This window comes from Bos mutus, chromosome 8, assembly GCF_027580195.1.
Source record: "Bos mutus isolate GX-2022 chromosome 8, NWIPB_WYAK_1.1, whole genome shotgun sequence".
Lineage (NCBI taxonomy): Eukaryota > Metazoa > Chordata > Mammalia > Artiodactyla > Bovidae > Bos > Bos mutus.
In genome coordinates, this window is record NC_091624.1 from 9,008,693 (window position 1) to 9,080,781 (window position 72,089).

At 42.9% G+C, this 72,089-nt stretch overlaps 1 protein-coding gene across 1 annotated transcript; it reads left to right on the forward strand.

The window, feature by feature from the left end:
- The first annotated feature begins 9,891 nt into the window (after positions 1-9,891).
- Positions 9,892-35,544, forward strand: TNFSF15 (TNF superfamily member 15). Its single transcript, XM_005901082.2, has 4 exons — positions 9,892-10,204; positions 25,029-25,071; positions 25,974-26,021; positions 29,599-35,544. Exons 1-4 carry the CDS (start codon positions 9,980-9,982, stop codon positions 30,051-30,053), a joined length of 771 nt encoding a protein of 256 aa, XP_005901144.2. The 5' UTR covers positions 9,892-9,979; the 3' UTR covers positions 30,054-35,544.
- Positions 35,545-72,089: the final 36,545 nt, after the last annotated feature.

Below are 72,089 nucleotides of genomic sequence, written 5' to 3' on the forward strand. Positions count from 1 at the left end.
AGAAAATATTTGCAAATGAAGCAACTGATAAGGGATTAATCTCCAAAAGATCCAAAAATCACATGCAGCTCAATATTAAACAAACAAACAATCCAATCAAAAAATAAGTGGAAGACATAAATATGCCGGTTGGTGCTGGTTTAGACGCTAAGTTGTGTCCAACTCTTGCAACGCCATGGACTATAACCTGCCAGGCTCCTCTGTCAATGGGATTCTCCAGGCAAGAATACTGGAGTGGGTTGCCATTTCCTTCTGCAGACCTAAATATACATTTCTCCAAAGACATACAGATGGCCAATGGACACATACATGACAAGGTGCTCACTATCGTTAATTATTGTGTGTGTGCTTAGTCACTCAGTCATGTCATTAGTTATTATAGAAATGCAAATCAAAACAATAATGAGGTATCATCTCACATTGGTCAGAATGGCCATCATCAAAAAATCTACAAACAATAAATGCTCTAGAGGGTATGGAGGAAGGGACCCCTCTTCATTGTTGGTAGGAATGGAAACTGGCACAGCCACTATGGAGAACAGTATGGAGGTTTTCTAAAAAACTAAAAACAGAACTACTACTATCCAGCAATCCCACTTCTGGGCATATGCTCCAATGTTTATTGCAGCACTATTTATAATAGCCAGGACATGGAAGCAACCTAAATGTTCATCAGCAGAGGAATAGATAAAGCAGATGTGGCACACATATACAATGCAATATTATTCAGTCATATAAAGGAACAGAACTGGGACATTTATCAAGATGTGGATGGACCTAGAGACTGTCACACGGAGTGAATCAAGTTAGAAAATCAAATATCATATATTAATACATATATATGGAGTCTAGAAAAATGGTACCGATGAACCTATTTGCAAAGTGAAATAGAGGAGCAGACATAGAGAATAAATGTAGGGATACCACGTGGGGAAAGGAGAGACAGGATGAACTGGGAGATTGGGATTGAGACACATACACTACTATGTATAAAATATAACAGGTAACTAATGAGAATCTACTGCACAGCACAGGGAACTCCACTCAGCTCTCTATGGTGACCTAGATGAGAAGGAAACTCAGAAAAGAGGGGATGTGTGTATTTATGTAGCTGATTCACTCTGCCACACAGCAGAAACTAACACAGCCTTGTAAGGCAACTATGCGTGTGTGCTCAGTTGCTGAGTCATGTCGAACTCTTTGCGGCCCCATGGACTGTAACCGGCCAGGCTCCTCTGTCTATGGAATTTCTCAGGCAAGAATAATTGCAGTAGATTGCCATTTCATTCTCCAGGGGATCTTCCTGACCCATGGATCAAACCCAGGTCTCCTGCATTGGCAGGCAAATTCTTTACCACTGAGTAGAAAACAACTATACTGCAAATAAATAAATAAATAAATAAGTGTCATCAAAGATGTAAATAAAAGGGAGCCCTCATACACTGTTCACTGTTGGCGGAATGTAAATTGCTACAGCCACTGTGGAAAACATTATGGAGAGTTTCTAAAAACCTAAAAATAGAACTACCATATGACATGTATGATACATACTTCTGGGTATATATCTGAAAAAAATAAAAACACTAATTTGAAAAGATCCATGAACCCCATTCATAGCAGCATTATTTACAATTGCCAAGATATGAAATCAACCTAAGTATCCATCAACAGAAGAAGATGTGGTATACACATACCACATGTAAAGTAGATACAGTATTTTATTACAATGGAATACTACTCACTCAAAAAAAGAGAATGGAGTTTTACCACTTGTAACAACATAGGCTTGCAGGGTGTTATGCTAAGTGAGATAAGTCAGTCAGAGAAAGACAAATACTGCATGATATCATTTATATGTGGAACCTTAAAAATATAACCAACTAGTGAATATAACAAAAAATAAGCAGACTCAGATGCGGAGAACAAACTAAGTGGTTACCAAGGGGGAGAGGGAAGAAGGGAGAGGTGATGAGAAATTAAGAGGTACAAACTATTAAGTATAATCTACAAGGATGTATTGTCCAACTCAGGGAAGACAGCCACTATTTTGTAATGACTATACACCTTTAAAAATTGTGACTCACTACATTGTAGACTTGTATAATATTATACACAACTCTGTGCTGGTGGTGCTTTAGCTGTCAATTGTGTTCGACCATTGTGACCCCACGGACTGTAGCCTGCCCTGCTGCTCCATCCATGGATTTCCCGAGGCAAGAATACCGGATTGGGTTGCCACTTCCTTCTCCAGGAGATTTTCCCAACCCAAGGATTGAACCCAAGTCTCCTGCTTGGCAGGAGGATTCTTTACCACGGAGCCACTTCAATATAAATAAATAAATAAACAAATTTTTTAAAAGAAGAAAAATTCTTTCATCAAATAGCTTATTTCCCAACAGAACCAGAAAGGGGAAGCTCTGCAGCCAAGAACACCATTCCAGGAAGGTGGAGATGCACCCTGGATTAGCAATCTCCTGGGAAGACTGTGGGTATTGCACAAGTCAAGACACACTAAGATGTCAAGAAGTAATTACTGAAAAAATGACTGGTTTTCCCAATTTGGGAAGCAGCAAGAAAACCTCCTCCTCCCTATCCCAGCTCCCTATGCTAATTCCTCATTGCACATTGTGGGGAAGTTGCATGGTACAGTGTGGGAAAGGGCTACTCAGCAAACAAGGGTGTGTAGAGACGGGTAAGGGGAACAACCAGTGAAAAGACACAGAAAGACCCTGAAAACAATTGATGCTGGAAGCACCCTCAGCAATAATCACAGAGCTCAACTCCTTGTCCCCATTTTACAGATGCAGAGACCGAGGCCTGAAGAGGAGAAATGATTTAGGCTCATCCTGTCTCAGTGAGACCAAGAACTATAACAGACATCGACTTCAAGCATCTCTCTAATAATTTAATTTCTCCTAAAATATCCCCCAATAAGTGGTTATTCAGGTCTTGTATTTAGTCACTGGGCAGAGAGCTGCTGCCTTTGCAAGCAGCATGGTTTAGCTTTGAAGAGCATTGATATAGGCTTAAAATTGAGCTGAAATATGCCTCTCAGTACCTTTCGCTCTTTCAACTCTGTGGGTGCTACACAGAATGGCCAAATAATAACAGCACAATGATAATAATGTGTGTGCGCACACTCAGTTACCTAGCTGTGTCTGGCTCTGTGGGAACCCATGGACTAGCCCGCCAGGCTTCTCTGTCCATGGAACTGGATCTTCCCAACCCAGTGATCAAACCCACATCTCTTGTGTCTCCTGCATTGGCAAGTGGATTCTTTACCACTGCACCATCTGGGAAGGCTTAATGATAATAATACAATCCAAAAATGTGAAAAAAAAAAAACAAAAAACCCTAACAATGTCAGACGCAAATGTAAGATGCTGATATGATGCATTTGGCACCAAACCTAACTTGAAAACATAAGTGTGTGGGTGTGGTGTGTAGATAAATCTCACTCAATTTGAGTTGGGCTTCAGAAATATCTCTGTGTTTGATTAGAGCACTGTTCCAGACCCACCAGAAAAGTGTTACATAATGTAAGACATCTGGAATGGACAGTTATGATGAAGCATATATATTATTAATATGGGTCAAGAATGGCCTGACATCGGCAATTTCTTACGGTTCAGCTTACCGCTTTTCTAACATCTGGTCCTAAGGACTTTGCACTGACGATCTGTAATCCAAAGAGGAGCCTCCACTTTTTGGCACTAGTTATGTGATGGACGTCAGGAAGCAGCAGTTAGAACTGGACATGGAACAACAGACTGGTTCCAAATAGGAAAAGGAGTACGTTAAGGCTGTATATTGTCACCCTGCTTATTTAACTTCTATGCAGAGTACGTCATGAGAAAGGCTGGGCTGGAAGAAGCACCAGCTGGAATCAAGATTGCTGGGAGAAATATCAATAACCTCAGATATGCAGATGACACCACCCTTATGGCAGAAAGTGAAGAGGAATTCAAAAGCCTCTTGATGAAAGTGAAAGTGGAGAGTGAAAAAGTTGGCTTAAAGCTCAACATTCAGAAAATGAAGATCATGGCATCCAGTCCCACCACTTCATGGGAAATAGATGGGGAAACAGTGGAAACAGTATCAGACTTTATTTTTCTGGGCTCCAAAATCACTGCAGATGGTGACTGCAGCCATGAAATTAAAAGACGCTTACTCCTTGGAAGGAAAGTTATGACCAACCTAGATAGCATATTCAAAAGCAGAGACGTTACTTTGCCAACAAAGGTCCGTCTAGTCAAGGCTAAGGAGAAGCCAATGGCACCCCACTCCAGTAGTCTTGCCTGGAAAATCCCATGGACAGAGGAGCCTGGTAGGCTGCAGTTCATGGGGTCGCTAAGAGTCGGGCACGACTGAGCGACTTCACTTTCACTTCTCACTTTTATGTATTGGAGAAGGAAATGGCAACCCACTCCAGTATTCTTGCCTGGAGAATCCCAGAGACAGAGGAGCCTGGTGGGCTGCCATCTGTGGGGTCACACAGAGTTGGACACGACTGAAGCGACTTAGCAGCAGCAGCAGCAGCAGTCAAGGCTATGGTTTTTCCTGTGGTCATGTATGGATGTGAGAGTTGGACTGTGAAGAGGGCTGAGCACCGAAGAATTGATGCTTTTGAACTGTGGTGTTGGAGAAAACTCTTGAGAGTCCCTTGGACTGCAAGGAGATCCAACCAGTCCATTCTGAAGGAGATCAGCCCTGGGATTTCTTTGGAAGGAATGATGCTAAAGCTGAAACTCCAGTACTTTGGCCACCTCATGCGAAGAGTTGACATATTGGAAAAGACTCTGATGCTGGGGGGGGGATCAGAGGCAAGAGGAGAAGGGGACGACAGAGTATGAGATGGCTGGATGGCATCACTGACTCGACGGACATGAGTTTGAGTGAACTCCGGGAGTTGGCGATGGACAGGGAGGCCTGGCGTGCTGCAATTCATGGGGTTGCAAAGTCGGACATGACTGAGGGACTGAACGGAAGTGATGTGATGGATTCTAACCCAAGACTGACTCAAAAATGCATGTCTCCTCCCAAGTCTTTCCCAGGGACCCCAGACTTGTCATCCAACTGCCTCCTTGTCATGTCCTCTCCGCTTGGGTCTAAAATCACCTTACAGGATGCACATCTTGATCTGAGATGTGGAACTCCTACAGTCTTCCTTGTCTCCATGAAGAGCATCTCCATTCTTCTGATGCTCTAGGCAAGAACTTGGACCCAGATTTTTCTCTTCTCTCTCACTCACATTCAGCTCAGTAAGAAATTATGTCTGCTCTATTTCAAAATACATCTGGAATCTGCCATTTCTTGTGACCCTCCTGCCACCACCCTATCCGATTTACCATTACTCCTCACCTAGTTTACTTCAGTAGTTTCCAACTTAGTCTCTCTGATTCCATCCTTCTCCTTTTAGGCTATTCTCAACATAGCAAACAGGATTATCCTTTTCAAGTTGAAATCAGAACCTGCCAACTTTCTGCAACACATCTTCTAAGACTTCCCATCTCCTAGAAGGAGAAGCCAAGTCCTACCTGAGTCCCACCCCAGAGGCCCTGTGTGGTCAGGCTCCTGTGACACTGTTCCAGTCTTCATGACCACCTTGATGCTCCTTAAACACACCTGCTTCAAGGTCAGGAGCAATCTTCTATGATACCAGACACCCACAGGGCTTCTCCTCATTCCAGGTCTTCAATCAAATGTCCACTCTCAGGAAAAGTTGCTTTTTCTGACCACCTTATTTTAAGTTACAACTAGGGTAACTCCCTAGCTCTCTTTTATGTTTTTTTAATTTGTTTTCTAAACCACTAAGGCCATCTACTAAACCATAAATTCAACTTATTTTTTGTGGTCTACTGGCCATCTCCCCACACTAGACTATAAGCTTCATGAAACCAGGGATTTTTATGTGTTTTCATCACTGCTTTAGCCCATCACTTAGAACACTATCTTGGACTCAAGTACAGTAACTCATTATTTCTCTGTAAGCTACTTAGCTCTGCCTTGGAATTGAGAATCTCCTTCTGCACTGAGAATCAAGGAGGAAGGGAGAAGTACTTTGTAACAGCCAAAACAGATGTTTGTCTCACCAAAGAGGTTATACAGATAGCAATAAAGTGCATGAAAAGATGTTCAATGTTGTTAGCCTTTAGGGAAATGAAAATTAAAACCACAATGAGACAACCCTATACACTTAACATAGGAGCTAAAGTTAAAAACTATAGTAACTCTAAGTTCTGGAAAGGATGCAGAAAGGATGTTGGTTCTTTCACACATTGCTGTGGGAAGTAAAATGATACAACCACTCTGGAACAGAGTCTGGCAGTTGCCTATAAACTAAATATGTGCCAGCTGCATGACTCAGCAATTTCACTCTTGGGCATTTACTCTAGAGAAATAAAAACATGTTCACACAAGAACCTGTACACCCGTACATTCATAGCAGCTTTATTCTGCTCTAAAAATTCTAAACAGGAAATAACCCAAAGGTTTAACTGGTCAAACAAACTGTGGTCCATCCATACCATGGAACTCCATTCAACAATTAAAAGAAATGAAGTATTACTTATGTAATAATTTGGACAAACCTCAAGGAAATGATGCTGAGCAAAAAAAAAAAAGCCAACCCCCAAAGGATACTGACCACATGATTCATTTATATGATGTTTCGCAAATAGCATAATTACCAAGTTGAAGAGAAAATTTGTGATTGTCAGGGGTTAAGGAAGAAAGACTCTTGAGAGTCCCTTGGACTGCAAGGAGATCCAACCAGTCCATTCTAAAGGAGATCAGTCCTGGGTGTTCTTTGGAAGGAATGATGCTAAAGCTGAAACTCCAGTACTTTGGTCACCTCATGTAAAGAGTTGACTCATTGGAAAAGACTCTGATGCTGGGAGGGATTGGGGGCAGGAGGAGAAGGGGACGACAGAGGATGAGATGGCTGGATGGCATCATCGACTCGATGGACATGAGTTTGAGTGAACTCCGGGAGTTGGTGATGGACAGGGAGGCCTGGCGTGCTGCGATTCATGGGGTCACAAAGAGTCAGACACGACTGAGTGACTGAACTGAACTGAACTGAAGGGAGAAAGGGGGGGAGGATGGCAGCTGTGACTACATAAAGATCCGAGCCAGATCTTTGTGGTAGAGATTTTTCTGTATCTTAACTGTAGTGATGGTCCCAGGAATCTATATATGTGATAAATATCACAGGGCTAAACACATATACACAGAGTGCATATAAAGCTGGTCGAATCTGAATATCAATGTCAACTTCCTGATAATGGTATTATCATACTTATGCAAGATGCTGTCTTTGGGAAAAGCTGAGTAAAGGGTATAAAGAATCTCCCTGTATTTTTCCCTCTGTTCTGGAGGACCCTCCAGGCAAGATTACTGGAGTAGGTCGCCATGCCCTCCTTCAGGGGATCTTCCCAACCCAGGTCTCCCGCATTGCAGGCAGATTTTTTACAGACTGAGCCACCAGGGAAGCCCATTTTTGTCTTGCAGCACTATGTAAATGCACGTCTACAATTATCTCAAATAGCTGTCTAATAGGTCTATACCTAACACTCTTATCCTCTTCCCACAGGAAGTTCCCCAGGCACAAATTCAGAATCCAGTGACCCTTACTTTAAACAGAATTATAACAAGGCTGTGTGCTGCGTTCTAAGTTGCTTCAGTCGTGTCCAACTCTGCGATCCCATGGAAATAGCCCACCAAGCTCCTTTGTCCATGGAATTCTCCAGGCAAGAGTACTGGAGTGAGTTGCTATTTCCTCCTGCAGGGGATCTTCCCGACCCAGGGATTGAACCTGTGTCTCTTATGTCTCCTGCATTGGCAAGTGGGTTCTTTACCACCAGTGCCACCTGGGAAGCCCATAACAAGCTTATTTACCACATTTTGCAGATAATCAGATACATCAGAAAGAGGAGCGTCTCCTGGAGTTCTGAAGGTTGCACACCCACGAGACTAAAACTGAGGTCTCCAGATACCCAGTCTGGTGTTTTTAGTGTTCACCGTTTTTCAAGACCTTCTTATATTGAAGGTGATAATACATACCTCTTCATTTGAACCCATACACTTACAAGACCGTGGCTTGATCAAGCACACCAACCCTCTAAAAAAGAACTACAAGGGTAAGTACACGTTTATAAACTCCTTCAGGATGATTCGATACTAAGTGTGATTACATGTTTAAAAGTTACTATAGCAAAGATTTAGGTTAATCTCAAGGAAAAGTTTCTTATTGATTTGTTAAACCAAGAATAGGTACCCAAGGAACACACCCTTGGCTGGGATTCTTTGAGAATATTTTAGATGCTTATTTCAATAGGTGTTGGTTAAGATTCTATGGTGTGACAGTTACTACGTTAGAAGCAACACGAAGGGACATGTCTGCCGTCTTAGATTTGATATTTTACTGAGGATGATGAAACAGTCACAATCTAGTATGAAATACTCAATGACAGGGGAAACAGTGGAGGAACAGCAAATACAACAGAGCAGCTAGTCCACAGTGCACTTGAGGGAACCACAGCTTGGAAAATAACAAGAGAAAAGCTGGACGTTGTGGAGAAGTGACGGTGGGTAGGTCATGCACGGTTTTTCCAAGTAGCCTGTAGGGTTCCAGCTGTGATAGAAGCAGAAGTAGCCGCTGAATGGAGGCACAAGTCAGACTGGTTTCCACCATATGCCACAGGACACCCTTAAGTTTTCCTCTTTCTGTAACCCGTCTTTTTGTAAGGCCCTCTCTTCTTCTCCAGTATCACCCTCCCTAAGTTTCAAGGTCTTGTCCAACACCACCTCTTTCTCCAGGAAGCCTCTGCAACCTGCACCTGGAAGGGATGGCAGTCTGGGTGGAACGGTGCGGGTGTCCGTGGACATGCCATGTAACGTAATGGTTGGGAGTCTCTGGAACCAGCCTGCCCCGGTGCCAAGCCTGCTTCTCTCGCTTATTCTCTGCGCTTTCATTTCCTTATCTGTCAGGTGGGAAGAGCAACATTTCTACACCAAAAGGTCATCTCAGGATGGAATAATTCCATTGATACATTTCACTCACTCAGAAGAGTGACCGGCACAAAGCCAGCATTTAATCAGTGTTAGCCTTTTGTTACACGTGATGGCCCCCAGGCACGCCCAGCTTGGGCTCAGTCAACTTTGGACTCATCAGAGGGTGTCCTCTCTGTATAGACAGTCACCTCTTATTACCTCATACTCTTGCCTCAAACAAACACAGGTTGGTCAACACAAGCTAAAAATACACTTTCCTTTCATAAGCAACCGTGTGAAAGAAGCTTAAAACATGATTTGGAAGAACCAGATCGTCTTCCTAGCTCCTGTGTCTTAATCCCTGGCTGACCTAGGGCCGGTGCATTTTCGTTTCAGGACATCAGTCATCCCATCTGTGCAATGGGAATAAGCTCCTAGGAGACCTAAAAAAGCAGAGGGCTTGGCAGCACTTTGCAAAGTGGTGATGCAAACATGATTTCCATCTGCCAGTCCGCAAGCCACAGGGCACACCTCCCCATCCTCACTTTCACTTCCGGAAGACGCACACTCCCAGACTGGCACGCGGGCAGGCCTCCAGCAGCCCAGGGAGCAGGTATGTTTTCATTGGCTCCACCCACTGACTTGAATTCTTTTTCTCCTCCTCCAGGGACTTTCCTGACTTCCTTCTGTAGATGAAGGAAGGAGCACATGAGCACACTGTATATAAATATGCTTGGGAAAGCTTTCTTCTTCTTCTCCTTCTCTTTTTTTTTTTTCCTTAAACCAAACTTGGTTTCTGTTGTAGGCGGTGCATTCCCTAGCAGGGTGGGGTGGGGCCAAGTGTGTTGTGGAAAGGGGAGGGGGGGGCGGGCAAGGGGAGGAGTAGGCAGTGATTAATTCATCCACTGCGAGAGCTGGGCTTCTATTTAATGGGGGGTCTCTCGGCCCAGAAGGAGTTGGAGGCAACTCTAGGAGCAGCAGGAGCATGGCAGAGAGCCTGACACTGGGCTTCGGGGAAACGGCCAGCATGGAAATGCTGCCGGAGGATGGCGGCTGCAGGCCCAAGGCCAGGGCTGGGCTGGCGTCCAGGAGGAGCAGTGCACACTGGCCTCTGACCTGCTGCCTGCTGTCGATCCCCATCCTGGCCGCACTCACCACCTACCTGCTCGTCGGCCAGCTCCGGGCCCAAGGAGAGGCCTGTGAGCTCCGGGTAAGTGAGACTTCTCAGTGACCTGGGGGTCCGCAGACCTCCAGAGGCCACCTGGCCACTACTGCAGCCCTGGACAGAGCTCCGGGATCCATCACGGTGCTTGCTTCCACATGCAGAAGAGAGGTAGAATGTGAGGGGTGGAGAAGTCCAAACTGGTTTTTACTCTTAACATTGCCAGGGTATGAATTGTGCCTTTGGATGTTTATTTTGGAAAGAACTTCAAGCCACGTATTTAGATACTTATAATGTACTGATAATTTGGGGGTATTCCTTTTCTTTAAAAAAAGCTAAATTATGGGGGGAGGAAGTGCAAAACTAATACATAGTTGTCGAAAAAAGAAAATACAGATAAAGGGAAAAAGATAATTATCATTACCCATAATGCATGAAGGTGACTATAATTAACATTTTGGGGTACTTTTCAATAAGATGGGTTTATTTTGAGTCTCCTAATATATTGTGATTTTATTTATTGTTACTAAATTCACAGCAGCATGATGACATAGATGGTTGTATTATATTGCTGTATATGTATGTGTTATAATTTATTTAATCAACCCCCTTTCTTGGGTTTGGAAATATTCTTTATCAAAGCTCAAAAGAGAACCTCCTACCTGATTATTTCTCTCTCCGGTCTTGGTCGGGGTGGGGTGTCAGGGAGCTTAGTCAAAGAATATTGGGTCTAGGAAAACAGTGATGCAATGGTTGGAGAGTGCTGACAGGTGATGGGGGAAAACAGTTCCAGACTAGGAACTCCAAAAACCTCAAAGCCTGAAGAATGTGTCATTCAAGCAATACCCTTTTTTAAAAAACTCTCCTGCATAATCTGTGATAAGTTATTTAACTTCAGTCCAAAGTATTAAATTTCAGAGGGGAAAACAGGTTCTTCAGTTAGTTTGGAAACCTGTTCTCTAAGCACTGCTGGTACTTGAAAGCAGAGACATGCTGAACCAGTCATGGTGAGCGTGTAACTCTCACCACCCATCGGGGTCAGCAGAGATTAGGACCCTGAGACTGACACCGGCTGAGATTCGGACACCAGCATCCATGGCCACATGCCACCACCATTCAGGAAATGTAGAAACAGGCAGACAACCAGAATTGCTGCTCATAATTACAGGAGAACAGGAGGGCATGGGGGTCTGGGCTGTGACCCTAGACCACTGTGGGGCTGGTTCCTACAAAGTCAAACTGTAGAGTCCAGTCAACATTCTGGACTCTGTCCCTCTTTAGCCAGAAAGAGTCGGGTGCTCTTGAATGAGGCACTGAGTGCTTTCCAACCTGAGCTCTCCTTGGTTCTGATGGAAAACCCTGTCTCTGCCCAGGGGTGTTGATCTAAAAGTCCATTGGGTTGGATGTTGTGGTCCCTCAGGGGGCAGTGATGTATCCAGTCAGGAAGAGAGTCCAGGCACAAGCTGGCACTAGACAGGAAGCCCTGTGAGTGAAGGAACCACGTGCCTGCCCTGTTGTAGGCACTCAAGAGATGCAGAAGTTAATATTCCATTCTGTCATTGCTAAATCAATCTCCCTGGAGAGTGAACATGCGGGGACTTTTGGAGCTGTGGTTTGGTCAGGTTATACAAGTTCTTGGTCAGAAGAAAGAGAAAGGGAAATGAGGTTAAGGCTGGGGAGCATGCAGGAATTGGAGTCCTGAAAAGAAACACCAGCCCTATTTAAAGAAGAGACTTAAATAAGAATGTTTAAAGAATTTAAAAGAGGTTCAAAGAAAGGTCAATTTGCTAAAATGCAGACGGATTAATGGGAACCACAGGGCTGGCAGCATCCTGGTGCTACCAACAGTACAGAGTTGGTCACTGCCTCTTGACCCGAAGAGGCAAACAGAGGGAGGCGCTTTAAAAAAACCCAAGGAGACCTAACTTGTAGGAGAGGGCCTGCCTGGAGGGGCAGCAGAGAGGCAACAGAAAGCGGGCAAGGGAAACTCTGACCAGTGTCTGGTCCCAGCCTCTCACCCCATTGGGCAGAACTCAGCTGGAAGCTGGATTCAAAAGAGCCAGGGAGGCAGCCTGCCAGGAGGGAAGACTCGCCAGGCACAGGACAGAGAGTGGACCCAGAGAGGCTAGCAGACAATAACTAGCTCAGAGGGGATGGAAGACAGTGGGATTCAAGACGGAAAATCAGTTTACCAGTACAGCTTGGGCAGACATCGCGATGAAATGTCAGGGTTCTTAGCCGCCCGACTTTGAAGCCCAGCTCAGGAGCTTCCGGTTGTGTGCATAAGCATGAGGCTTCTGTGTGTGTGTGTTTGCCTGTTCCTCTTTCTAACAAAAAGGATTCTAATATCTGTGCTCTGACAGCACTAATAAAGCACGTGCAGGTGCCGTTTACATGCTGGAAATGTGGGGAGAGCCACAGGAACGCGTTCAGAGGACTTGCCGGCACCGGCTGTCACACGGGGTCCATCCAAACTTCCTGTAATTGGAGTGACAGCTGTGGTAGCTGATTGGCTTTCTCCAGAGGGCAAGCCAACTTCTAATTTCTCTATGATAGAAGGTAGTCTTGCAACTCGGAGCAAGGTGCCCACCTGAATTAGGTACCTACCTTTGCACTGTAACTGGGAGGTGGGGGTATTATCTTTCCTGATGTTCACATTTCAGAGAGATGCTCCCAGGTCCAGGGAGAGGGTGGCAAGAAGAGACCTATGTGGTCTTTGAGTTTCTATACATTCCAAAGCAGAGAGAAACCACTTATGAGTTTTCTAACATAAATGTTCGAGGAAAGAGGAAGGGAAAGAAATTTCTCTTATTTTGAACAAAGCTTCTTATTTTTCATTTGCACTTGTCCTTATGACGTAGATGCCACAGTTAGTAAGACCTAGATCCACATCTCAAACCCAGATCTGTCTCCCTCAGAGCCTGAAACATTCCACAAGCCCTGCAGATACAAAGCCCCGCTGTGATCTGCCTGTGGGGACTGCCCAGAGGCACCTAGGGGCAAATCGCCACCTTCCCCATCCTCCCTTCCATGGGCTTCCCCTCTGTGTCCCCGTCCTCACCTCCTCCTCCTCTTCACCACCCCCACCCAGCCCCACAACCACCGTCTGCTGACAGCCTGCAGTGAGATCCACAGGATCTGAGCTTGTTTATGGAATGATTTTTCAGGCCCAGGCAAATCAATGCTAACACAAGAAAAATTAAGAGAGGAGGGTCACCCAGACCTTCAAATATATTCATAGGCCTGAAGAGCTGGCTGACAGCAGAGGATAAGCTGATGATAACACGTTAAAGACAATATCGAAGATATGCTATGAGCTCCCATCTCACACATGTAGCGTGAGCTCACAAATGTGATCCCACTGGACGTTCATCCCAACCTAGAGAGGCAGTGAGAGGGGGAACAGAGGCATTTGGCAGACGGGGAACTTGGAGCTAGAGCTCAGCGGAGCACCCAAGGTCGCAGACTAGGGGGTTGGAGCGAAGCCTCAGAGCTGACAAATCCAGGGTGCCTTGGTTTCTTTGTTACCTCCCCTCCTCCACCGCCCCATCCACAATCAAGCTTTCAGCCAACAAAAGCACATTTGCCCCTTTGCATGGATGCGAGAGGGGATCACCCTCGTGTATTGGGGAGTTGTGGAGCATAGGGAATAGGAGAACTCTGCAAAATGAGAGATCCTGTAAAGAGGGGCCTGATCCTGACTCTCCCCATGGGAGCTGCAGTGATTCTTGGGAACCTCTTCACTGCACTGCGTACTGGCCCCACCGCGGTGGCTTCATCTTTCACCCCTCACCCTTCTTCCCTGCCTCTGGCTCCTCAGCCCCTCTGGCTCCCCGAGGTCCCCTCAGGGCTCCAGTGCTCTTGCGTGCCAGGTCCTCACCTGGCCTCTTCCCCCTGTGAGGGTTGCACTGAGAGACCTCCTCATTCCACCCGTGGAACAACCGTAGGAGGCCAGCATCCCTGAGGATCTTTTCTAATCTACCTCAGAAGAGAGCTGAGGCTTGAGAAGAGGAGGCTCAAAGGGGCTTGAAAGGAAGAGAGTGAGCAACACGCAGAAGCTCCCCAAGTTTCCGTTTTCCCATCATACCCACCCCACAGAAGAGCCCTGAGGATGCTAAGGAAACTTCGTAAAGCCCCTCGAAAGTACTTGGCAATCTAGGCACTGCTGGGTGTCTGTCCCTTCCTTTCCCTTAGTAGCAGGGCTCTTCAGAGATTTATAGAAATTAAAAGATGGCAATACCCTTAGTCCAAGGGTCAACAGCTATGATCCATGGGCCAAATCTCACCCAGTGTGTGTGGTGGAAACACAGCCACACCCATTCGCTTACACAGTGAACATGTTCACACTGGATACATTACACACTGGACATTTTCATACAAACAGTAAAGTATTTGTGACAGGCCCTGTGGTCCACGGAGTTAATATTTACTACATGGCCCTTCCCAGGAAGTGTTTGCTGACCTTTGATCTAGTAGAATGTCCTCGTTTTACAGTTCAGGAAGCCAAGAATCAGAGGAGCGAAGGAAAAGTCCAGGGTCACAGAGCAGGTCAGGGGCAGGCCTAGAGCTAGATCCTACATCTGTGTTTGCTTGGCCCCACGCTACCAGAAAACAGGACCAGTTCCTTTCTTGCTGGGTCCCTAGGCTAGACTTTGGAAAAGCAACAGCGACTTGTGTGTAGTCTTCCAGGTTTTTCCTAGCAGCAACAAAAACGGTCACCAGCACTGTTAAAAAAAGAAAATACTTTAAACAGGACTCTTCCTTCAGGAAATGTGTTAGGAAAGATTCAATGTGACATGTTATCCAGTAAGTTGCAGAGAAGAAATAAAAATTAGATTTGAGAAGGTTGGGCTAGTTGCCTTTAGATGAAGCGATCATAAATATAGCATCAATTAAATATATTATGGTCCTTTCATGCAATGGGAAACTAAAAATGAAGCATCTCGTATGAACGGGTGGGACTTTCTGGAAGATGTATGTTAGGTGAAAAAAACCAAAGTACATAACAGCATATAGAATGCGAAATACTTCATTTTCTGAAAAAACAATGTATATTAATATATATGGATGTGTCTATAAATGCATAGACTATCTCAAGGAAGACGATTAAATAGACTGATAACTCTGTTAGTATCCAAGTAGGGAAACTGGGGAGGCTGGGTAACAAATGAAATAGGGAGATATTCTTGAACCCATAACATTTTGGACAAAATATATTTGTTACCTATACAGAAAAAAAAAAAAGAAAGAAAAATAGACACAGTGAAGCATTTGAGACTCTTGAAGCATGCTACATAGATTTGCATTGTGGAAAAACCGTGAGTCAAAAATTCAAACCCAATTTGAATTCTGGCTTAGCCACTTCTTAGCCATGTTACCTAATCTTCCTGGGCCTCAGCTTTTTAATGTATGAAATAGGGATAATTAGAAATAAAACACTTAAAGTATCTGGCAGGGTGTGGAGTATTAGCAGTCGTAGGAGCTAGGCTCCGGGAACTTCCCTGCTCATGGAAATTACGTCACAAGAGGACGATTTCAGCAGCCTTCCTGGAATCTGCCATCAGCAGTCCAGAGAGCAGGTTCTGGCACTGGAAGGTTTTTCTTGGTCTCTGATATTTGTGAGCTGTCTTCATACCTCCTTCTCCACCCTGGTCTTGCCCCCTTCACCCACACTCCAGTGCATCTTTTCCCAGCTGCTCTTGAACATGGCTCAGGCATTCTTTTGGCCTTTAGTGGTGGTCTACATTTCTGACTCAGGCCCACAGGTACCTGGAGTCTAGGCCTTCATCTTCCCTCCAGCACAGAGTCTGCATTCCAGGCATAGCTGAATGCACCGCACTGGCTCAGCCCGAACCCAGCACAGATCCACAGGTCAGGCACTCAGTGCTGTGTGATGAATAGTCAGGAATGCCACGGGAGGCATGGCTTCCCAGGGCTGCCCCACCGTCAGTTTCAGTCCTTTCCTCCAGGTCCTACCTCTAGAATCATCTGCATGTACTCTCCTCACCTCTCCTCCGTCCCCTCCAATCTCATTTCCAGCCTTTCCTGAAAATCCCTGCAAGGCTCCTGGCTCTTATTCCCCACACCCCTCTTTCTCCTCCACATGGCCCCTGAGACATCCTGGTTTTGCTCCAGATCAGCGGGACCCAACAGCGACGCCAGCTCAGGCTTCAGCATGGCACACACTACAGGGACAGCCATGGCCCTTCCAGGCCACAACTGTGACCTTACTATGATCTGTGGGCTTCCCTGGAGACTCAACGGCAAAGAACCCGCCTGCAATGTGGGAGACCGGGGTTCAATCCCTGGGCTGGGAAGATCCCATGGAGGAGGGCATGGCAATCCACTCCAGTATTCTTGTCTGGAGAATCCCCATGGACAGAGGTACCTGGTGGGTACCTTGGGTCACAAAGAGTTGGACATGACTGAGCGACTAAGCACATTATAATTTATTATATACCAGACTCCATTCTAAGCTTTTTCATATTCAGAGTTTTGAGACAAGCACATGAGGTCACGCCTATAAAGTTCTTAATGTGGGATCCGGCATGCCACACGTGCAGTGAATGCTTACTGTTGATGCTTAGTGCATCATCTCAGTTAATCCTTGAAATCACACAATGAAGAAAGTACTGCTATTATCTCTGTTTTAGAGAAGATGAATCTGAGGCTTAGAAAGTCTAAACCATACACAGAGCGATATTGGGATCAGAACCCCTGTGCATGTTCGTTCCTCTTAACCGTGAGGCTAGTCTGCCTTTGAGTATAAAGCCAACAAATTATTCACTTTCTGGGGGTAGTCAGAGAGGATTTAAAAATGATACCCTAGAAAATGCCTTTCACATAATAAGTGCTCAAAAATGCGACTTCCCTTTCTCCTCCGGAGACACCAGGCAGTCCCTAGCACACAGAAGGCACTCGTAAGTGTTTCCTGGATGGACAGGAGAATGGAAGAATGCACAAGGTACCTGACCTCCCTAAGCCTTAAACTCCCCATCTATAAAACAGAGAGAGTAACACATTTTCTTCATGGCATTGCATTGAGAATTCTGCACGATGTCCAGAAAGCTATTGCCATATGATAGATGCTCCACAGACATCATTTCTCTGCTGAGGCCACCTTTAAGTGCTTTATTTCACTGAAGCTGTTCCCTCTGTTGGATGTAAGGATTAAGCCCCTTTGCTTGTCTAGAGGAAACACAGTTGAGAGAAGTGCTTTTTGTAAATTGCAGAACCCTGAGCATTCAGTGGCTGCCTCTGCTGTAGCCTCAAGGAGTCTGGGCACAACTGGAGGAGAAGCCCAGCCCACTCCCAAGGTCAAACCAGAGGCAAAGTGCAGAGAATCCAGAGGAGGTGAGGGTGCACTGCAGAAATGAAAGGAAGGGAGGGCAACTGAGCAGGTATGTGAATTGCACACTTCCGCTGGAGCTCCTGGCTACTGACTCCATGATCCATCCATTCCCTCTTTAAAATAAACACACATCACTCAAGGCCAGCGTCCTCTTCTAACAGAGCAGAGGCAGCCCAGCGGCAGCAGCACCGTGCCTCTCAGAGGTCATCCCCCAGCCTGGTGTCCTTAACAAGGCCCTGCAGCTGAAAGCAGCAACAAGCATGGGCTTTGAATGGGTGAGGCTATATCCCAATCCTTCAACTCCTGTAGACTCAGCAAGGGCAGGAGTCTAGAAGCAAACTGTGGACTAAGGAGGCCTCCTGTTGGGAGGAGAGAGCCATCCAGAGGGTCAAAAGGATCCAAATGTGCCACTCATCATAAAGAGACCCAAGGGTGGCTTCTGTTTACCACTGCAGCGGTGGGGATGAAGGGAAGGTATGTGGAACTGTTGTAGCCACACGTGCTGGGAAACAAACTCACTCAGAAGGACAATGCAGACAATAGAGTGCAGTTTATTACACCGGCAGGCCCAAGGCAGTCTCCTCTTAGCCAAGGACCCCAGCCAGTTTTTGTGAAAACCTTATATAGCCTAAGTGTACATGCCCAAACCCACCTCCCCAAATTCCCTGAAACTAGTCTGAACAAAGGAAAAAGAAAGATACAATCAAAGTTAACCCATGATTCATATGCCTTAAGCCTGAGTACTGGAGTGGGTTGCTGTTGCCTTCTCCAGATAGTTAACAGTGGACAATTATCAATAGGCTTGTGGTCATATCCCAATAAGCATAATAGAATGTATGATTCTATTCAGTTGCACAGATAATTAGGGTATTCTTTTAGGCGATGGAGAGCCCTGGGGCTCTTCCTTGCCGAGGGCCTGGTTTTCCAGTTGGTGTGTCGTTTCCATAGATACTGGGCATATAGCTCAAAGTCCATTAGTCCGGCCCAAGATGGAGTCCTGCTTTCAAGATAGAGCCTGTTCTGTTTCCTCCTTCAGAACCAACAACACATACCATAAGGATTGACTGAGCCCAAACAAAGAAGGAAAATGAATCGGCTTCCTACTCTATGCACATGGTCTTTCTTAGCCATCACAACAGTCTTGGGAGGAAAGAATCAGTTTGCTTTTACTGATGAGACTGTCTCATTGAGGTTATCATGTTTATGTGCTTAGTCATGTCCAACTCTCTGCAACCCTATGGACTGTAGCCCATCAGGCTCCTCTGTCTATGGGATTCTCCAGGCAAGAATACTGGGATGGGTTGCCAGTTCCTCCTCCATGGGATCTTCCTGATTCAGTGACTGAACCTGCATCTCCTTCAACTCCTGCACTGCAGGTGGATTCTTTACCACTGTAACCACTAGGAAATAATACAGCTGAGATTTCCACCTTTTGTTGGGCTGCAAACACCACATTCTTTGCCTTGCACCACTTGGAGTGTTCCATGTAAAGCTCCATCCAGCACACCTTGGAGGAGGATGAAATGAAATGGCCTTGGCATCAAACATTTCCTGGTTGGGTATATCCTTGTGCAAGTACCAACAGGAAATTGCAAAAGGAAAAGGCAAGGCAACACGCACCTGTGTATTTCTCCTCGAAGTGCTGGGAGAACGTTACGGGTCATAGAGCGTTTATGCCTTTGCAACTGTGGTATTTATGTGGTATTTATGTATTTATGTGGTATTTATGGTATTTCCCATAGTACAGACTATGGGAAAAAGGATAAGTGCGTCATTAGTTAAAACATGCTCAAGGGATTTTTCTGGAGAAATGCCAATAAGAGAATCTCAAAGACCATATCACTTCAGGCTCATCCACCATGTAGTCAGCTAATGTTTATAGGGCTCCTGACATGTACCAGTCTGTACTTGGTCTAAAGGTTCAGATCCCTCCCTCTCTTTGCCTTTGACTTATAAAGACGATAAACAGGTGACAACCTCTCCTGAGGGCAACTGGAGTACTAGATGAGGCAAGCACAAAAGCACTAATAGTACCTGGCACCAAGGAGCCCTCAACTAGATTGCAGTCTCCTCCTTCCCTCCATCCTTCCTTTTTCCTTGTTGGACGTATTACAGAATTTCCAAAATGTCTGAAGTAATAGGTCATGGTTAGTTTGAGTTGCTGCTGCTGCTAAGTCACTTCAGTCATGTCCGACTTTGTGCCAACCTATGAACTGCAGCCTGCCAGGTTCCTCTGTCCATGGGGTTTTCCAGGCAAGAATACTGGAGTGGGTTGCCATTTCCTTCTCCAGGGGATCTTCCCAACCCAGGGACTGAACCCGGGACTCTCATGTCTTACCTGCTTCGGCAGGCAGGTTCTTTACCAGTCTCCAGGGGATCTTCCCGACCCAGGGGTTGAACCCGGGTCTTTCATGTCTTACCTGTTTCGGCAATCTCCCCGACCCAGGGACTGAACCCGGGCCTCTCATGTCTCACCTGCTTCGGCAGGCAGGTTCTTTACCAGTCGGTTTCCCAGGTGGCACAGTGGTAAACAGTCTGCCTGCCAATGCAGGTAAGACAAGAGACGCTGGTTCAATCAGTGGGTTGGGAAGATCCCCTGGAGGAGGGGCATGGCAATCCACTCCAGTATTCTTGGCTGGAAAACCCCATGGACAGAGGAGCCTGGCAGGCTACAGTCCGCGGAATCGCAAAGAGTGGACCATGACTGAGCACACACACGCTATGGAATCTATTTGCACCATCCCCTCAAAAAAAAAAAGCAATAAGGGGAAAAAAAAAATCAAATGCAAGTGAAAATTCCCTGATCTAAAAGAAATATCTTCCCTGCTGACTCAAATGGTAAAGAATCTTCGTGCAATGCAGGAGACCCAGGATCAATCCCTGGGTTGGGAAGATCCCCTGGAGGAAAAAATGGCAACTGACTCTAGTATTCTTTCCTGGAAAATTCCATAGACAGAGGAGCCTGATGGGCTATGGTCCACGGGTTCCCAGAGAATCGCAAGTGACTGAGCAACTAACACTTTCACTTCTACCTTTATTAACTAACTTCATAAGAACTAAAGGGGAAAAAGCATGAGTTTGCTTTGCTTGGGCTAATAAATACCAAAGTAGCAAGCGTCCTACTCTCCCATCAACATAATATGCTGGTGTGCAGACACATTTGCATTTTCTGATTCTGATCCTGGCCAGCTTTCAACAAATATTTCTAGAGCTGTGACTATGCTCCAAGCAGAGCCTGATGAAAACAACCTTTAAGGCCTCTGTACTAAACGATTATGTCTATCCACTTCTGCCTAATCATTTTTTTTTTTTAAACAAAGTCTCAAAACTTTGCACGTATTTAGAATACGTGCAAAGTTTTGGATTTCTAAGTTGTAAAATTCTGGCTAAAGTCACTGAAACTGAATCTTACTCCATCTTCTGCTCTCTCTTCTGTCTGTCATTCTGGTGCCTGAGCATCAATTGGACAATCCAGTGGGGGAGCAAGGCACTGTCTTGAGGTGCTAGGAATGTGGGGGTGAGCAAGCCAGACCAAGTCTTGCTAGAGAGAGAAAAGCAATAAGCCCACAAATAAGCAACAACACTTGAGGGAGTGATAAATGCTCTTAGGGGGGAATAAAACTTGGATCCTTATTCTCAGCCAGTGATTTGAGAAGGCATTTAATGGGAAATAGATAACGTATATTTCTCAGGGGTGCTCTTGGATTCCGTATCTATTCAGATTTGTGAGCTAATGTTGCAGTAACCAGCATTTCTCAGGAGCCATCATCTCCTTGGTACCCCAGAATAACCAAAAGTGATAAAGAGGTGTCAGGGTTGGAAGACAGTAAGCCACTTACTGACATTTTTTCTAAGCAACCACCTTGAGAGCAACAGGCATTAAGCCAGGACACATGCGTAAACCTTGCCTTGAAAACTTTCTGTTTCATCCTCTCAAATCTCCTGTTTATTCATTCTTGCTTCTCATCACAGTCATCTTCCTTCCTTGATAGAGTGATTATTAAGAGAAAAAGTGGACTTTCCTGGTGTTACTGTGCCTAAGAATCCTCCTGCCAATGCCAGGGACATGAGTTCAATCCCTGATGCAGGAAGACTCCACATGTCATGGAGCAACTGGGTTCACGGGCCACAACCACTGAGCATGCGCTCTAGAGCCCATGCGTTGCAACGACTGAGCCTGCGTGCCCTAGAGCCTGTGCTCCTCAGCAAGAGAGGCCACCACAATGAGAAGCCCACGCAGCACGACACAGAGAAGCCCCCGCCTGCCACAACTAGAGAAAGCCTGTGTGCAGCAACGAAGACTCAGTACAACCAAAAATAAAAATAGATAAATCATTTTTTAAAGAAAGAGAAATCGCAATGGAAGGCTTCAGATGCTGTTCTTGGAAAGAGAGTCCCAGCTGACCTTCTTCTTGGAGACTCTTGGAATGCTTTGTTCTTCAAACCTGCCAACTGGCAGGCACTGTCACAGCCTCCAGATGTTTCGTAGCATACTGGGTGGGCCACTTCAAACCCACACACATCCACCCATATATGAAAATAAAATGTGTGCCCAAGTTACAGACATCCAGCAGAGCAAACAGGGAAATGTGTTCATTCCCAAATTCTTGCTAAAGACAATCGAACTCTGAGCCACGAGAAATGCTCCAGACTCTTAGCTGAAAGTCTGCTTAGACAAAAATAAGCAGGATGTTCACAAAGATCTCTCAGCGAAGAACTAAATGAAGTAGAAGGCCAACCGGGGAAGGTACCGTTTCCTACACCAGGGGATGCACCCAGGCTACCCAGTTCTCTCTGAAAATTCACCTTCAGTTTTCTACCTTGCCAAAGGAGCAAGTCCTTTATCAGCTGTGTCAATAACAAGTAAGGAAACAGGCTGCAGAGTGAGCTCATTTCTAGGCTGCTTCGCTACCTACCAAGCTCATCCAAGTTATCCATGCTGGATAAGTCATCATGTTGATTGGGCTTAAGTGTTCAAAGATGACTGTGCTCATGGCGCTATGCTAAAAGCATATAATGTGTTCATTTGGCAGCGGAAATCCCAGTTTCCCAACTGCTCCTGTGCTCTGTTGAGCCTCTTGACTCTTGCACAAGCTTCTGGCCTTGTCTAAAATGGTCATTATCTTTATTACATGGCTAATACCTGTACGACTCAGTGCAAGGGTAATCCCCCCTGATTCCCCTACTTCTGGGCCAAGTTCCTGTTTTCTGGACTCTGTGTTTCCCCCACTGCCACAGTGCATGGAACCTCTAGCACTTATCCATCCACCTCAGCACATGAGGAACTTGCCCGGGATTAGAAGGAATAATGGCTGAGGACTTAGGATTCTGGAGTCAGTTGGCCTGGGCTAAAGCCCTGCTCCTCCACTTTCCAGGTATAAGACACTGGGCAAGTTTCTTAGTGTCCCCAGGCCTAGTTTTCAATATGAGGATATAAAGAGCATCCACTGCAGAGACTCACTGCCAGGATGAAGGAGGTAACGCATATGAAGGGCTTAGCACAGCACAGTGCCGCTACTCAGGGAATAAATAAGGCTACATTTACTGCCTTTTTCAGGTCTCTTGAATCATTCACTTAGTTGCCTCTAATGACTGGAGTAGAGAGAACTTGCTGCTTCTCTTGCTCAGTCGCTTCAGTTGTGTCCAACTCTTTGTGACCCCGGGGACTGTAGCCCACCAGGCTCCTCTGTCCATGAGATTCTCCAGGCAAGAATAGTGGAGTGGGTTTCCATGCCCTCCTCCAGGGGATCTTCCTGACCCAGGGATCAAACCTTTGTCTCATGTGTCTCCTGCACTGCTGGCGGATTCTTTACTGCTGAGCCACCACGGAAGCCGAAGAAGACGTGGAAAGGGATAAATAGTGGATAACAAGGCTGGGATGGCAGCTGGTACTTTAATTCCAACATAAGCATTTAGCACTGTGTCTGAAAGGTTATAGGGGGCACCAAAGGTTTAGGAACAGAGTTGTGTCTCAAAGTGATGCTTTAGAGAAAGCCCTTTGAAGGCAGCTTAAGAGATGGGTTAAAGAAAAGGAGGAACCAGGTGGAGGAAGACCTGTTAGGAGGCTGTGGGAAGGATCCAGGAGAGCAGTGTGCTGAAACCTGGAATGGAGGCATGAATGACAAAATTTTCAAAATAAAAATACTACTTGGCTTCGTGGAAGAAGAAAGCAGCAAGCAAACGTCAGGCTTGGTAACTGAAGAGAAGCAGTAGTGGCGCCATCCACAGAACTCGCAAGTGGAGAAAAGGGTGCTGGGAAAGCGAGAAAGCCACTAGACAATTTGGGTGGGCGGCTTCTAGTAGAAGTTGGGTAACGTGTCTTGGGAGTAACACAAGCCTGGTGGTCTGGGCTCTAACAAGATCACTGTTATCACAGAACTGCTCAGACCTAGACCCACCAACAACCCAGTTACATCCATAAGACCACATATGCACATGCAGAGAATCCATACATACAACATGTGTAGACACACAGATGCAAAAACACATTGACTTACACCCTCTCCTACTGATAAAACTGCCTTCTCTCTTACTCACACAGTTTCTCGTTCACAAGCACACACACACACATACACACATGAATTTTAAAATGTAAAATTAACCAAGTGTTCATGGTGACACTATGATCAGTGGTCACGTGGACTATGTAGTTACAAGAACCAAATCAGAAGACTCAGAGTTGAGTCAAATTACAGCAGAGAAGACAACATTGGATAATGTAAGACAGTGATCTTATTCCTAAACTAAGAACTTAGTTTTGCTCCTGAGTTCGTATGCAAGTCTTATGAGTGGTGGTTCTTCATTTCCTAGGCCTTCTCCACACTGACTCATACATTTTCTTCATCTCTGACCCAGGAGTTATCTGTTGCTGGGGATGTTATTATTCCCATTTTTCAAATGAAAATGCCAAAGCTTGGAGTGGAAGTATCTTGCTCAAGATTATACTGTTAATAAATGGTGGAAACAGGACTCAAATCCAGTCTGTCTACCCCCCAAAGCAGTTATTCTTTAACTACCCTTTGGTATCTGAAATGGCTCACAAACTAGGGTTGCAAGAATGAAAAAGTCTTCATATAGTACAAAGCAATAAGGCAGAATTGTGGAGGGTGATGATGAGAAAGTACAGTCATTTCTTTTTCAGTCTCATTTTTTGCAACAGTTCCAATTTTTAAATTGTGCTGAAGAAAAGAAAATAAAGCAAGTGTGGCTATTTGTTCAAATAACAGAAGCAACGATAAGATGTCAGAGTGCCCTAGAATGGAGCAGGAAAAGCTCTGAGGACAAAATGTTAAAGCTGAGCTTCAGAGACAAGCCTAGGAGAGAGAAAGGTCACTGGGGAGCTGGAAGAGGAAAGGAGAGAGCTTGGGTGCGAGACTGCCGTCAACCCATATTCTCACGCCCATCTCCCTTCTCTCTGAGGACCAAGGCTGCGTAGCAGCAGCATCTTAACTGTGCTCATGATATGAGCAGTGGGTCAAAAGGACCACAGATGACCTGAACCATGTCTTTCTTTCCCAACAGACTCCAAAAGAGCAGGAGATTGGACCTTCGCATCAGCGAGCTTGTAAGTGTGTTCATATTTTATGCCATTTCTTGTGGGGTGCAAGAACGTTTCTTGCGGTTCTGATATGTGGGAAGTTCAGATGTAGACTGAGAGGCAAAGTGAGGCTCCTCCTCAGTCACTAGGAAGGCAGAATGGTGCCATGGCCAAGTGTATGGCCTGTGGAGTTGACAGTCTTTAAACAAATAATTTCACCTTCCTCGGTCTCAGTTTACTCACCTATAAAAATGGTGATAATGGTACCAACCTCCCAAGGTTAGTGTGGATTAACTTCTGGAAAGGTATTTTTGCAATACCTAGCACACCAAATGTATGCAATAATTCTTCTTTTTATCATCAATAACATCATCTTTATTACTACAGTTAGAACACAGTTATCCAATATCATCATCTCTGAGAACTGACAGGGAAACAGAGGTCAGAGAGGGAAGGGGATTTGCCACGGTCACATAGCCACAGAGCAGTGCCCAGCTAGTTCTGTTAGCACATTCAGATGGCTCAGAGGATACAGCTGAAGGGACAACGAAGAAGGCCAATCAGCTCCCACAGAACAGACAGAAGCAAAGGGAAGGCAAGATGAGCCTTGCTGAACCCAACCACGTGCCGGAGTCACTTTGAGCACTCATCACCCATGGCAGGAACTGATGTGCCCACCTTAGGTATGAGAAAACAGAGTTTCAGGTTGAATGACTTGGCGAAAGTCATGGGGTCAAGGTTCACTTGTGTTCAAGATTATTTCTTCTGAGGCTGCCCTGCCCCTGGGGGAAAAAAAAACAAAAACCCTGAAGCAAGCTGGAGGAGAGGAATGCTTCTCTCCGGTTGCAGGCACCATGCAACTCCCCAAACGCCGTCTTCACTCCAGTCACCCTCCCATTCATACAAGCATTTTTCTCCTTTCCTTACAGACGCACCTCCTGGAGCTGACAGGGAGAAGCCAAGGGCACACCTGACAGGTAATTCTTCTGAGTGTGTTTTTGAAGAGGCTAAGGGCCATGGACCTGAGGCTTCTTTCAGTGCTTGCCAAAACTCAAGTGTGTAGCTTTAAAATGGAAACCACACCCCTTGGTAAAAAGACTCCTCTCAGTCAAGGGTTTTCAGATTTCTTCTTCCCTTGAAGGGTCCAAAGCCCCTTTGTTTCTTGGGCATTTTCTTTCAGATTCTATCAGCTCTCCTCCTTCTCTATCATTTCTCCCTTCATTCTCACACTTGCTCATTCAGAAATGACTTTTCTCAGATGCAGAGAGTCACATAATTACAAATCTAGTCAAAGATGAATGTTCACCTGAGTTGCCAATTTATTGAGTCCATCTGTGCTCTATTCAAGATGAATTTATTGGACATTTACACTCAGCTAGGTATTTCTAAAGAATTTTCATTGATGTAAAAGATTAAGAGCAATCTCTTAGCATCACCAATTAGTCAGATTCCTAAGTTTAGTGTTGACATTCCTGACACCTTGTGTCTGGAGTCACACATACTTCTAAGACTCCAGAGACGAGAGCAAGACAGTGCAGAAGGATGTGTTAAAAACCCACTGAAATACTAGAGCGTTAAAAGAAGCATATTCTTCTGACCTATAACAAAGTCTGCAACTCACAAAGGGATACCCTGTGGCCCATATTTGCCTTAATGTTTGACCAAGTGGGAACTGTGGTGAGTCCTAAGTGAGGATGAGGGCCAGGGAGATGTCAGTTGCTATCACTCACCACTTACCTATGAAAATGGGAGATAATGAACAGGCTTGGCAGGAAAATCCTAGACACCAAGTATGGAGATGCCACTCCTTTTCCTATTGAATGGGGGGAATGGAAATTGGGACAGGAATCTATCCCAAGTTCACTGAGCTTTTAATATGTCTCAAGCACCACTGTTTTCCCTGGTGGCTTAGGTGGTAACAAAGCTGCCTGCAATGCAGGAGACCTGGGTTCGATCCCTGGGTCATGAAGATTCCCTGGAGAAGTGAATGGCAACCCGCTCTTAACATTCTTGCATGGAGAATTCCATGAACAGAGGAGCCGGGCAAGCAACAGTCCATGGGGTCTCAGAGAGTCAGACACAGCTAAGTGAGTAACACTTTGAAACACTAAACACTATGGTAGACATTTTACATTCACAATCTCTTTCAACCTGTGTATCAGCCCAATAAGATGGGGAAACTGAGGCTCAGACAACTAAGTTCACTTTCCCAAGTCACAGGATGAGGAAGAGTTGAGATTTGAGACTGACTCCAACTATTTCCACTACAACATACTTGCTACTCAAAGTCCTGCTTGCTGCTGTGTTGACCTAGCTAACTGCATACCAATTTAACAGAACTGACTTTGTCTAGAAAATATATGCTTTTGCTTCTAATCATCTGAAATTAAGTTTTGGGGTTTGTTTTTTGTTTTTGTTTTTTTTCTAATTTTTGACTGCACTCGGCACACGGGATCTTAATTCACTGACCAGGAATGGAACCCGTGTCCCCTGAAGTGGAAACGTGGTGTCTTAACCACTGGACTGCCAGGGATGTTCCAGGAGATGACTTTTTTAAATCTACTGCATCACCCACAAAGAGGGAGTACAGACTATCAGAGGTCACTGGTAAAAATGGCTTTTACAGATTTTGCAGAGAAAGAACAGAGCTGTCCAGGGGCCACTCAGTGCAGGGATCAGGAAAGACCACACACATTCTAAACGTGTGTCATAATCGCAGAAGAAGTCACAACGTAGTCAGCAAAGGGAAAGACACTTCAGAAAATCCGGGAACCAGGTTTTGGTCACTTACCAGGTGAGAAGTTTGCTGAACACTTCTTTAAATATAACCTATCCCCAAACTGTGGCCAACAGTACATAATGGTTATTGCTATGAATTTCAAAAGCAGTTGTAGGAAATTAAAATGTGTTTTTCTTTTTTCTGAAAAGTACCAGTTTTATTGCAGGTTATCTTATTCAAAATCAATGGTTTGAATCAATGGTTTGATTCAATTTTTTTCTGCTATAGACAAAACCTCATAAAAAGCATTCATTCATATATTCTATATAATGTATGTGAAAATGAAAATGTTAGTTGCTCAGTTGTGTTCAACTCTTTGCAAGCCCATGGACTGTAGCCCGCCAGGCTCTTCTGTCCATAGGATTCTCCAGGCAAGAAAGCTGTAGTGGGTAGCCAGTCCCTTCTCCAGGGCATCCTCCCGACCCAGGGATCAAACCCAGGTCTTCTGAATTGCAGGCAGATACTTTACTGTCTGAGCCACCATTTTAAATAATGCAAACATAAAAACATATAAAGTATATATAACATGAAAAAGGTTTATTTTTTAATGTCAAAATGAAAGATGTTAGCTTATTTGGGGAAAGAGAATAAATATATATAGAAGTAACACTGTATCCAGCCATCATGATGAAAATGTCCACGTCTCATTCATCTGCTCTTTAGAACAAGACCTTTGTCTCCAGTTCACAGACAGGAGACTGAGTTTCAGACAGAAGAGCCTCCATGTTATAGAGTCAGGATTAGAACAGGGCCTGGGTGGTCCAGAGTCCCCGTCTCCTTTCACTCCTCAAGTCTGTGGTATTTTGGCTTACATTTTGTCCCTTTTGATGTGGGAGAAGCACTGCAAAATCTTCTGGATCTCTGGCGTTCTGCATGCTAATTTTTTATTAATTACTGCCTGTGTTTCATGTGGCTTTGGAATAGGCATTGGAAGGAAGTGATAGGGAACATGACTCTCTCTGACATCTCTCTCAGTAGCACAGCATTTCCGAAACCAAAAGGCTAGTAAAAGTGAATGTAGTTTAGAGGACGTTCCTAACATACATCATCTCTTAATCCTTTCCACTGGTATTATCTCCTTTTCTTTTTACGTTTGTTTTTTTTTAATGTTGTTCTTTTTTTGTTGTTTTTTAAGGAAAAGTACAGCAAAAAACAAATCCTCTTTAATACTTTATGCAAAAGGATTATTGCAAAGTGGAGAGGTAGGAAAGGGAAGAGGCTTGCAAACAGAAGGATCTCAGACCATAAAGTCTGCAAGTTTCTCAAGAGATAGGCTGAAGGGTTTTGCTTTTATAGAAGGGAGTACATACAGCTAAAAAGAACCATGTATGGGGAAGTGGGATGGAAGTTTGGCTTGATCAGCTCAGTGAATGCTTTATCCTGAGGCCAGCATATTTTCAGGAGGCTGGCTCAGGTTTAGGATCAGGTTGAGGGTGGACAGAATTTCAGGTGCCTGGAGCAAGGAGAGTAGGAGATTTTTTTTAACCTTCTTTGGTTTCTAAGATCAGAGGGCTCAGAAAAAATTCAAATTTATCAAACAGGAAAATTCAAGTCCAGAGAGGCCAAGTGATTTGCTTGAGGTCCCCTGCCTAAGATGCTACTCTCTGAACAGAAGTCTATGTCCATTCACACATCCTCTACTCATTCCTTCTCAAGGACACTGTTAGCGTTGGTTTTATCCAATCTCTTTACTCTTTGAAAATAATGTAAGATTTTTCTAAGCAAATTCCTTAGGTTCTGACACAAGCAATGAAACCACCCTCTTGTCTTTGCAGTTGTGAGACAGACTCCCATGCAGCCCTTGAAAAATCAGTTCCCAGCTCTACACTGGGAACATGAACTCGGCTTGGCCTTCACCAAGAACCGGATGAATTACACCAACAAATTCCTGGTGATCCCAGAGTCGGGAGACTACTTTGTTTACTCCCAGGTGACATTCCGAGGGACCACATCCGAGTGTGGTGAAATCAGCCAAGGGAGGCGGCCAAACAAGCCAGACTCCATCATTGTGGTCATCACCAAGGTAACAGACAGCTACCCCGAACCAACCCAGCTCCTAATGGGGACCAAGTCAGTGTGCGAAATAGGCAGCAACTGGTTCCAACCCATCTACCTAGGGGCCATGTTCTCCTTGAATGAAGGGGACAAGCTGATGGTGAATGTCAGCGATATCTCTTTGGTAGATTACACAAAAGAAGATAAAACCTTCTTCGGAGCCTTCTTGCTTTAGTGGTATGACAGATGTCATTGTACGGAGGTCCTCTGTTTCTTAGGTCCTAATTTTCCTCACTTGTAATTATAACCAGGAGGCTTTGTCGGAGGATAGAGACAGCAGTTAAGAAATTTAGGGGCCAAAAATTCATACTTTATGTACCTGACTGATGAGAATACTAATCAGAAAAAGGCAGAAGAGAGCAGACCTATTATCAGAACTGCTTGGAAGAGTGGTGAGTTTCTAAACATTAAAACACTGATCACCAAATGAATGGAACATTTCCATGCCTGGCTCCTATGCATTTGTCAAGAAGAGGGCCTAGGTACTGTTCAATTTTATTATGCAGCATTTGCTTCAGTTTAGGAAACTTAAAAACAAAATTCAAAGCCCCAGAAGTAGTCCAAACACTTCAGAGGCAAAATCCTGCATTAGTTCCCCCAAACACATACTTTAATGCCTTACCGGAAAAAAAAAAAAGAAAAAAGAACTGATATTTCTTATAAATGTTCTTCAAGAAAAGGAATTAATTTTCATGCCATCTATGTCCAATGAGAAAAACTACCTTTCTATTTCTTATGTACACATGCATCAAAACAAGCAACTGTGAGTTCCACATGCATATTGAAAACACAACAGCACCTGCTCAGCACAGTGTTCTTGAGCACCTTTTGTGTGTGTGCTAAACCAAAACACACTATGAAGAATGAGACAGACTCTACCCAAATGTATATGAATACCTGGCTCCTGGTCAAATGCCGCTCAACGTATTTCAAGGTCTAATTCCAACTCCTAACAAGTATCACCGGATACTGTTAAACAGAAGATTTCTGGAGCTCTCCTCACTATGTTAGACAACCAGCTGATTAGGCCACTCAAGAAACTTGAAGACAAGAGTTCTAGAAAACAGACCAACCATATAACAAAGTTGATTGATCCCAAGAGATGATGGACTTATTCCCTGGAGGGAAAATGCCAATCACCAAATCTGGAGATGTTAACTGAGATCTGCTTTGAGGTTTGACTCACTTTATGTGCAGAGTGTTATATGGGTACTTTGAAAATACTCAAAGGGATTTAAATGTGGAATTGGCTCATCAGCCCAGCCAAGGCGTCTTTCCTGAAGAAGAGGCAGAACACTCTCCTGTGCTTCTATGAGTTCATATCCTCTATGATCCTCAAATCTGTATGATTTTCCTGCAACCATATGTCAAAGGTTGGAGGGACATTCTTGTTCTCTTAGCCTCTGTTGATTTGTCTGTAAAGGAGGAATCCATCAATTTGTTTCCCAGGATCAAATGCGCTCATAGGGATGAAACATGTTAGCTTTGAGCATTCTGTGAAGCCCGCGAGTGTGTCAGTGTGACTTGGGGAGTGGTCTCCAGCACCTTGGCCTTTGTTATAGATATCCCCTATTGTGGGAGACCTCACAGATGGGTCTGAAAGCAAGCCTGGCAACGACATCACTCTTTCCTGGGCTTCCCTGGTGGCTAAGCTGATGAAGAATCTGCCTGCAATGCAGGAGATCTGGGTTCAATGCCTGGGTTGGTAAGGTCCCTTGGAGAAGGGAACGGCTACCCACTCTGGTGTTCTGGCCTGGAGAATTCCACGGACTATTCCACAGGGTCACAAAGAGTCGGACATGACTGAGCAGCTTTCACTTCACCTCAGTCTTACTCGTTACCGCAGAGGCAGAGACGTGTGTGTGGGGTTCCTGAACACGATGACTAGTGGAGCAGTACTTGACCAACACTTGTTGAGCTGTAAGTAAATAAAAATTAATTTCTTAGTTGGGAGGTTAAGGCTCTGAAGCCCTCAGTTTCTACCAACAGTCAGCAAAGGGCTCAGCACGAGCAAAGAGCAGGGCGTGGTCCCTTCCACCTGGTTCAAAAGTGTCTTTACAAGGGAAGTAAAGCTGGCATCCTGAAAGGAGGTGGGCGGGCAGCAGAGGGCCTGGGGAAAGGGCATCTCAGTCAGAGGAATTACCCTTTACTTAAAGCAGAAAGGAAAGGTTTCTCAGTAACTACAAAACCAGCTTGATAAGAGAATGTTCCCTCCACCAACTCCTAGAAGAATAGTTATTTGCAATTCAGGAATGTTTTTATCAATGACTCCAGCCTGGCTCTAGGTCAGAACTAACCCTGTTAAGGAAATAAAATGCTCTGTCTGCATCTGCATGTGAGCACCAAGCATCTTGGGATGTGGAAAAGGATTTTCACAGAGGTGCCCAGAGTGGCCTGCTCACTTTGCCCTCCTCTGAAAAGAACCCCTTAGCAAGGGCCTTCAAATCTTCCCTCTGTTCCATAGGGAATCTGGTGAATTTGGAAGTTTATCCAAAAAATAGGAATTTCCTACTCTCCTAAAAGACTTGAGGCTTTGGAAAAATCCCCACCACATATTTGTTTTGCTCTTGATCACTGAAGATTGTATTTTGCTCAAGTTTTCATTGCTGAAATGAAATGGTAACTTCTCTGTTAATGCTGAATTTGTTAAATCCTCTTTGATATTCCTTTTATTGCTTAAGTAGGCCAAACATTGCTAGTGGGACTCAAGTCAGAACTTCTGTTTCCTTGGCATTATTTCCATGACAAAAATTAGTACACTAGTTGTGAAAATGAGGTGAGGGAATGCTGTTTAAGGAGTAAATAGAGTGCATTCAAAGATTTAGAAGGGGAAAAGGAACATGCTCACATGCTTTGGAAAATAGTTAATTTAGGGAGAAAATGTTTTACTGGTTCTAAGTCTATGAGAAGGCTGAACTCAAATCAACTCCACAAACATTTACTGAGTACCTAACTTGCCCTGGGGATACAAAGAAAAATTATTTTCTCTTCTGATGTGTTCATTCTAACTGCTTAGCGCCCCCACTGTCTGTAGATCTTTTAATTTATTTTGGTTGTATTAACTAATTAATTTGCTAGCTTTAGGCATGTGGGTATTTTCTCATTATGAAAATGGGTGCCATTTGATGAAGGATAATCATTAACAAAATGACTTGTGCTTACCCTAAGTGGTTTTTTAAACAGCTATTCAAGGACAGTTCTCTATAAATAAAAGGGGAGAAAACAAAGATACTTTCTGTGGTAAAATCTACTAGCTAAGCCACATATAGAAAAAGGTTTTTATTATCTCCTGGACTAGAGAAGATAATCCATCAACACCAATGATACTATTGTAACTTTGGGGATAACTCAGATGTTTTGAAAAGCCTGTGTTTCTCAGCCAGTACAGGAACCATGATCAAAATGCATGAGGTCACTAGCATTTTGACGTGGTTTGGTCTATTTGGCCCAACAAAATTGCTTAAGCTACTACACTTCCTAAATTGTTTGGCTAAGGTACAGTAGGACATGAAAAGGTGCACTTTCACATCCTGAAAAGCGTCTGGTTCAGTTCAATAACAGGGCATGCCAGAGCCCTGGGCTCCATTTCAATCAAAGCTACACAACCCCAGAGGAAATGCCACCCCCCTGATTGTCAGTAACCCCTCTGGATTGTAAAAGTTCAACTAGCTCACTGCACAAGGCATGTCTGTTGCCAAGTTTCTCTTGCAAGGTATTTTCCCAAGTCCTTTCCCAGTCGTATTTTCATGATTGTGACATTGGGGATTAATTCTTTAGGTCAGGACTGTTTATACGCTGCACCTTGCCAAACACATGCAGAAGTCACTTTCCTCAAGATTTCTTGCTCTCCCAGGACCCAGAGCCCGGAAGGATTCTGCCATTTTTAGAAGAAATTTTTTAAAGGATGCACCACTATCCTGGATATTAAGAGCAACTGCATCCTGCTGGCAGCTGGGCCTGGGAAGAATTCAGTGAACTATTAACCCCTGAATGCTTCTGCCCCAACAGTGAGAGAATGAGGGCCACAACAGTCACATCTATGCCCTGCCCCACTCTGACAACCGTATTTACAACTTCCCAAGCTCTGATACACGTTTGCCGCCTGCCATCTCTCCTTCCATCGTCCCATTTTAAGGAAAAAGTACCATACCAGCCCATTCAGAACTTTTTCAGGACCACACAATGAGCTAATGGCAGATCTGGAGCTGGGATACTAGCTTCCTGAATCATAATCCTAGGCTCACCAATTACCCTCTGCTCTTATTAAACAGTACTCCTCTTAATAACTGGAGGAGAAATTAGAGGAAGACGTGAGAAATATCAAGTATCAATGGGGTGATGTAGAAAGGGGAAGAGATTTTTCTTATTTCCCTAGAAGAAAGAACTAAGGCTAAGAAGTTGAAGTTACAGGGTCACCATTTCTGCCTTGATATCCAAATGAACTTTCTATCCCTGAAGAGAATGTTCCCAGATAGTGAATATTTAGTCCCAGAAGATATTCAAGTAAAGGACTCATCTTAAGGTTTTTGTAGAAACCATACTTTCATTGAGGTGAGAAGAAGAATTGAGTCAAAGGATTTTTGAGGTCTTTTCCAAATCTTTGTGGCCATTTTTTAATTGATTTTTTAAGTCCATTTTTAAATGGACTTCCCTGGTGGCTCAGACGGTAACACGTCTGTCTACAATGCGGGAGACCTGGGTTCCATCCCTGGGTCGGGAAGATCCACTGGAGAAGGAAATGGCAATCCACTCCAGTAATACTGCCTGGAAAATCCCATGGACAGAGGAGCCTGGTAGGCTACACAGTCCATGGGGTCACAAAGAGTCTGACACGACTGAGAGACTTCACTTTCCTTTCCTTTCCTTAAATTGATTAATGTTCTATTTGATTATTAAGAACCTGGAAGGCCTTGTCAAGGGTTCAGGGCTTCTAGCCTAGAAGTGGTTGCCATTTCCTACTTTCTCAGAGACTGTCCAACACAAGGGACTCTGAGATCGTGACCAACAGAGCATGTCATGGAATTTTAGAGAACTGTACAGTTTATTTGCTCCAAGTTATATCATTTTAAGGATGAAGGAACCCAGACTCAGAAAGGTGATGTGAATGGCCCAATGCCAGGCAGTAACAAGTAGCAGTGTAAGGCTAGAAGGCATATCTCCTGACACCCAGACTAGTCATCTTTCCATGTCATCCACGACTCACTTTCTTGAGCATCTGTCATATGACAGCACTTCCCTAGATGCTAGAGAGTCGAGACAACAAAGAATATGAAGGGCGAGTCCCACGCTCGTGTCGTGTTCAGGTGGAAGGAGACAAACGATGCTGAGTAACTAAAGAAGCTGAACTTCATCAGATGACTTTATTTGTAAAGTCATGAAATATGTAATCTCCCCCCTTTTGTTTCAGGGGTGAAAAGATTAAACAAATGTTTATCTGGTTTTAATGATAAGCCCCATGTGCTTTTACTGATTTTATGTTTTATGTTAAAACATCACAAACCCAAGGTAAACTGCATATTGTATGCTGTTGGATATGTTCTTAACTAATCCCATGTCTTCTGGCACTACTGTATGTATTCAATCACTGTGAATGAAATGTTGTACGTTAAAGTATTTAATAGATGTAACTTAATAAACTGGCATTGAAAGCCACAGAATTTTAATAATTAGACCAATTCTTTTGTCCATCTGTGCATTTATTTTTCTTTCTAGATTAAGGTCCAAAGATAATCTCTTGAAGTTTTAAAATGCATCTAGTTCTCCATGTATTTGAATCCAAAATGGCAACTGATTTTTCACAGGTTATTATAAACCTTATGACCAATTGATTGTTAAGCCCAAAATATTGTACCACTCTGGTCAGATGGAGGAAAGGAAGAGAAGCACAGAATATGATGAGTTCCTTTCATGAATTAGGAGATTCTGTAGTTAAGCGGTTTAAGCTCACACTAAACATCCCTAAAAAAGGAGGAAAAAAAGGCCAGAGAAAGTCATATTAGTATTTGATAGAGCCAGAACTTGGACCCAGATCTTTGAAACCACACATTCTGTCACTCATGACAACAGCAATCAGCCAGAACTGAAGGGGTTAAACTCATTCATCTCTTTCCATTTCCAGAGCAGTACCTGGAGTCACCACTGATGCTCAGCCAATATTAGGTTGGACCATATTAAACTGCCATTTCTGTGGGTCAAAAAATGGTCACATTGAAATTTCATTTGTTTCCAGCTAGTGGTTGTAGGTAAAATGAAACATGGATTGAGGGAGAAGACAATAAATCCTCCTCCAACAACTCAGTCTCAAAAATTTCCCTCTCCCTGGTGGCTCAGATGGTAAAAGAATTTGCCTGCTTTGTGGAAGACCTGGGTTCGATCCCTGGGTTGGGAAGATCCCCTGGAGGATGGCATGGCAACCCACTACAGTATTCTTGCCTGGAGAATCCCATGGACTCATGAGTCCATGAGGTCGCAAAGAGTTGGACACGACTGAGCAACTTTCACTTTCAACTCCTGGGAGTGATAAACCATTTTTTATACTTATGGAAAAAAATGAAATATTTGCCCTAAATGTATTAAAAGTCAAACGTCCACAAAAGTCATAATACCAAGTTCTCCAGATGAAAAATACTGGAGAACCAAATCCAGCTTCCCAAACACAATTTTTGTTCTCAAAAGGACTCTAATCCCTAGGAACTTCAGAACAAAGAGCAAAACTAACCAAGTGTTATATATTTTGACTGCCATCCCTGTTTACATTGCTTCTATCCACTCCCCCCATACACACCAAAATAATAATAATGAAAATGACAATAATAATAATGCTTCAGGGTGGAATTGTAGAAAACACAGTGGATTAGAGTCAATGAACTTTGTTCCAGGCCCCGGTTTGTCACCCGGCATATTCTGCCACCTTGGGCAAACCACTTTATTTCTATGAATCTCAATGTCTTCCTGTGAGAATCATGAGTGAGTGCATGCTATGTCGCTTCAGTCGTGTCTGACTCTGCGATCTCATGTACTGTAACCCACCAGGCTCCTCTGTCCAGACAAGAGTACTGGAGTGGGTTGCCATGCCCTCCTCCAGGGGATCTTCCCAACCCAGGGATCAAACCCTGCAATGCAGGGGGATTCTTTACTGTCTAAGCCACTAGGGAGGCCTGAGAATCTTGAGTACAGAAGGATCAAGTGAGCTAAAGCCCCTTCCATTTGTAATTTAGAAACAAGTCTCAATAATTCTATGCTCATAATGCTTGACTTTCAAGTGAGCTTCCCTTTTTCAGTGTATTGGGGGAGACAAGAGGGTTTCTCCAAGAGAAAGCAAAATTCCCCGTGTACCATATATTTCGAGTACGTTACACTTGGCGAATGGGGACTTTTCACTCACCCAGGGCAGAAAATGGAAAGGTGGCTGGGACTGAGACATATACTCCAGGGTCAGTGAGTGCTGTGCCATCCTGACAGCACTCTTCCTGCCCCTCTGCTCCCCCTCAACCACCACCACCCACCCCCGGACTTTCCACTGGGCTTGGCAGCCCTTTCACCAGCTTGGGTTTCTAAGTTCACCTCCAGCCTAAGATTCTAGGTTCACAGCTAAACAAGCCAGAATTGTCATCATCGTCATAATACAGATGAGTAAAGTCAGGTCTTGCTTTTGAAGGGAAATCCTACCCAGAGCCCTCTCCTCTCCAGGTTGTGCATTTATCCCAGGGGACCATGATGCACTATCATTAAAGCATTTCCCAGGAAGTTCTGCCCTCAAGCAAAACTGCTTGACCAGCTCTATGTTTATCTTGTGCTTTTCAGGGCAATAGATCTCAATTTTGACTACACATTGGCAGAAGTGGGAGATGGGGCTAGATTAAAAAAAAAAAAAAAAAAAACACCTGATGTCCAGGCAATATCACAGACTAATTAAATTAGAATAATAGAAGGTGAGGTTTCCCAGGTGGTGCTAGCAGTAAAGAATCCACCTGCCAATGCAGGAGCCACAGGAGACATGGGTTCGATTCCTGGGTCTGGAAGATCCCCTGGAGGAGGAAATGGCAACCCACTCCAGTATTCTTGCTGGGATAATCCTATGAACGGAGGAGGCCGGAGGGCTACAGTCCATACAGTTGCAAAGAGTTGGACAAGACTGAGCACACACACACACACAATGGAAGACAATCAAACGTATTTTTTTTAACTCCAATGTGGAGCCAGAGTTGAACCAGAAATTTATTTTTATTGGAGTATAGTTGCTTTACAATGTTGTGTTAGTTTTTGCTATAAAGAAAAGTGAATCAGTTATACATATACAAAAACCCTGCTTTTTTGGAGTCCCTTCCCACTCAGGACACCACAGAGCACTGAGTAGAGTCCCCTGTGCTGCACAGTCGGTTCTCATTAGTTATCTGTTTTATACGTAGCAGTGCATATATATCAATCCCAATCTCCTAATCCATCCCATTCCCTTTTTCCCCCAATTGGTGTCTATATGCTTCCTCTTTACATCTGTGTCTCTATTTCTACTTTGCAATAGTGAACCAAAATTGTTGAAACACCAACACAGGAAGCAAAGAGCAGGGTCCTGAAGCTGGACGGACCTGTGTTGCATTCTCAATTCCACCACGCTCCAGCTGTGAGACCTCAGACAGCTGAGGTAGTCTAGCTGAGCCTGGCTTTCTTCATTTGCAAAATGAGAAGGAGGGCAGTATCTGCCTTAGGTGCCCTCCTGAAGATAATATGAGACTTTGCCCATCAAAGTGCATGGCCTCTGATCAGAGCTCAGTAAATGACAGTCGCCCTTCTGTCATAACCTAGAGATTATGCTCTCTGTATTTCTCCTCTTCCGCCTTTAAGGAAGCAAAACCAAGTTATAGGAATTATAATGAAATGGGGTAGAGTAAATGATGAGCTACAGATTGGGTTATTCATTCATTCAACTGATGCTTAATAAGCACCTTCAATATATTAGGCTCCTGTTGGGAGCTGTGAGTGAAACTGACATGGCTATTGAGCTCACCAAGCTTCCAAGCTACTGAATTGAAATTATGAAGGGGGAACCATAAAGGAATAAAATAATGACATTACATCCTGATAAGTCATCACAGAAAGGAAACAAACAGGGTGTGAAGACAGAGAACCAAGAAGAGGGATCCAACCACAGAGGTTGATTCAGTGTGTTTGATTTAGTTAACATCTGGACTGATGACTATACAACACAATTACTGATTGATAGCAAGTATGACTAATCCAGCGAGTACTGCCAATTACTAGGACCTGCAGGGGCAAAGAATAAGATGACTGAGCACTGGTCAGCTGCCAGCTGTCCCTGAGCCAAAAGCAAATGAGTTTCACCTTGGATTCTTCTGGTATGGCTGGTCACAACCACCCCACCAATCCCTAGCACTCCATTCCGTGCTTTCAGACGGGAAACATTTCTCCTGCACCACGGCATGGGGATCCAGAACCCTTCTTTGCCCTTCTTGCCATTTTTAAAAAAATATTCATTGACGTATTTGGCTGTGCTGGGTCTTCGTTGTGACACGTGGGATCTAGTTCCCTGAGCAGGGATGGAATCTAGGCCCCTAGTATTGAGAGTGCGGAGTCTTCACCACTGGATCACCTGGGGAATTCCCAATTTTTTTTTAGGGATGATACCAACTGGAGTTTGCTTCCTGCACCAGGGACCTTTCCCTAGTGTCCTGGCACTGGGAAACACAATTTGAAACCACAAGAAAAAGCACTGGCATGTATCTCTTCTCTCAAGAGTTCCATGTGGAGGAGAATTGGGTCCAGAGGACAATAACAATTTTATAGAGAAGCAAACAGGCCTAGAGAGGAAACTGTCAGGCCCAATGGAGCCTGATCAACCTCAGTACACTGTTCCCAGCTCCTGTAGTGCCTCCCTAGAGGGGACGGCCCTTGGGCAAACGGGTCAGAGATGTCCCACTCTGGAAGTCTACACAGCCAAATTAAACCCCTGTAAGTGCTTGTGGGTGTGATACAGACAGGAACACAGGAGTAAGGGCCAATGCACTGGGACCTTTCCATGTCTCCAAGACCTTGTCTGGTCTTTTCACCATGAGCATCTTCGCCATTGACATCTTCGCTGCAAGCATTTTTACCATATAACTACTAACAGGTTGTAAGGCAATTTTGCCATAAAAGATAAAATAACAAAAAAGAGGGATATGATGACTTATTTACAAAACAGAAACAAACTACAGACTTTAAAGAACTTGTGGTTACCAAGGGGAAGGGTCAGAGGTAGATTGGGAGTTAGGAACTGACATGAACACACTGCTGTATTTAAAAATAGATAACCAACAAGAACTTACTGTATAGCACAGGAAATGCTGCTCAGTACTCTGTAATAACCTAAATGGGAAAAGAACTTGAAAAAGAGCAGCCACATGTGTATGTATAACTGAATCACTCTGCCGAACACCTAAAACTTGGACAACATTGTTAATCAACTATGCTCCAATATAAAATTTTAAAAATTCAAATCTACAAAAGGACTTAATGGGGCGGGGGGGCGGGCAGTGCAAGAAATTAGGAGACTGAGATTGACACATACACACTATGGGAGTGTGTGACTCCCTGACACGCCCTTGCATTGGGAGCAGGAACTCTCAGCCACTGGACCACCAGGGAAGATCCACATATACTCTATTGATACTATGCACAAAATAGATAACTAATGAGAATCTACTGTACAGCAGGGGGAACTCTACTTAGTGCACTGTGGTGACCTGAATGGCAAGGAAGTCCAAAACGGACAGGGTATATATATACACACACACATATATATATATATATATATATATATATATGTATATATATAGTTGATTTATTTTGCTGTATGGTAGAAACTATACATTCCAATGCCAAAGAAAGGCAATGCCAAAGAACGCTCAAACCACCGCACAATTGCACTCATCTCACACGCTAGTAAAGTAATGCTCAAAATTCTCCAAGCCAGGCTTCAGCAATACCTGAACCGTGAACTTCCAGATGTTCAAGTGGTTTTAGAAAAGGCAGAGGAACCAGAGATCAAATTGCCAACATCCACTGGATCATCGAAAAAGCAAGAGAGTTCCAGAAAAACATCTATTTCTGCTTTAATGACTATGCCAAAGCCTTTGACTGTGTGGATCACAATAAACTGTGGACAATTCTGAAAGAGAGAGGAATACCAGACCACCTGACCTGACTCTTGAGAAATCTGTATGTAGGTCAGGAAGCAACAGTTAGAACTGGACATGGAACAACAGACTGGTTCCAAATAGGAAAAGGAGTACGTCAAGGATGCATATCGTCACCCTGCTTATTTAATTTCTATGCAGAGTACATCATGAGAAATGCTGGGCTGGAAGAAGCACAAGCTGGAATCAAGATTGTTGGGAGAAATATCAATAACCTCAGATATGCAGATGACACCACCCTTATGGCAGAAAGTGAAGAGGAACTAAAAAGCCTCCTGATGAAAGTAAAAGAGGAGAGTGAAAAAGTTGGCTTAAAGCTCAACATTCAGAAAACGAAGATCATGGCATCCGGTCCCAACACTTCATGGGAAATAGATGGGGAAACAGTGGAAACAGTGTCAGACTTTATTTGTTTGGGCTCCAAAATCACTGCACATGGTGATTGCAGCCATGAAATTAAAAGACGCTTACTTCTTGAAAGAAAAGTTATGACCAACCTAGATAGCATATTCAAAAGCAGAGATATTACTTTGCCAACAAAGGTCCATCTAGTTAAGGCTATGGTTTTTCCAGTGGTCATGGATGCTGGAGTTGGACTGTAAAGAAAGCTGAGCGCTGAAGAATTGATGTTTTTGAACTGTGATGTTGGAGAAGACTCTTGAGAGTCCCTTGGACTGCAAGGAGATTCAACCAGTCCATCCTAAAGGAGATCAGTCCTGGGTGTTCATTGGAAGGACTGATGTTGAGGCTGAAACTCCAATACTTTGGCTACCTCATGCGAAGAGCTGACTCATTGGAAAAGACCCTGATGCTGGGAGGGATTGGGAATAGGAGGAGAAGGGAACGACAGAGGATGAAATGGCTGGATGGCATCATCAACTCGATGGACATGAGTTTGGGTGAACTCCAGGAGTTGGTGATGGACAGGGAGGCCTGGCGATTCATGGGGTTGCAAAGAGTCAGACAGAACTGAGAGACTGAACTGAACTGAACTGATAGTAGAAACTAACCCAATATTGTAAAACAACTATATTCCAATAAAAAAATTAATTTAAAAAAAATTAAAAAATTAAAATGTCAGAATGTGAAAATGAATGAATAAAATTTTAAAATGACATAATGAAACATTAAAACATGAAAAATGAATAAAAAATTAAAGACTTTATTGCAAACTATAAAATATTCAAGTATGTTTAAAATTTCTGCAGACTTATGGCAATACTGCACAGGGAATCAATTTTATTTTGTGGCTTGTCTTCCAAGCCTTTGTTCATGTATTATACATTTTTTGGCTTATTGACTCGTCCCCTTGTTCAGCGTCATATTTTTTCTTTTTGGCTAAAATTTTTTCCTTCATTAAGAGAGATTTCCAAATACTGGGATGCATATTTGTCACTGAGCTCTGTATTGCCCGGTGAATGCCTATTGCTTATTCTTGGAGTACTGTCATATGTCTGTTGATAGACATTCCATGGGAAAGGTGGGTTCAACTCTGAGCCTTGAACCCCCTTGACCTGTTTCACTCCAATGTAGTGTGTTTCAAAACAAGAAACCAGTTCTTGGGGCAAACCTCCATGCTCTGTCGGCTTGATAAAGCCATCATTAACGAGGCTAACTTAGAAAAACACTATTCATTCCAACCATTTGAAACCAACCTGTCAAACCAAACTGTCAGCTAGTTATTTTGTCTTTCAGGGCAAAGCTGTCTTCCAATCAATTAGTTATGTAGCAAAAATAGTTTTAGCAAAAATGCTGAGGCAAATATGTTTACAGCAAAGAACCTCCCAGCAAAAATACCCATAATCCCCAAAGACATTTTCCCTGTCCATATATTCACAAGCACTAGCCCTTCAGAGGCACCACCATCTTCCACCAAGTGTCCAAAAGAAGAAAGAAGGAAGGACATGGGACAGAAAGAGGCAGGGAGGGAAAGGGTGTCTACCATCAGTGAGAACCTCCTGAGGCAAGCATGACAGAAGTGATTTACCCTTGTTAATTCATTTAACGCTACCTAGAAGATAGGCATTCATATTTCCATTTTACACATGAAGAAACTGAGGCTTAGAGAGCTTAAGAAAACTGACAACTGCTGCACATATCATAAGCACTGGAACTCAGCTTTAAGAGCCCTTCTTTCTTCCAAGGTTTACATGTCTGACCTGATGCAATCTTCTAACCCAACTTCCTGCACAGTCACTCCCAGGAAATGGCTTAAATAGAAATTTGACAGCTCAGCATCAACTTGAAAGAATGTAAAGCAATCAATATCACTCCAGAAGGACTAGGATAAACATTCAGAGTACTCAGGGAGACAGAGAAGTAGCCTCTGACTGCATCAGAGAGATGCTCTAAGCAGTGTCCCGTGGCTTTGGTACATGAAGAAGGAAGCTACAAAGATAGCACTGAAAAACACTGGACATTTCCCTGTGCTTCCCCTGTAGTCCCCCAAAGCAAATCCTGAAAGGTTAAAGTGGTTTCATCACAAATGTGGTTGTCAGTTTCATAAAGCAGGGAAGAAGAAGTCATTCATGGGGAACTTAAGCCTTCTTTTTACAAAAATGAACACTGGACCTGCCAGTTCATAACCAGAGAGAGAAGAAAATGAAGCCCCATACAATACAGCATAGAAAAGCAAGAGCAGGAGGCCAGAGACATGGGGTTCGTACAGTAGTCCACCACAATCCCTTATCCTGGTCACTTAACAAAATTACTGTGCACTCCTTCAGCCAGCACCAGCACCTGGCTCGAAACACTGCTCTAAGCTCCGAGAAAACAAAGATTAGGAAGAGACTGAGCCCTCCAGTTCTAGCCATGCAGAGTAATGACTAAAAGACTTAACTTCCTGTCATAACAGCTGTAAAACCGGACCAAGTTTATGAAGCAACTGCTTTTGGGGATTGGGCAACAGATAACTTAGTTCTGTGATCTTGAGAGAAAGGAAATATGAGACATGAGCTCCCCATTCATCTCAGCTTCCTGCCTGCACAATTTTCAAATGGAGACAGGAAAGTGGTGCCCAAAGAGAAAGCAGCAGTCTTACAAGGAAAGGAAACAGCATCAGCTTTGGGGGGCTGCTGAGGCAGCTAGAATTGGTGCAGAAGGATACGAGAAAGAAGGAAGCTGTGCAGAGACGCAGCAGAAATTTTTGTGTAGGTTCCTTTGGTTAAATATTAAACTGATGCAGAAGCATCAGGAAACAGCTACAGGGAACTGACAAGCTGAATGGGGGTTACAGAAGTCACACACTATTGGGATATCATGGAATTCTGACAAACTGGAGTGGAGACAGATGACTGTAAGCCCAGGTATTCAGTTGAGAGCCTAGAAAGACCACATTTAGGTAGACATCCGTCTCATCCTATCAAGCCCTTTGAACATGCCTTGACAGGATCAAAAGCTCCGAGAAAAAAACACACATGCAAACAACAACAAAAAAAAACACTCAACATTTTTCAAAAGAAGACAACAAAAATCCTGGATTTCAACAACTTCAGTCAGTTAAGTCGCTCAGTCGTGTCCGACTCTTTGCGACCCCATGAATTGCAGCACGCCAGGCCTCCCTGTCCATCACCAACTCCTGGAGTTCACTCAGACTCACGTCCATCGAGTCAGTGATGCCATCCAGCCATCTCATCCTCTGTCGTCCCCTTCTCCTCCTGCCCCCAATCCCTCCCAGCATCAGAGTCTTTTCCAATGAGTCAACTCTTCGCATCAAGTGGCCAATGTACTGGAGTTTCAGCTTTAGCATCATTCCCTCCAAAGAAATCCCAGGGCTGATCTCCTTCAGATGGACTGGTTGGATCTCCTTGCAGTCCAAGGGACTCTCAAGAGTCTTCTCCAACACCACAGTTCAAAAGCATTAATTCTTCGGCACTCAGCTTTCTTCACAGTCCAACTCTCACATCCATACATGACCGCTGGAAAAACCATAGCCTTGACTAGACGGACCTTTGTTGGCAAAGTGATGTCTCTGCTTTTCAATATTCTGTCTAGGTTGGTCATAACTTTTCTTCCAAGGAATAAGCGTCTTTTAATTTCATGGCTGCAGTCACCATCTGCAGTGATTTTGGACCCCCCAAAATAAAGTCTGACACTGTTTCCACTGTTTCCCCATCTATTTCCCATGAAGTGATGGGACCAGATGCTATGATCTTCGTTTTCTGAATATTGAGCTTTAACAACTTAGCATCCACAATATCCAGCATACAATAAAAATTATCAGATATGGGAAAAAGTCAGGGAAAACGTGACACACAGCCAGTAAGAAAAAGACCATTGAAACATGCCAGAAATGGCAGAGTTGTTGGAATTAAGGGACAAGAACTTTTAAACAGATATTATATACCTGGTCATAATTTTAAATGAAAAAATGGATATAACAAGTGAACATCTAGGAACTCTCAGTAAATGAAAGCTATAAAAACAATCAAAAGAGAATTCTAGCAATGTAAAACACCACATCATAAATTTTAAAATTTGGGGGGTGGGCTTAACAGTTTATGGACATTTCAGAAAAAAAAAAAAATTGTTAACTCGAAGACAGGTCAATAGAAATTAATCAAATTAAGACATAAAGAGAAAAAAATACTGAAAATATTAACTTGAGGGACAAAATCAGGTCCAATATATGTTTAATGAGAGTCCCAAAAAGAGAGAAGAAAACTAGTTGAAGCAGAAAATGTGCATAAAGAAATAATAGCAAAAATTTTCCAAATTTGATGAAAAAGAACAACTCATGAACCCAAGAAACTCAAAACCACCGACAGGATACATTTTTTAAAAAGAGAGAAAGAACACCAAACAAAGGTTTACCACGTTCAAATGAATGCAGAAAAGTCTTAAAGTAATCAGAGAAAAATACACATTACATTCAGGGAAACAATGAGAGGGATGACATCTAATTTCTCAACAGTAACAAGTCAGTGGAATAACATCTTTAAATTGCCAAAGGAAAAAAAGTACGTATCAACACACAATTCTGTATTCAGTGAAACTCTCCTTCAAAAATGAAAGCAAAATAGAGGTTAGATTGCAGCATGCGAAACAGGAGAGAATCGCTGTAGTCTAGGGCTGTCTACGAATGACATGAATTATGGCTCTCAAGCCCTTACATTAAAATCTCAGGGAATGAAAGAGATGATGATAACTTTACTGACTCACCATCAGAAGGGCAATTTCTTCTAGCTGTTCACCCAGAAATAGCTTTTGACTACCAAAATTTTTGAAAACTTTTCTATGGAAAAAGTTTCTCTTGGAACCTCAACAAAAGAGACAAAAAGGCACATTTCTTGGGGGACAGTGAATGAAGAGAGACTGCCTGAGAGACTTCTCTTCACTCAATGCTCCAGCTTATAGTACAGAGAAAATCTGGACAGGGTTTTCATGGAAACCATATAGTACATACGATCAGAAGGCATTCTGTGAAGTATCTAGGATTCCCTTTGTAAAACACTCCAGAGAATCTCACTAGGGGAATTTTCCTGTGACTGACATTATCAACAGAAGGGACCTGTGGGCTTGATACCACTGTAGGAGGCCAATGCATTGAGTTCATTCCTTAACCTAATGTTTGTTGAGTCTTAGTGTTCTATACGCACTAACTATTTAACCTTTAACAACATAAACAGGGTCTCTGCTCTCAAGAAGCTAATATTCTCGTCGGGTCGAAACGGAAAAGCTTCTCAAATTATTTTCCATGTCAAGAGTGATGGGGCTGGGGCCAAGATCTTAAACAAGGAGATGATGATGATTCTGAAATACATTTAAAATTTTTTTCAAGTGAAATGGATGTTGATTTCAAAGCTTTAAGTGTACTCCTAGAATCATCAAGTCTCTCAGCTGAAGTAGTTGAGTATCTGGGGCTCTGTATGAATCCCCCCATTTAATTGTGACCTCTTCCTAATTCAACAGGTAATAAACCCCAAGTTGAAGAAGAATTTTCAAATGCTGAAATGCAGAATCCAAATACCTATAACAAGTTGGTCTGGACTTGTTCCAGTTGACAATCCTGGTATTCAGGTACCAGGTGATTCCTCAGAAGTCACCCTGGGCCTTTTGGACCCCAATTCCCAGTGGCAGCTCTTTCAGGGGACAGATGCACTAACATTTCAGCAGTCAATGCAGCTCAGCTCCAGCAATAAGCAGTAGCTCCTCTTCTGCAGCCACACATAGGAACTCTTCTAAGACTGAATGAAAGGAAACCAGATCCCATGTGGCCACAAACAACTTGAAATGAATCTACTCTTGTCTTGGGTAGTCTGGTGAAACCATCCACTTCATCCATGTTTTTATCAGTCGTTATTCAAAGTTGTTCAATTCACTGACTGGCTTCTTTGTGAAGATTTCCCTGGTCATTCTACATCAGGGAAAGATGTAGAGATGTACAGCCCTGCATCTCTGCTGTTTCCTTCATAATACCTCACATAGTTTATTGTTTTTAATTGAAGGATAATTGCTTTACAGAATTTTGTGGTTTTCTGACATACATCAACAAGAATCAGCCATAGGTATGAGAGAGTCATTTCCTAGGTAGGTTGATAGGAAATCTAGGGGTCCCCAAGGAGAGAGGGGTCTGGAATTCTCAAGGAGGAAGAAAGGACAAACTTTTTTTCTTTCTCCACATTCCTTAGGATTATATAACAATAATGTATCCTGCCTGAGGACAGTCTCTGGACTAAGGACAGTCTTTGGATTAAACCTTCTGTTATCTTAAAATGTTAATTATGGGAGTAGACCTGGTCTTTACAAGGATGTATCTTGCCTGAGGACAGTGTTATCTTAAAATGCAAATTATGGGAGTAGGTCTGATGAGGTCTTTACAACCTCCAGACATTCTTTGGATTCACTGGAGAATATATAACTTCATTGTTAACACTAGCAAGCAGGTACTCTTTCTACCCCCTTCTGATGCCTATGTCAGAAGCTTTCTCTATCTCCTTTATACTTTAATAAAACTTTATTACACAAAAGCTCTGAGCGATCAAGCCTCGTCTCTGGCCCCGGATTGAATTCTTCTCCTCCGGGGGCCAAGAATCCCGGTGTATTTGCTTGATTCAACAACAACCTTTCAGGTACACCCATCTCCCACACTCCTAGACTGTCACAGAGCCCCTGTTTGAGTTCCCTGAGTCATACAGCAAATTCCCATTGGCTATCTCTTTTACATATGGTGTTGCAAACTGCCATGTTGCTCTCTCCATGCATCTCATCCTCTTCCTCCTCCCCACTCCCTGTTGTCCATAGGTCTGTTCTCTATTTTTAAGTGTTTACAAGGCAGGAACATCTACCTTTTCACTGCAGAGTCCCAGTGCCTAGCACAGTGTCCTAACTATGTATGTGTGCTAAGTCACTTCAGTCATGTCTGACTCTGCAACCCCATGGACTATAGCCCACCAGGCTCCTCTGTCCATGGGATTCTCCAGGCAAGAATATTGGAGTGGGTTCCCATGCTCTCCTCCAGGGAATCTTCCCAACCCAGGGACTGAACCCACATCTCATGTCTCCTGCATTGACAGGTGGGTTTTTTACTACCTGGGAAGCCCACCCTAACTATAGTGAGTATGCAACAAAAAATATGTTAATGAAGAAATATTCAGCTGGAAAATAGCTTACTGAAAGGAAGAAATGCAGATGTTATATTATCTTTAAATATTTACAGAGTAGTTTTATAGTTATTCATTATGGCAACTCTGTAAGGCAAAATTTTAAGTTGAAATTTAAACGTAAAGCTACAAACTTTCTGGGTTTCCCTGGTGGCTCAGTTTGTAAAGAACCTGCCCACAGTGCGGGAGACCTCGCTTTGATCCCTGAGTTGGGAACATCCCCTGGAGGAAGGCATGGCAACCCACTCTAGTATTCTTGCCTGGAGAATCCCCGTGGACAGAGGAGCCTGGTGGGCTACAGTCCATGGAGTCACGAAGATTTGGACATGACTGAAGCAACTAAGCACAGCACGGCACACAAACATTCCACAAAGAGTGTTAATTCTATTCCTCAGATGCATGAAAGCTATGAAACGTGAAAATACTGCAGCTCAAACTTGGATCACCAAAAAGAAATTTTTTAAGCCACAATATATCTGCACTTTTTCCTCTTTAATGGAGAGTTCCATATACTGAATTTTAAGCACACGTGAATTCTATTTTGGTAACCTTAAGAATTTGAATTTTATCTAACCAAATAATTCCAATTGGTTGATAGTTATTTTAAAAAGGGTTACATCAAGATCAGAGGAATATAATGTTTTGGAATTAAAGAAAACTATAGCTTTAACAAAGCTTTGATGAAGATGGAGACAAATGAGAAGGTATAACAGAAGATCCAGAAAAGAGGAACTCCAAATTTTCTTGACATTTGTAAACTTTTGGGCAGAGGACCAAAACATGAACACACACACACTAAACACATACACTTATTTACACACACATACACTTGTTTACACACACCTCTTCTTCTCCCTCATGGCTCAGTCAGTAAAGAATCCATCTGCAATGCAGGAAGCCGGGGTTTGATCCCTAGATTGGGAAGATCTCCTGAAGAAGTGAATGGCTACCCACTCCAGTATTCTTGCCTGGAGAACTGCATGGACAGAGGAGCCTGGCTTTGTGACCATAGGGTCACAAAGAGTCAAACCCAACTGAGCAACTAACACTTTCACTTTCACACACTCCTCTTGAGATGTGCACACAAACAAATATATCAGCATCAAGTCAGAACTAAAGAAAGAAGAAAATAAAAGTATCTAATAAGCACTGTGAATGCTAATTGCAAATTAACAGTATTGGATATTTTGACAGCCAAGACTGAATATCAATGAGTAATTACATAATAGAACTACAAATTACATAATAGAACTACAAACACATTATTAATATTGTCATTATTTGGTGTACTACTCTTTTATTTCATCCTTATGAAAATAAAAATACTTAAAAGGGAATAATGAAGGCAAAATAAACCACCTAAAATATATAAAAACTAAGATAATTTATCAATAGTAGATCTGGACTGAAAGAAACACTAAAGGAATTTCTTAAGGTTTGAGGGAAATGGAATCACAGAAAACAAAGATCTATACAAAGGAATGAAAGCACCAGAAAAGGAAAGTATAAGAGAGATTATAAAATAATTTTCCCATATTTGTTCTTTTAAAGACAATTGGTTATTTAACATAGAGGTCATTAAGTGAAGACCAGAAGGCCAAATCTGGTAAAGCCCATAAGACAGAATGGCTTTTATATTTTTAAATGTTGCATGGTTGAAAATATATCAACAGAATAATAATATTTCACAATGTGTGGCAAATTATCTGAAATTCAAATTTCAGCATCCATAAAAACACTGCATGGAACACAGCTCTGCTCATTCGCTTAGGGAGCATCTGTGGCTCTGCTTTGCACAATAATGGCAGAGAGGACCGACAGAACAGTACTGACCACTCCCAGCGCCTCTCACATCCGTGCGGTAAACTGCAAACCTGTGATGCAGTCATAACTTAACAGCACTTCCAGTCTATCTGCAATGCAATTTTTTTAATATTAACAATGCAAATCTGTAATGTTAAAAAGAAAGAAAAGTAGACTTCCAGTGTCTCACTTTAAGGTGCAGTGGAGTGTGGATTATTTTTTTGTCAAATAGATGGCAATACAGTGTGTTTATTATACAATGACACTATAACTGTATGGAAAGAAGACAATATATTTCAACACTACTAGACTAACATTTGTCACAATAGTCCCTATTCACAAACTAGCAATAGTCAGAAGAATTAGAAAATTTAAAATAACAAATCTCCTCACAGAACCACCTCTTCACAAAAATAATAAATGGAAATGAAGCCACAATCCAAGTTCCAAGTGGCTCATTTGTTACACAAGCAGGGAAGATCATTCACCAGTGATGAGTTAATTAAATTATGTTTGCAGCAGCTAAAGAAATGTGTCTGGAGGAAATAAACTTGTTTAAGACTATTAACCTTTTGGCAAGAAGAATTGATTGAATTGTTGAGGACACTAGGAGCAACATCAATAGTCAATTAAAAAACAAGACAAATGATTTCAGCTATCTTCCCTAGCCGTCTATGAGTTGACAGATGTTACAAATACGGCTCCATTGTTGTCTATTCAAGAAGTCACTGCCAAATTTGAAATGACTAAAGAACTGGCCTCTATGACTAGTTTTTGTGCAACAACTACAGGTAAGAATATTTTCAAAGAGGTTGAGAAAACACTACTTGGGATAATTTGAAGTGGAATCTGATAAGATGGGTTACAACCGATGGTGGTAAAAATGTGTACAGAAAAGAAAATATCTTACTCATACAAACTTACAAAGCTTAAGAAAATGTGAGATGTTTGAGGTCAATGGTTTATTTATCAGTAGTTACTTGGCTATTTATCAGTAGTTACTTAAATCATCCAAGTATTATTAAACCACTAGTGTTACTGGTAGACTTCATTCACTTCCATATGAATGAAGTTCCATGTCAGTTTCACGAATTTTTGGTGAAAATAAAAGGGAATATTTTCACTTGCCCTACCATATAGCAGTTTGATGGCTTAACAGTGGTAAACATTTATTGCAATTTCACATCTGACTCTTTTCGACTCCACAGACTGCAGATCTCCAGGCTCCTCTGTCCATGGGGATTCTCCAGGCAAGAATACTGGAATGGGTTGCCATGTCCTCCTCCAGGGAATCTTCTCAACCCAGGGGCTGAACGGAATTGGGCTGAAACTTCAGACCTTGGGCTGAACCCAAGGTCTCCCGAATTGCAGGCGGTCTTTACCATCTGAGCCACCAGTCCACAGGATCCCAAAAGAGTCAGAAATGACTTAATGACTAAACAATAACAAACAAAACTACTGTTATCCAACATTTGAATGACTGGAAATCAGCTTTTGCTGAAGATTCAATCATGTTTCTTAGTGAATTCAACTTAAAATTACAAGACAGCATAGCTTGTATTTGGGGATGGTGTACTGCAACAAAGTCATCTGACAACAAGCAACAAAATCTGAGTCACAAATAATGTCAAGCTGCCTAGTGTACTACCCATGCTTTCAAAACTTAAGAAGGAAAATCTCTATTTCACACAGATTTGCAGCTTACATATTTTCTGAGCTCAAAGTACAGTTCCAGCTGTGTTTCTCAAACCCCAACACAAGTGCAAACAAAATGCCCATTTTCAAAATCCATTAAAGTAGACAGTTGAGGAGATTCCCCCTAAATGTCAATTGAAAGTGGTGAATAAGAAAGGCAATGCCATAGAATGTTCAAACTACCATACAATTGTACTCATCTCACACGCTAGCAAAATAATGTTCAAAATTCTCTAAGCCAGGCTTCAACAGTACATGAACTGTGAATTTCCAGATGTTCAAGTGGATTTAGAAAAAGCAGAGGAACCAGATCAAACTGCCAACATCCACTGGATCATCAAAAAAGCAGGCTAGTTTCAGAAAAACATCTACTTCTGGTTTATTGACTATACCAAAGCCATTGACTGTGTGGCTCACAACAAACTGTGGAAAATTCTGAAAGAGATGGGAATACCAGACCACCTTCCCTCCTGAGAAATCTGTATGCAGGTCAAGAAGCAACAGCTAGAACTGGACATGGAACAACAAACTGGTTCCAAATTGGGAAAGGAATACATCAAGGCTGTATATTATCACCCTGCTTATTTAACTTATATGCAGAGTACATCATGTGAAGTTCCTGGCTGGATGAAGCACAAGCTGGAATCAAGATTGCCAGGAGAAATATCAATAACCTCAGATATGCAGATGATACCACCATTATGGCAGAAAGCGAAGAACTAAAGAGCCTAATGAAGAAAGTGAAAGAGGAGAGTGAAAAAGTTGGCTTAAAACTCAACATTCAGAAAACTAAGATCATGGCATCCGGTCCCATCACTTCATGGCAAATAGATGGGGAAACAGTGGAAACACTGGCTGACTTTATTTTTTTGTGCTCCAAAATCACTGCAGATGGTGATTGCAGCCATAAAATTAAAAGATACTTGCTCCTTGGAAGAAAAGTTTTGATCAACCTAGACAGCATATTAAAAAGCAAAGACATTACTTTGCCAACAAAGGCCCATCTAGTCAAAGCTATGGTTTTTCCAGTAGTCACATATGGATATGAGAGTTGGACTACATATAAAGAAAGCTGAGTGCTGAAGAATTGATGCTTTTGAACTGTGGTGTTGGAGAAGACTCTTGGGAGTTCCTTGGACTGCAAGCAGATCCAACTAGTCCATCCTAAAGGAAATCAGTCCTGAATATTCATTGGAAGGACTGATGCTGAAGCTGAAGCTCCAATACTTAGGCCACCTGATGCAAAGAACTGACTCACTGGAAAAGACCCTGATGTTGGGAAAGACTGAAGGCAGGAGGAGAAGGGGACGACAGAGGATGAAATGGTTGGATGGCATCACCAGTGCAATGGATATGAGTTTGAGTAAGTTCCAGGAGTTGGTGATGGACAGGGAAGCCTGGCGTGCTGCAGTCCATGGTGTTGCAAAGAGTCGAACATGACTGAGCAAGTGAACTGAACTGAACTGAATCTGCATTGTAATGACATGCTAAAAGGGAAATATCAAGAGGAGAATCTAATAAAAATATTAAATACCTTCCAAGTGGTGAATATGTTTACTTATAATCACATGCCAGCAACCTGGTGTTAGTATTCCCAGTACCACCTATGAGATAAAACATTTTTCAGAATTAAAATAGATAAAATCTCATTACCGATCAGCACTCACAGATGAACGTTTGCAACTGAACTTGCTGACAGAGAATACTGACTCTGAACTCCAGTTAAGCAAAATGTTATCCCTCAAAGAAAAAGAATTCTATTCTTCTCATTAGTAGACCAGTATTACAAAAAACACTGTACTCAATATTTATAATTTGTCAATAAAAAATTGTTGAAATTTATTTTCTTTCCTCTTACATGAGAACATATATAATATCTGATTTTTCATGTTGGCCCACAGAGTCTAAAATATTTAGTATCTGGTCCTTTACCAAAAAAGAGCTTGCCAATTTCTGCTCTACACTGAAAACTAGTAAACAACGTTTAGAAAACTTGAATACCGTAAAAAACAGAGAAATTTACCACTTCTTGGATCATAAAACTCAATATTGCTAACATGTCATTTCTCTCTGGATTGATTGATAAATCTAATATAATCCCAATTAAAATCCCATGGGCTTTTTTATAGAAAGTGATAGATTGATTCTAATGCATAAGGAATTGCAAATGACTTAGAAAATTCAGTGCAATCTTGTGAAAGAAATAGTTGGAGGATCTAGCCTGATTTCAAGACTTATGATAAAGTTAAGGTAATCAAGACAATGACACAAAGATAGATCAGTGGAATAGGGTCCAAAATATTCCTACATTTATACCTTATATTGAGTAGAAGGGCCAAATAATTCAAAGGGGAAAGGACAGTGTTTCTGCAAATGATGCAGATGTGCATATGAAAAACAGTAACACACACCAGCCACCAAAAAAGTATTTGAAATGAGTCACAGACCTAAATATAAAAATTGAAAGTAAAGAAACATATCTTTCCAACCTTGGGGCAAGCAAGATCTATTAGACAGGACACAGGAAACACTAACCATAAAGAAAAAATAATAAGTTAGACTTCAGAATATATGAAGAATTTCTACAACTCACTGAAAAAAAAAAACAAAACCCAATATCAAAATAGGCTAAATCGTGAACCATATATATCACCAAAGGTGTTATTTAAGTAACCAATAAGCACATGAAAAAAAGCTTGAGACCATTATCATTAGTATAACACAAATAAAACCACAATGAGAAACCAGAGTACACCCACTTAGAATGGTTAAAATTAAAAACAGCGATAGTACCAAACAGTTTTTGACACTTAATAGCATCAAAACCTGGAGAAGGAAATGGCAACCCACTCCAGTATTCTTGCCTAGAGAATCCCATGGACAGAGGGGCCTGGAGGGCTGCTGTCCATAGGGTAGCACAGAGTCAGGCACGACTGAAGCGACTTAGCATGCATGCATGCATTGGAGAAGGGAATGGCAACCCACTCCAGTATTCTTGCCTGGAGAATCCCGTGGACAGACGAACCTGGTGGGCTGCTGTCTGCGGTCACACAGAGTCGGGCATGACTGAAGCAACTTAGCAGCAGCAGCAGCATCAAAACAAACAACCCACTTAAAAAAATGGGCAGAAGACCTGAATAGACATCTCTCTAAAGAGGACATGCTGCTGCTAAGTCGGTTCAGTTGTGTCCAACTCTGCGACACCATAGATGGCAGCCCACCAGGCTCCCCCGTCCCTGGGATTCTTCAGGCAAAAACACTGGAGTGGGTTGCCATTTCCTTCTCCAATGCATGAAAGTGAAAATGAAATCGCTTAGTCGTGTCCAACTCTTAGCGACCCCATGGACTGCAGCCCACCAGGCTCTTCCGTCCATGGGATTCTCCAGGCAAGAGTACTGGAGTGGGGTGCCATCGGCCAATAGGTGCATGAAAAGATACTCAAAATCGCTAGCTATTAGAGAAAAGTCCAACTCTTTGCCACCCTATGGACTACACAGACCATGGAACTCTCCAGGCCAGAATACTGGAGTGAGTAAAGTGTTCCCTTCTCCAGGGGATCTTCCCAACCCAGGGATCGAACCCAGGTCTCCCACATTGCAGGCAGATTCTTTACCAGTTGAACCACTAGGGAAGCCCAAGAATACTGGAGTGGGTAGCCTATCCCTTCTCCAGTGGATCTCAACCCAGGAATCAAACCGGGGTCTCCTGCATGGCAGGCAAATTCTTTTCCAGCTTAGCTACCAGGGAAGTCCCAGCTATTAGAGAAATGCAAATCAAAATTACAATGAGGTATCATCTCACACTGGTCAGAACGGCTATCATCAAAAAATCCACAAACAACAAATGCTGGAGAGAGTGTGGAGAGAAGGGAACCTTTCTTCACAGTTAGTGGGAATGTAATTGGTATAGCCACTATGGAGAACAGGAGGGAGGTTCCTTAAAAAATTACAAATAGAGCTACCATATGACCCGGCAATCTCACTCCTGGGCACATATCCAGAGGAAAATCGTGGCCTGAAAGGATCCATGCACCCCAATGTTCATTGCAGCACTGTTTACAGGAGCCAAGACATGGAAACAAGCTAAATGTCCACTGACAGAGGAGTGGATAAGAAGATGTGGTGTACATATCGGAGAAGGCGACAGCACCCACTCCAGAGCTCTTGCCTGGAAAACCCCATCAATGGAGAAGAAGCCTGGTAGGCTGCAGTTCATGGAGTCACTAAGAGTCGGACACGACTGAGTGACTTCACTTTCACTTTTCACTTTCATGCACTGGAGAAGGAAACGGCAACCCACTCCAGTATTCTTGCCTGGACAATCAATGAAATACTACTCAGCCGCTAAAAAGAATGAAATAAGACCATCTGCAGCCACATGGATGGACCTAGAGAGTGGCATACTGAGTGAAGTAAGTCAGACAGAAGGGGAAACATCATATGACACCACTTACATGTGGAATCTAAAAAGAAATGGTACAAACGAACTTACTTACAAAATAGAAAAAGACTCACAGACTTAGAAAACCAACTCATGGTTGCCAGGGTGGGCGGGGCGGTAGGGGGAGGGGTAGTTAGTTAAGGACTTTGGGAAGGTCACGTACACATTGCTATATTTAAAATGGGTAACCAACAAAAACCTATTGTATAGCACATGGAACTCTGCTCAATGTTATGTGCCAGCCAGGATGGGAGGGGCGTTTGGGGGAGAATGGATGCATGTAAATGTCTGGCGGAGTCCCTTCACTGTTCACCTGAAACCATCACAACATTGTTAATCAGCTATTCCCCAATAAAAAATGTTTTTGGTGTTAACAAAATGAAATTAAAAAAAAAAAAAAAAAAAACCAGTGATAGTACCAATTATTTCAGGGAATTTCCTGGAATGGTACTGATATATCTTGATATGGATGTGAGTTACATAGCTGTATGTATTTGTTAGAACTCATGAAACTGCACACAAGTTCTGTGCATTTCACTGTATGTAAATTAGACTTCAATTTTTTAAAAAAAAGATCTTAACATTGTCCTAAACTACTCAGCATCCTGTAAGTTCTCAGAGAATCTTATACATTACTATTATCTTTATATCAGAATTCTATTCCCTTCAGCTGAACACTATCTAACATTTTCACGCCCTTCTCGCATCTTTGCAAAATATTCAACAAGGAAAGTCAAAAATCTCTTGAGGGGTCTCAGCTCACAAATGGCTTGAGTCAGCAGTTATGCGCAAGCCGGCAGCTTTGTTTTTTCCTCTTCTGGTACTATGAGCTCCTTTCTATCTTGTGTCATCTACCATGTGGACTCAAGACTACCAAAGCAAGCCCAGAGATAAATCCACGCACATATGGACACCTTATCTTTGACAAAGGAGGCAAGAATATACAATGGATTAAAGACAATCTCTTTAACAAGTGGTGCTGAGAAATCTGGTCAACCACTTGTAAAAGAATGAAACTAGACCACTTTCTAACACCATACACAAAAATAAATTCAAAATGGATTAAAGATCTAAACGTAAGACCAGAAACTATAAAACTCCTAGAGGAGAACATAGGCAAAACACTCTCTGACATACATCACAGCAGGATCCTCTATGACCCACCTCCCAGAATACTGGAAACAAAAGCAAAAATAAACAAATGGGACCTAATTAACCTTAAAAGCTTCTGCACATCAAAGGAAACTATTAGCAAGGTGAAAAGACAGCCTTCAGAATGGGAGAAAATAATAGCAAATGAAGCAACTGACAAACAACTAATCTCAAAAATATACAAGCAACTCCTACAGCTCAACTCCAGAAAAATAAATGACCCAATCAAAAAATGGGCCAAAGAACTAAATAGACATTTCTCCAAAGAAGACATACAGATGGCTAACAAACACATGAAAAGATGCTCAACATCACTCATTATCAGAGAAAGGCAAATCAAAACCACTATGAGGTACCATTTCACACCAGTCAGAATGGCTGCGATCCAAAAGTCTACAAATAATAAATGCTGGAGAGGGTGTGGAGAAAAGGGAACCCTCTTACACTGTTGGTGGGAATGCAAACTAGTACAGCCACTATGGAGAACAGTGTGGAGATTCCTTAAAAAACTGGAAATAGAACTGCCTTATGATCCAGCAATCCCACTGCTGGGCATACACACTGAGGAAACCAGAAGGGAAAGAGACACGTGTACCCCAATGTTCATCGCAGCACTGTTTATAATAGCCAGGACATGGAAGCAACCTAGATGTCCATCAGCAGATGAATGGATAAGAAAGCTGTGGTACATATACACAATGGAGTATTACTCAGCCATTAAAAAGAATACATTTGAATCAGTTCTAATGAGATGGATGAAACTGGAGCCTATTATACAGAGTGAAGTAAGTCAGAAGGAAAAACATAAATACAGTATACTAACGCATATATATGGAATTTAGAAAGACGGTAACAATAACCTGGTGTACGAGACAGCAAAAGAGACACTGATGTATAGAACAGTCTTATGGACTCTGTGGGAGAGGGAGAGGGTGGGAAGATTTGGGAGAGTGACATTGAAACATGTAGAATATCATGTAAGAAATGAGTTGCCAGTCCAGGTTCGATGCGCGATACTAGATGCTTGGGGCTGGTGCACTGGGACGACCCAGAGGGATGGTGTGGGGAGGGAGGAGGGAGGAGGGTTCAGGATGGGGAACCATGTATGCCTGTGGTGGATCCATTTTGATATTTAGCAAAACTAATACAATTATGTAAAGTTTAAAAATAAAATAAAATTAAAAAAAAAAAAAAAGACTACCAAAGCAAGTTAATTTAAATGTTTCCTACAAGAGTGAAGCAAGAATCCTGGAGAGATTGACATAAGATGCCAGGTGTTTCTATAGACACAGGTACTATTTTGTGAAATAAGTATTAACCCCTCAGCTTCTGAAACAAAGTGAGACCTCAGGAAATATATTCATTATTGTTTCACTGTGTTGGCTCCCAGCCCTCTCTCAGTCTCATTCCAATTGCAGACATATAACACACACACACGTTAGTTCCCCATGCTTGCACACACATACACACATATTTTCACACACAATTACACTTGCACATGTGTCAGTCAGTCAGTTCTGTTCAGTCGCTCAGTTGTGTCTGACTCTTTGCAACCCCATGAATCACAGCACACCAGGCCTCCCTGTCCATCACCAACTTCGGGAGTTCACCCAAACTCATGTCCTACGAGTTGGTGATGCCATCCAGCCATCTCATCCTCTGTCATCCCCTTCTCCTCCTGGCCGCAATCCCTCCCAGCGTCAGGGTCTTTTCCAATGCGTCAATTCTTCACATGAGGTGGCCAAAGTACTGGAGTTTAAGCTTCAGCATCAGTCCTTCCAATGAACACCCAGGACTGATCTCCTTTAGGATGGACTGGTTGGATCTCCTTGCAGTCCAAGGCACTCTCAAGAGTCTTCTCCAACACCACAGTTCAAAAGCATCAATTCTTCGGCACTCAGCTTTCTTCACAGTCCAACTCTCACATCCAACATGACCACAGGAAAAACCATAGCCTTGACTAGATGGACCTTTGTTGGCAAATTAATGTGTCTGCTTTTTAATATGTGTCTAGGTTGGTCATAACGTTCCTTCCAAGGAGTAAGCGTCTTTTAATTTCATGGCTGCAGTCACCATCTGCAGTGATTTTGGAGCCCCCCAAAATTAAAGTCTTACACTGTTTCCACTGTTTCCCCATCTGTTTCCCATGAAGTGATGGGACCGGATGCCATGATCTTCGTTTTCTGAATGTTGAGCTTTAAGCCAACTTTTTCACTCTCCTCTTTCACTTTCATCAAGAGGCTCTTTAGTTCCTCTTCACTTTCTTCCATAAGGGTGGTGTCATCTGCATATCTGAGGTTATTGATATTTCTCCTGGCAATCTTGATTCCAGCTTGTGCTTCATCCAACTCAGCGTTTCTCATGATGTACTCTGTATATAAGTTAAATAAACAGGGTGACAATATACAGCCTTGATGTGCTCCTTTTCCTATTTGGAACCAGTCTGTTGTTCCATGTCCAGTTCTAACTGTTGCTTCCTGATCTGCACACAGGTTTCTCAAGAGGCAGGTCAGGTGGTCTGGTATTCCCATCTCTTTCAGAATTTTCCACAGTTTATTGTGATCCACACAGTCAAAAGCTTTGGCATAGTCAATAAAGCAGAAATAGATATTTTTCTGGAACTCTTTTGCTTTTTCCATAATCCAGCAGATGTTTGCAATTTGATCTCTGGTTCCTCTGCCTTTTCTAAAACCAGCTTGAACATCTGGAAGTTCACAGTTCACGTATTGCTGAAGCCTGGCTTGGAGAATTTTCAGCATTACTTTACTAGCGTGTGAGATCAGTGCAAGTGTGTGGTAGTATGAGCATTCTTTGGCATTGCCTTTCTTTGGGATTGGAATGAAAACTGACCTTTTCCAGTCCTTTGGCCACTGCTGAGTTTTCCAAATTTGCTAGCATATTGAGTGCAGCACTTTCACAGCATCATCTTTCAGGATTTGAAATAGCTCATCTGGAATTCCATCACATCCACTAGCTTTGTTTGTAGTGATGCTTTCTAAGGCCCACTTGACTTCACATTCCAGGATGTCTGGCTCTAGGAGAGTGATCACACCATCATGATTATCTGGGTCATGAAGCTCTTCTTTGTGCAGTGCTTCTGTGTATTCTTGCCATCTCTTCTTAATATCTTCTGCTTCTGTTAGGTCCATACCATTTCTGTCCTTTATCGAGCCCATCTTTGCATGAAATATTCCCTTGGTATCTCTAATTTTCTTGGAGAGATCTCTAGTCTTTCCCATTCTGTTGTTTTCCTTTATTTCTTTGCATTGATCGCTGAAGAAGGCTTTCTTAACTCTCCTTACTATTCTTTGGAACTCTGCATTCAGATGCTTTATCTTTCCTGTTCTCCTTTGCTTTTCGCTTCTCTTCTTTTCACAGCTATTTGTAAGGCCTCCCCAGACAGCCATTTTGCTTTTTTGCATTTCTTTTCCTTGGGATGGTCTTGATCCCTGTCTCCTGTACCATGTCACAAACCTCCGTCCATAGTTCATCAGGCACTCTATCAGATCTAGTCCCTTACACTATTTCTCACTTTCACTGTATAATCATAAGAGATTTGATTTAGGTCATACCTGAATGATCTAGTGGTTTTCCCCACTTTCTTCAATTTCAGTCTGAATTTGGCAATAAGTAACTCATGATCTGAGCCACAATCAGCTCCCGGTCTTGTTTTTGCTGACTGTATAGAGCTTCTCCATCTTGGCTGCAAAGAATATAATCAATCTGATTTCGGTGTTGACCATCTGGTGATGTCCATGTGTAGAGTCTTCTCTTGCGTCTTTGGAATAGGGTGTTTGCTATGACCAGTGCATTCTCTTGGCAAAACTCTATTAGCCTTTGCCCTGCTTCATTCCGTACTCCAAGGCCAAATTTGCCTGTTACTCCAGGTGTTTCTTGACTTCCTACTTTTGCATTCCAGTTCCCTATAATGAAAAAGACATCTTTTGGGGGTGTTAGTTCTAAAAGATCTTGTAGGTCTTCATAGAACCGTTCAACTTCAGCTTCTTCAGCATTACTGGTTGGGGTATAGGCTTGGATTACATGATATTGAATGGTTTGCCTTGGAAACAAACAGATATCATTCTGTCGTTTTTGAGATTGCATCCAAGTACTGCATTTCAGACTCTTTTGTTGACCATGATGGCTACTCCATTTCTTCTAAGGGATTCCTGCCCACAGTAGTAGATACAATGGTCATCGAGTTAAATTCACCCATTGCAGCACATGTGTACACACACACACAAACACACACACATAGACTTTGCTCTTCCTCATAGAGAAACTGTCCCCCACACCAGTGGCTTCACCAGTCTCTACATGTGGAGAGGGAGCAGAAAAGCCCCACCTTATGAATCGTGTTGGGGGTTCAAAGGATGCTATTGGGAGGTGCCAATCAAGGGAAGGAGAAGAACTGATTTGAAAGTTGGATCTCAGGATCATTATCCTCGGTCATATCAATTCTGATATAATAGAACTGAAGGTTAGAATGAAAGTGCACAGTCTTTCTTCCTAAAGTGCCCTTTGTACTCTGTCCCCAGAACATCTGGGCCCGCTGAGCCACTTCAAGCTCCCTCAAAAGCTCCTCGATGACTTCGTGCCAAGGTCTGGGAAGACTTTCCCCATCTTCAAACCTCTCTTCTCCCTCAGTCTATTCTGGCTCATTCCTAACTCATTGTGTGGGACCCACATGAAACGTCTCATCTTCTAGGAAGCCTTTGCTAATTGCACAAATGACAGCTGGGTCAGTTCCTCACTCTTTGCTGCCTAGCAGGGCTCGATAACTACCCCCATTGAAAAGGTTAAGAAAGTGGCCAAGAGTATTAAAAAAACTGAACATTTTATAGGATTTTGGGGTGAATACACTAATTCCCCTTAGCGCTAATGAAGACAGCTCAGTCTTGGAAATGGAGTCTACGAGGTTTAGGACATGGATATTCTAAAACCATACACCAATTAATATCCATTCAGATCAACTAAAAATAGAGGAAGAGGCTTTTTTCTATTTGATTATCGCTAAGGAATATATGAGATAGATACTGAATCCAATGGGGAAATCTTGGGTCCTTCTATGGACAACAGTAGGGCTTCCCCAGCAGCTCAGTGGTAAAGAAATCACCTGCAGTGCAGGAGCTGCACAAGACTTGGGTTCAATCCCTGGGTCAGAAAGATCCCCTAGAGGACGAAACAGTAACCCACTCCAGAACCCTTGCCTGGAGAATCCCTGGGACAGAGGAGTCTGACAGGCTACAGTCCATAGGGGTCACAAAGAGCTGGACAGGACTGAAGTGACTCAGCATGCACACGTGGACAAGAGTAAGGAACCATCCACTCCTGTCTGATGGCCCATCTTTGCAACAATTCTCTTCTCACCTCAAAGCTCACCCAAACATGTTCTGGCCACAAGACCTGGGACTTTATCTGCTTTCTTGCATGCTTCTTACCAGGTATAAATGTGATAAGATGCATGAAGTACTATTCCAGTACCTGAGATACAGCAGGTACTTAAACAAACAATGGTAGTGGTTTGAAGTCTCTGCTATGATTCTGAATGTAACATCCTGTTGCATTAACTGTAAGCGTCATTCCCATCCAAGCAGGAAGACATATCCTTAATAAACAATGATCTTAATTTCTCTATTGTAGGCACTTTCAGCAAAAGGGGAACACAGCAGAGGAGCTGCACAGCAGAAACATAAAGAAACACTCAATACTCCAGTTTTCAACAGTCTGATAAATCAGAATCCCTAAGATTGGGCCTGGACCAGTATTATTTCAAATCTTTCTATGTGATGAGATTCAGAATCTCTGACTAATTCTTCTGCAGGGGAATAAGTTGATGCAACAAGCAAATAATGAATGATCCCATTCTCATGCTGAAAACCTTCCACTGGCTATACTCACAGATATAGCCGACAAACTAGCAGCTACCTGTGGGGAGAAGGAAGGGGGAAGGGAAACATAGGGGTAGGTGATTAAGAGGTACAAACTATTAGGTATAAAATAAGTTACAAAGATATATTGTACAACACAGGAAATATAGTCAGTATTTTATAATAACTATAAGTGGAGTATAAATGGAGTATATAGAGAATCACTATATGCAGACCTGTAACTTACATAATAGTGTACATCAACTATGTATTGAATGAACTGTGTTTGAATTTTTTAAAAATTATATATTTTTTTATCACCTGTGTCTCTCAGTCCACACTAGAATGAGAGTTCCTTGAGAGTTGAGGCCCTGCCTATACTATAAATGGTTACAGCCTAATGCACATAGAACACTGCCTGGCAAAGTAAGTACTCAACAAATATTGGGTGAATGGACTGAATGTGGGCTTTCCCAGTGGCTCAGTGATAAAGAATCTGCCTGCAATGCAGAAGACACAGGTTCAATTCCTGGGTTGGGAAGATCTCCTGGAGGAGGACATGGCAACCGACTCCAATATTCTTGCTTGGAGAATCCTATGGCTAGAGGAGCCTGGTGGGCTACAGTCCATAGGTTAACAAAGAGTCGGACACAACTGAAGCGACTGAGCACGCACCATAAACTGAATGCACTGTCCTCCTAAAATGCATAGTCAAGTTAATCATCAAGTTCTTTCTGTTGATCTATTGCAAATTTCAGGAAAATTCCCCTCCTGAAATCCACTGGGGTATTTTAATAAGGGACTGGAAATCCTAATTACTCAGTTCATGCAATGCTCAGTGACTCTGTTTTCAACTTATTTGATTGGGAACTTTTTTTATCTTCACCTTGCTGATTTAATAACCTTACTTTCTGAGAATTTAGAATATAAAGGGGGAAAAAAGCACTTTGATAACTCTTTTTAGCCAAAACAGCTTGATTTAATCCTACGTATCCACATTTCTCATGGTTGTATTTATAGCGCAAGGTGATGAATTCCCTGCTCCTAGAGCTTGAAAGTAATAATTATATGCTATGGGCCTCAGATCATCTCCAAGACATATTACATATGCATATTGCATAATGCAAATTCAGCAAATTGCTGAAACACAGCAATATGTGAAGCTGTGGTTTCAACATGTTAATAGCAGAGCCCTGTATTTAAATGAAAATGTAAGATGCTCTGTAAACAAAGCAGTCAGTGGGCAAAATCCCAAGCTACCTTGGTTACTGCCCGCAAACACAAAATCAGCAAGTTTGACTGTGTGGGGCTCTGCCAGTCATTCCACACCAAGTGAGCAGGTGTGATGCTGCTGGACCCTTGATGCGTGGGCCTCAGCCCACACTTCCTTTAAGAGCATGAGCTGAACGCAGCTCCTTCATTTAAAGGTATAGATACGCACTGTCCATAGAACGTGTTCAGTAAGTGGACGACAGTGTTGCTCAACTAAAGGGACAGTAGTCCCACTGGGGATAAAACTGGCTGTGCAACGCCTAATGAGAGTCACTTTCCAGAGCCGTGCCAGAGCCGTGCCTTCTGAAGGGGTTTGCACAGGGTGACTTTAAAAATCTCACCCTCGTTACAATGGGATTCTACCATACAACAGACAAAGCAGAGCTGCTCTGATTAAGTGACCTAGGAAAATTTCCAAGAGCCTCCCCTCCCCTCAAGCAGCTCCCCCTGACTCTCTTTACCCCTCTAGAGACCAAGCCTAAGGTCATCTCTCAAAGGCATGTAAGGAATGGTACCTGGCCTGTGAGGCTGCCCAACACTGATGACTCAACAGGCCTGACCTGTGGTGAGAGCCCAATAAAGGTGTGCCAACCTGTTGAGGTGGGGCTGAGGGTGGATTTTGCAGGATATGTTGAGACAAAAAGAACAGGCATTTTCTATAGGTATACATATAGCTGATTCACTTTGTTGTACAGCAGAAACTAACACAACATTGTAAAGCAATTACACTCCAATAAAAAATTAAAAATAAATAAAAGAACAGGCATTTCCGTTGTAGGAATAATGGAAAAGTACAGAAACAGGGAGAAGACAGGGAGAAGAATCGGATATGTAAGACAGAGAAGATGAGTTTACTGGGGAGAAAGAGTGGCACTCTAGAGCAGCAATGGCGGATAAGATCGGAGTGACAGGTGGCACTGAGCATGGTGCTCCTTGATTTCGGGCTTTGTTGCAAGAGTTATGAGAGTCATGGATGGTGTCAGGCAAGATGATGCTTCTGGGAGATCCTCTTCTTCTAGAGTGCTCCTTCCCCTGGCAACTTACTGATGTTTTCCCTTTTTAACAGCATTTTATTTATCTCTGGCTCAAGGGGAGCAGAGACAAATGAGGACATGAAAAAGAACGGTTATTTTAGTGAATATTTATTGAGTACCTGCTATATGCTGGATATTAATGGAAGTACTAGAGACACCACAGTGAGCAGGTGGGTAACATCTGTGGTCTCATGGAGATAATATTCTAGTGGGGGAAACTGGTAACAAAGTAACCTCTACAAGGAAAACTAAAATATGGTGACGGAATCAGGAGCAATTGGGTGGGCAGAAAGGAACCAACTAGTGATGATCAAAGAAGAGACACCTCCAGGCACAGAGAATAACTAGTGCAAAGGCTCAAAGTGTGATGAACCTGAAGCGTTTCAAGGAACCAACAGAAAGACAAGCAATGGGTGGGGCATGGGCAGGGAGCAATACAGTGGGAGAAAAGGTCAAAGAGGATGATAGGGACCAAGTCACGTAGTGCTCAGTATAAGGACAAAGAGTTGGGCTTTGATCTGTAAGCAACTGGAATCCATTGTAAGTAAGCAATGTAGTGATACAATCTGAGTTATATTTTCAAAGAACAATCTGTCTGAAATTTAGAGACTAAGTCATCGAGATGCAAGAGTAGAAAAAAGAAAGACAATCAATTAGGAAATTGTTTGAATGATGCAAGACAAGAGAAAATGGGACCATAGTCTATAGATGTAGATTCAAGAGGAGCGATGGATTCTTTTAGATGACATTTTCCAAACAGATTTCATATGACTGAACGTTAGATTGGATGTAGGGGGCTGAGGAAGAGAGAAGTCAAGGTTTAGCACCTAGCTTTCTGGGCTTTAACATCTGGATGGCTGTACTGTTTTTTACTAAAGTCAACAGATGGAGGGATGGTCATGGCTACAGGGAGAGTCCAGGGTTATACTTTTACTGTGTAAGTTTGGGGAAGCTTACTGACCAGCCAGGTGGAGTCAGCAGACAAGCAATGGGCAATATGAATCTACAGTCCCAGAGAGAAATCAACCTGTCTGTGTGTCTGAGAACCATCAGCACAGCACATGGGGCTTAATGAGGTCACCTGGAGAGATGTGCATAGCTCTAGATGGAGAAGGAAGCCCAAGACTACTCTGAGACACACTAAGAGTTAGAGGCTATGGTTTTTCCAGTGGTCATGTATGGATGTGAGAGTTGGACTGTGAAGAAAGCTGAGCACCAAAGAATTGATGCTTTTGAACTGTGGTGCTGGAGAAGACTCTTGAGAGTCCCTTGAATTGCAAGGAGATCCAACCACTCCATTCTAAAGGAGATCAGTCCTGGGTGTTCTTTGGAAGGACTGATGCTAAAGCTGAAATTCCAATACTTTGGCCACCTCATGTGAAGAGTTGACTCACTAAAAAAGACTCTGATGGGAGGGATTGGGGGCAGGAGGAGAAGGGGATGACAGAGGATGAGATGGCTGGATGGCGTCACCGAATCAATGGACATGAGTTTGGGTGAACTCCGGGAGTTGGTGATGGACAGGGAGGCCTGGCATGCTGTGATTCATGGGGTCGCAAAGAGTCGGACACGACTGAGCAACTGAACTGAACTGAAGAGTTAGAGGACGAGTGAAAGAGAAGGTAAAGGAAACTCAGAGGTGTCAGCCAGTCAGGTAGGGGAAAATCCAGGAGAGTGAGAGGTCACAGAAGCCAAGAAGGGATACAGACCACACAAGGGAAGACCCAAAACCATGGATCTCGCAGCATGAAAATCATCAACACACTTGAAAAGTAATGACTCCTTGTGGTGACGGGACTCTGTTTCAGTTACATGTCACTACATAACAAATCATCAAGTACTTAGAATTTGACTATTATTCCTCATGATTCTGTGGTTTGACAGGCAGTTCCTCTGTTCCACAGAGTACCTGGTGATGAACTGGGGTGATTACAGTCATCCAGAATCAGTCAAGCTGGAACATCCAGCATGAATGGAATTTAATGCTGACAGTCAGCCGGAAGCCCCACTTGGGCTATGGACCAGTGTGACTACGTGTGGCCTTTCCATGTCCTAGGCTTCTCACGGCATCTCAGTTCTGGGAAGGAGTGTCGCAAGAGGCATCAGACCGTGAGACCCACCCAGGCAGAAACTGAAGGGATTCTGATGAGCTAGCTTCAGAAGTCATGAAGCATTGCTTCTACCATGTCCTACTGATCAAAGTAAGCCTAGAATCAAGGGGAGGGAAAGCAGACTTCAGCTTTCAGTGAGAGGTTAGCAAGGAATTTGTGGCCACCGTTAATCTTCCACAGGACCGTGACCTGATGAAGTGAGTTGAGAGGAGAATTTGAGGTAAGGAAGGGGTGAGAGAAACCCACGAACAACTCAAAATCGCATGCACTCAAATTGATAAAATTGGCCAAAAAAAAAAAAAAAAAAAAAAGTAAGGCCTTCATTATGATGCTACTAGTAATTCTGCTAAGTTTAACTTCCAATTTTACAAACCTATAAAACTAAGGAATATAAACCTAGGGATAAAACAGGGGCTTGCCAGATGGTGCTAGTGATAAAGAACCTACTTGCCAGTGCAGGAGACGTAAGAGACATAGGTTTGATCTCTGGGTTGGGAAGATCCCCTGGAGGAGGGCATGGCTACCCACTCCAGTATTCTTGCCTGGAGAATCCCATGGACAGAGGACCCTATAAGGCTACAGTCCACAGGGTCACAAAGAGTTGGAAACAACTGAAGCAACATAACACACATGCACACAGGGATAAAAGAGCAAAAGGACTAGAAGAAAACAGTGATAAAGTCATCATGAATATAAAGACGGGGACCTTCCTAGAAACTCTGATAACAGAAGTCACAAAGTGAAAGACATTTTGATTAGATGAATATTTTAAATTTCTATTAGGATTTAAGAAATTGGCCAAAAACTAAAAACTTATTAGTAAAATCACTATTTAATTCTCACAAATCAAGAAGAAACCAAATGCCCAATAGATATAGGCAAAGGATTTACATAGGATATATATAATGTGTGTATATATCAGATCAGATCAGATCAGTCTCTCAGTCGTGTCCGACTCTTTGCGACCCCATGAATCGCAGCACGCCAGGCCTCCCTGTCCATCACCAACTCCCGGAGTTCACTCAGACTCACGTTCATCGAGTCAGTGATGCCATCCAGCCATCTCATCCTCTGTCATCCCCTTCTCCTCCTGCCCCCAATCCCTCCCAGCATCAGACTCTTTTCCAATGAGTCAACTCTTCGCATGAGGTGGCCAAAGTACTGGAGTTTCAGCATCAGCATCATTCCTTCCAAAGAAATCCCAGGACTGATCTCCTTCAGAATGGACTGGTTGGATCTCCTTGCAGTCCAAGGGACTCTCAAGAGCCTTCTCCAACACCACAGTTCAAAGCATCAATTCTTCAGTGCTCAGCCTTCTTCACAGTCCAACTCTCACATCCATACATGACCACAGGAAAAATCATAGCCTTGACTAGACGGACCTTTGTTGGCAAATTAATGTGTCTGCTTTTGAATATGCTATCTAGGTTGGTCATATGTGTGTATATATATGTGCACGTATGTACATATATATATATACACACACACACACATACACAAAAGAAGAAAATAAAAGTCAATAAACAGAATAATAAAACATTTCACTGGCAATCAAATAATGCAAAATAAAATGCTGAGATGGTATTTTCTGAAAATATCAATCAGTTCAGCTCAGTCACTCAGTCGTGTCCAACTCTTTGCAACCCCATAGACTGCAGCACACCAAGCTTCCCTGTCCATCATCAACCCTCGGAGCCTACTCAAACTCATGTCCATTGCATTGGTGATGCCATCCAACCATCTCATCCTCTGCCATCCCATTCTCCTTCCGCTTTCAATCTTTCCCAGCATCAGTCCTTCCAATGAATCACTTTTTCCCATCAGGTAGTCAAAGTATTGGAGTTTCAGCTTCAGCATCAGTCCTTCCAATGAACATTCAAGACTGATTTCCTTTAGGATTGACTGGTTGGATCTCCTTGGAGTCCAAGGGACTCTCCAAGAGTCCAAGAATTTTCTCAACCTCACAGTTGAAAAGCATCAATTCTTCAGCGCTCAGCTTTCTTTATAGTCTAACTCTCACATCCATACAGGACTACTAGAAAAACCATAGCCTTGAACTAGAGGGACCTTTGTCAGTAAAGTAATGTCTCTGCTTTTTAACATGCTGCTTGTTATACGCTAGGTTGGTCATAGCTTTTCTTCCAAGGAGCAAGCATCTTTTAATTTCATGGCTGTAGTCACTATCTGCAGTGATTTTAGAATCCAAAAAAATAAGTCTGTCACTGTTTCCATGGTTTCCCCATCTATTTGCTGTGAAGTGATGGGACCGGATGCCATGATCTCAGTTTTCTGAATGTTGAGTTTTAAGCCAACTTTTTCACTCTCCTCTTTCACTTTCATCAAGAGGCTCTTTAGTTCTTCACTTTCTGCCATAAGGGTGGTGTCAAGTGTGTATATGAGGTTATTGATATTTCTCCTGGAAATCTTGATTCCAGCTTGTGCTTCATCCAGCCTGGCATTTGGCATGATGTACTCTGCATATAAGTTAAATAATCAGGATGACAATATACAGCTTTGATGTACTCCTTTGCTGATTTGGAACCAGTCTGTTGTTCCAGTTCTAACTGTTGCTTCCTGACCTGCATACAGATTTCTCAGGAGACAGGTCAGGTGGTCTGCTTTTATATGAATGCCAAAAATAGGCACAGTTCAGGGGGAACATCCACTTCTATACATTGCCAGAGAAAGCATGGAGGAAAATTTAGCAATACTTATCTCAAATCCAGCTGTATGAGATGTACCATTGCTCTACAAACACAGACTGTTCTTCCTTATCATCAGAACTTTGCTGGACTTCTTCGATCTCTCTTGGTTTCCTTACTCCAGCACTCTCATTGCAGGAAAATCCTGCAGGCTTCGGTGTGGTTGTTGGCAGCTCATTTCACTTGCCCCACGATCTCTTCCATTCCACATTATTGCACAGTTTCCACTTTTCACCACTCCTGACAATTTGTTTTAAAAACAGAATGTTTTCATTATGTTTAAGTAGAGAATCATATGCAGAAATACAGCCAAGAAGTTTTTGTCCTTTTTTTTTTTCACTTAAGTGGAGCCCAAACATCAAAACAACTACCATAACCAAATTGGTGCCAATGATTTTCAGTGCTTGATCTGGATACCCTGAGTATGCTGGCTATCTCCCATGTGGTATACTGTTGATTATTCTCAATTAATGTCTTGGTTTTATCAACTTCAACTGGTCTACCCAACTGTGGAGCATCATTCAGGAAGAAATCTCCAGCATGAAACTTTGCAAACCACTTTTGACACGTTCAGTCAGTCACAGAACCTTTTCCATACACTATACAAATCTTTTCTTTTTTTTCCCACATTTCAGTTGTGTTTTTACCTTTCTGGAAACGATAAAGCATAATAAGATGAAAATGTTGCTCTTTTTCTTCCATATTCAATATTAAAATGGCTACACAAAAATTCATCAATTTCGATGTTTTTCTTTTTTAATTTACACTGATATGACAGCTGTCACAATACAATCTAACGAAATTATTTCCAATGAAGTTAAAGACAACTGAGTACTACTAGAGCTATCATATGGAAAAACCGAACAAACATTTTGGCCAAGCCAATATTTTTGAATCCATCTCATTAAAGTTCTCTTCCTCGTGCCCCAGCTCAGGTTGTGTCTGTGGTTTCAGCAGTGTGGGACAGAAGGAACTGGATACGGTACACTCCATCCTTCTTCCTTTCCTGGTTGTCTTCCTCTGTCGGGGTGGGAAGGAGGGAGAAACGAGTTGATACTGTTCTCAGCCAGCTACTGGTGGAGAAAGTGGCTGTTCTTGTCTTCATTGCTCATGCCTCTTTTCCCTCTCGTGAGCGAATCCACAAGGATCTTGAAAGGCGCAGGCGCCCCTTCTGTTTGGTTGCCTCTGTTTTGCCATCTGCCTCTGGAAGCGTTGGACTTTTCTCTCTCAGGGCCAGTTTTCAAATGCAGGCTCTCCTGTACAGGTTGTTTTTAGCTCTTGGTCTGGGCGGGCTGGTGCTCTGCGGACTGCCCTCTCCCCAGTCCCCTGGCTGGGAGGC

Excerpts from the sequence above, each read along its gene's own strand:
- TNFSF15 (XM_005901082.2), top strand. The coding sequence starts at position 9,980 with ATGGCAGAGAGCCTGACACTGGGCTTCGGGGAAACGGCCAGCATGGAA. Across the intron at positions 10,205-25,028 it reads GAGAGGCCTGTGAGCTCCGG|ACTCCAAAAGAGCAGGAGAT; the intron begins GTAAGTGAGACT and ends CTTTCCCAACAG. Across the intron at positions 25,072-25,973 it reads ACCTTCGCATCAGCGAGCTT|ACGCACCTCCTGGAGCTGAC; the intron begins GTAAGTGTGTTC and ends CTTTCCTTACAG.